Raw genomic sequence first — 71,739 nt, forward strand, 5'->3', positions numbered from 1 at the left:
GAGAATCTTATCTAAGAAGCTAGGGGTTTTCTCTTTTTTTTCCATCGAAAATCTAGAGAGAAAGGGAGAGAAAGAGAGAATCTCAGTTGAAACCCTAGTTTCTTTGTTTCTATCTTTTTTCATTAGATCGAGACTACTTTTAGCTTTCTCTTGGATTAAAGCTAGCTCGATATGTTTTGAAAGAAATTCAAGGCAAATCTTTGTTGATACTTCAGATTTATAGAAATTTGGACGATATTGTATGTTCAGCTTCATCTATAGCAATCTGATTGCAGATCAGTGAGTCTTTCTGAAAATCAGAAAGTTTCAATTCAGGTAATCTTTATTTTTTTCAATTTCCTGCTTAAAAGGTAGAAAATGTCGATTATATTTGCTTCATTTATGAATCTCTTGTCTAAAAGATGGATCGAAAATTGAGTATATTTTGTTTCTGTTTTGACCTGTCTATTGTCTATTATCCTTGCTGATCTTGCTAAAATATGATTGGAATTGACGCTTTATCAATAAAGTGTATTTTGATTTTAATGATTTATCTTTCCTGGTATTACACGATTTCAATAGGATTTTTTTTTTGGTTTGAATTGATTTTCATTTGGATGATATAATGGTTGGATCTCACAATCTTTGTGTAATTTTAGCGATTTTTCAGTGAAATGAGAAGTTAAGCCGTCATTTCATTTTATTTTTATAATAATTGAAGTCCTAAGTTGTCTTGGATCTATGTAGATAGAGTGTCCAAAGTAAGTTTATACATATTAAAGGTTCTATCTTGATAAAACTGCTTAGATGTTTGTTTGATGTTTAATTCATGTTTATTTGTCCTTCTCACTTGGAGTTTGACATTTCTAAACTGAGAATCTGGACAGTGCTTCATATAGGTTGATGTTCATTATTTTGGAAAGATTAGATTAGGCATGGTCATGTTCAAAAATTTGTTATGATCCGAATTGTTTGTATAAAAAAATGAAATGATGTCAGCCTAATCATGCTTTATCATGTTTTATGGTCATAAAATCAGTTACGATACATAATTAGAGCTATGATTTTGTGCGACCTTAAGTTGAAAAGATTTATGTTGTTAAATGATTTTTGGAATCTGTTTGGGAAAGTGAGTCTTTGTAAGTTACATTGTATCGATATATGATTCATAATTCATCAAATGACTTTCAAAAGGGATTTTGTGATTTATCAATTGACTTCTTTTGTTATGTTTGTTGGCAAAGTGATTCAGGTTGCTTCTAAACATATGATCCAATATCAAAAGAATAAATGATGGGATCCAGTTTGATTGGCATCTCATTTTTCCAAGGGTCCTTGCCCTTGGCTAGCTTCCCCCTCTAAGATCGTTAGAGCTTATGGATACATAATGTTATAGGGAAAGCATACTATGAGATGCTCTTATCATAGACTTCCTATTACACAATTTGGTAATAAATGTTGGAAAAAAATAAGGAAAACATGCGGTTTTTCTTTCAGTCCAAGTTTCCAACACATATTTACCATATGTATGCCTATTCTTCTATGCAAGACAACAACAAACGTTGAATGACGGTTAAGTTCATGTGAGTTACTTTTTAGGGATAATTACATTTACACCCCCTCTAGTTTCTGACACATCCACTTCCACCCCTATAGTTTAAAACGTGACAAATACACCCCTGTAATTTCAATTTGTTTAAGGTAGGCCCCTTCAGCTGAAGGTTCGTCCATAGATTGAAGGGTTAGGATGATCCGATGGAGCTGATTTTTTGGGCACACCCTATCTATGTCAAGAGCCATCAAATGAACGCTTTGGATCATCCAAACAATGTAGGCCCACATTATTTGGATGATTTTTTGGTAGTGTTTGGATTCGGGTATGGGCCCACATTATTTGGATGATCCAAAGCGTTCATTTGATGGGTCCTGACATAGATAGGGTGTGCCCAAAAACTCAGCTCCATCGGATCATCCTAACCCTTCAATCTATGGACGAACCTTCAGCTGAGGGGGCAAACCTTAAACAAATTGAAACTACAGAGGTGTATTTGTCACGTTTTAAACTATAGGGGATGAAGTGGATGTGTCAGAAACTAGAGGGGGTGTAAATGTAATTATCCCTACTTTTTATTACAATGTCATTTTCAATAATTTTGAATTTCAGGTAAGATATATAAATAATGTATGAAAAATGAATTATTCAGTAAATTTGAGTGTATATATTAATTCGCCATTTAGTTTCAAAAAATGCAATAATATTTGAATTATTGGCTATTTTTCAAAGTTTAAAATGGGGCATAAAAATAAAGTCTGCCCACAATTCCGTTATAGGGGGGGCGCATAATCCTACAAGGGGGAGGGGGGGTTCTAAAAAATCATCTCCTGTTTTTTATGTAAAAAGTTTTAAACGAATTAGGGATTGAACCTCTAACTAAATGATGAAGGCTTGGTGTTTAGCCTACCTACCAAAAAAAAATTAAATGAAGTATTAAACGGTGAACCTACAAAACGAGTTTTGTTTTATCCGAAAAAAAAAAACACACAATTTAAAATGAAGTTTCGTTGACTATGGTCAAAAATACATAGAGAGCGGGCTGGCCCAAGGAAGAAAAGAGGGTGAATATATCACTTCCCATTCCAGAATTTATCAGTTATTCAGAACATTTCATAAAACGCCAATTAAAACGAAATTTTGCTATCTATGGAAATATATATATATATATATATATATATATATATATAGAGGAAAGTGTCTCTAGTCTCTCCCCTAGATAAGCTTATTTACTCCTCCCTTTAAAAAAACACAGTGGGCCCATGCTGTTTGGATGATCCAAAGCATTCATTTGATAGGTCCTAACATAGATAGGGTGTGCCCAAAAAATCAGCACCAAAGGGTCATCCTAGAACTTCGTTTTGTGGTGCCTTGTGGTACCCATTTTGGACACATATAAACGTCCACGTTTATATGCGTCCATTTTGGACACGGTGTGCCCAACAAAATGAAGTTCTAGGATGACCCTTTGGTGCTGATTTTTTGGGCACACCCTATCTATGTTAGGACCTATCAAATGAATGCTTTGGATCATCCAAACAGCGTGGGCCCACTGTGTTTTTTTAAAGGGAGGAGTAGATAAGCTTATCTAGGGGAGAGACTAGAAACACTTTCCTCATATATATATATATATATATGAGAATAGAGTTCCTAAGGTGTCACCTCATATAGCTTATATGAGGTGGCGCTCACAAAACATAAGGGGCCCACATTTTTGGGGTGATCGAAACCACTCATTTGAAAGGCTCTTAGATGGATATCGTGCCTACAAAAAATCAGGTCCATAGGATCATCCTAACCCTTCCATTTATGGAGGTTAAAAATGGGCAGATTTATGGAGGTTTATACCCATCCATTTCAACCTCCACAAATGGAAGGGTTAGGATGATCCTATGAAGTTGATTTTTTGGGCACACCCTATCTATGTGAGGGCCTATCAAATGAATGTTTTGGATCATCCAAACAAAGTGGGCCCCTTATGTTTTTAAGCACCACCTCATATAAGCTATATGAGGTGACACCTTAGGAACTCTATTCTCTCTCTCTCTCTCTCTCTCTCTCTCTCTATATATATATATATATATATATATATATATATATATATATATATCAGGAAAAGGATTGTACGCTCAAGCGTACCCAGCTTATGGTACACTCGAGTGCCCAATCACATGGGTCCCACATTTTTTGTGGTGATCGAAAGCATTCATTTGCAAGGCCCTATCATAGATAGAGCGTGTACCAAAAATCAGCTCCATTGAATCATCCTAACCCCTCCAAAAGTGGAGGGCAAAAATGGGCAGATTTGTGGACAAACAGTGTCTGTCCATTTTGACCTCCACAAATGGATGGGTTAGGATGATCCTATGAAGCTGATTTTTGGTACACATCCCATCTATGTAATGGCCTTTCAAATGAATGCTTTTGATCATCCTAACAAAGTGGGTCCACATGTGATTGGGCACTCGAGCGTACCATAAGCTTGGTACACTCGAGCGTACAATCCTCTCTCTCTCTCTCTCTCTCTCTCTCTCTCTATATATATATATATATATATATATATATATATATATATCTAATATAATAAAGAGGGAGGGGTGTTTACTGTTTGCTGCTGATGTGGTAGCGGAAGGAAATAGAAATTTCTTTCATTTTTATCTGGGATTTACACGTCAGCATTACTCTTTTACCATTAACCCCTTTGCTGATATCTAACATCTATCTCTATGAGAAGGGTAAAATCGTAATCTACATACAAAAAGTACCGATACATGGTACCTGTCTATGACTATTACGGAAAAATATAATAAAGAGGGAGGGGTGTTTACTGTTCGCTACTTAGGTGGCAGCGGGAGGAAAAAGAAATTTCTTTCCTTTTTATCTGGGATTTACACGTCAGCATTACTCTTTTACCATTAACCCCTTTGCTGATATCTAACATCTATCTCTATGAGAAGGGTAAAATCGTAATCTACATACAAAAAGTACCGACACATGGTATCTGTCTATGACAATTATGGAAAAAACTACCAAGAAGAGGTCAAGACATATGACAATGATGACAAAGGTACTTTGTATTACGCGTGCAAGACACTTGCAAAGTATTGACTGATTCTGGGCACCTGACGGGTTGATCAACCTATGGAAATCATTTAACGGGCACAACCGACTAATGTTGTGTTCCATCCCATGGACGGTTTGGATCAACCTATAACCCTCTATAGATCGGAGGGTTCGTATCAACCTATGAAAATTATTTTTGGGGCACAACCTCTGTAGGCAGTGGCCCATCTAATGGACGGTTTGGATCATCCTATGGTACGGGCCATACCGTACATTTTAATAAACTGAGGAGTGCGATCATCAAAATACGGTGAACAGTGCCATTATAAAATATGGTAGTGAGGACATTAGCACTCGCGGGTCGGGTTCAACCCGAATTTGGGTTGAGACAGGTTAAGCTTTTTCGCAAATCGGGCTGGGTTGGGGTGGGAAAAATCAACCCGAATTGGAAATTAGGTCGGGTGAAAAAATCTATAGGGTCTTTTAACCATCAGCTATATAATTTGAAACCATCGTTGTTACTTGGATGTTCCCACGCGGGTCGGGTGCAACCCCAACCCGACGGGTTCAACCCGAATTTGGGTTGGGTCGGGTTAAGCTTTTTCACAAATCGAATTGGGTTGGGTTAGGAAAAATCACCCCAAATTGGAAATCGTTGGAAATCGGGTCATGCAAAAAAATCTATAGGCTGATCTTAGCCATCAGATTTAGGAGGAGAGAAAAGGCAACGATTTTTTTAATTATTTGAAAATTCTTTCAGAATTACACTTCACTTTTTTTTACTTTTTCAAACAAAGGCACCCATCCAACCCACATATTTTCAATCCTACCCCCTCCTTTATGCTTTTTAACAAAGGCACTCATTAAAGACACATAATTTCGATCCTACCCCCCTCCTTTATGCTTTTTTAATAAATAAATCTATAGGGTGATCTTTACCATCAGATTTAAGAGAAACAACATATTATGGAAACCTCTATAGATTGGAGGACTAGGATCAGCCTATGGAAATGATTTTTGGGGCGCAAGATATTGATATTGTGCTCCATCACATGGACAGTTTGGATCAATTTTAAAAAATGTTAGTTCTCATCAAGAGCAATTGAAGGAAAAAATGAATTTGCTCATGTTTTGATGTAAATTTGATGATTTGAGAATGTTCTATAGTTCAAATTGAAGGAGATAATGGATCCACATGTCCTACACTTCCAAATGTAACATAACTAAAAAGCCCATAAAATGATATTTACATTCACCGATGCTAATAGAAAATTTTATATGAAAGAAATTCCACAAATAATAGATTATAAGTTAAAAGAAACCAAGAAACAAATAAGCAGTTCAATAAAATGTTTAAGAATACAGATTTTTTTAAACATATTACATAATACTACAGATTCAAGACGGCTTTCAAAATATTGACGAATTTCGGGCACTTTAAGAGGAACAACATATTATGGAAACCTCTATAGATTGGAGGGCTAGGATCAGCCTATGGAAATGATTTTACGGGCACAGCCTATTTCTGTTGTGTTCCATCACATGGACGGTTTGGATCAACCTATGATGTCGTCCGTACAGTTCTTTGTCGGCCCGTGCATCGCACGAGGTTTTTTACTAGTATATCTATATAGCATAAGAGAAAATGAGGGAATTTTTTGAATTTCTCCCAAAAATCTATGAGAATTACACATCACTTTTTTTTACTTTCTTTAACAAAGGCACTCATTCAACCCACATATTTGCAATCATACCCCCTCCTTTATGCTTTTTAACAAAGGCACCCATTAAAGCGACATAATTTCAATCCTAATCCCGTCCTTTATGCTTTTTTAATTATGGAAACCTCTATAGATTGGACGGCTAGGATCAGCATATGGAAATGATTTGATGGGCACAACCTATTGATGTGTTCTTCCATCACATGGATGGTTTGGATCAACCTATGATGTGGTCCGTACAGTTCTTTGTCGGCCCGTGCATCGCACGGGGTTTTTTACTAGTGTGTGTGTGTATATATATATATATATATATATATATATATATATATATATATATATATATAATACAATAAGCTAGGATGAAAAGAAGAGAGTTTTTTCCATTTTTTTGAAAATCATATGAGAATTACACGTCACATTTTTTGACTTTTTTGAACAAATGCACCCATTCAACTCATATAATTTCAATCCTACCCCCCCCCCCCCCTTTATGCTTTTAATAAAGGCACCCATTAAATCATATAATTTCAATCCTACCCCCTCCTTTATGCTTTTAACAAAGGCACCTATTAAAGCCATATAATTTCGATCTTACCCCCCTCCTTTATGGTTTTTTAATTAAAAAACTATAGGGTGATCTTGACCATCCGATTTAAGATAAGAGGAATTATGGAAACATCTATAGATTGGAGGGCTAGGATCGGCCTATGGAAATGATTTTTGGGGCACAACCTATTTATGTTGTGTTCCATCACATGGACGGTTTGGATCAACCTATGACGTGGTCCGTACAGTTCTTTGTCGGCCCGTGCATCGCACGGGTTTTTTTACTAGTATACTATATAGCAGAAGAGAAAAAGAGAGATTTATTTGAATTTCTCCCAAAATTCTAATAGAATTACACATCACTTTTTTTGACTTTTTTTTTAACAAAGGCACCCATTCAACCCACATATTTTCAATCCTACCCCCTCCTTTATGCTTTTTAACAAAGGCACCCATTAAAGCCACATAATTTCAATCCTACCTCCCTCCTTCATGTTTTTTTACAAAGGCACCCATTAAAGCCACATAATTTCAATCCTACCCCCATCCATTATGCTTTTTTAATTATGAAAACCTCTATAGATTGGAGGGCTAGGATCAGCCTATGGAAATGATTTTACGAGCACAACCTATTGATGTTGTGTTCCATCACATGGACGGTTTGGATCAACCTATGATGTGGTCCATACAGTTCTTTGTCGGCCCGTGCATCACACGGGGTTTTTTACTAGTATATATATATATATATATATATATATATATAATAGAAGGGGCTGGCCCATGGAAGTAAGGGGGGAGAATATATCCTTCCAATCAATTCCCTTTAGGGGTGCAACTCGGGCAGGGTTGGGCCAAGTTGAGGTCAACCCTAACTCAACCCGAGATAGCTACCCTAACCCTATCCAACCCGTGCTTCAGGTTGAGGATAGTCAACCCTAACCCAACCTGCCTCTAAATTTCTCAACGCTAAGCCAATCCATCTAACCTGAAATCGGGTTTGGTTGAGTCGGGTTGTGAAATCCCAAGTGGGCAACCAAGAGGAAGCCCTTTTAAGATTCACCCCTGATCAAATCTTGTGCTAATCAAGTTTTAGCTGAGTTGTGTTGATTTGAGATCTTGAAGCACGTTTAAGCTTTTAGTTACAAGATTACACAAGATGATTTCCTAGTTAGTTAATATAATATAACAAAGATGATTATGAAATAACTAGAGATAAAGAGGCATTTATAGAGAAGAGATAGAGAGGCTAGAGAAAATACGACACAAGAAGCACACATAGGAAAATCCCCGGGCCGTACAAGAACCTTCTCCGCCTCCAAGGGACAAACCCTCTTAGCAAACCGCCTCCGAAGGAACAAACCCTCTTTGTACCACAATACAGGATTCGGCTCTCTTTACGGGCCGAATCGTAGACCCACTATTACAATGAAGAACTAAGAATGAAGAACTCTCTTGGCCTCTTGATAGGCTTGATATAACAATGATAAAAGCTCACACAACTCTCAAATGAAGAAATACAATGAAGCCTATGGAGATTTTCTTCAAAAGGATATGCAAGTTCAAAGCATTTGAAGAAAACTAATGGATTTGAAGGTTTAAGCTAAAGTGAGATTTTCAATAGGTCCAAAAGACTGTGAATCCATGATAAAACATCATATTTATAGCCCACAATGACTCATCAATGTTTGGGGGTAGTTTGAGCAAGAAAAGATAAAACAGGGTCAAAAAAGCAAATAGCGATTATGCCCCAACAACTAGTTTCTCGCGCAGTAGAGGTAGCCCGCGTGGATTCGGTCGACCGCTGCATGGCTTCTGGAATTTAAAAAAACAAATTTTTTAGTGTCGTGGTCGACCGGGCTGGTCAAACGCGGCTGCAAAAAACAGTTTTTGGCCGCGATGTTATAAAATTCATATCTCACTCGTTTCGTATCGAATTTTGACGCTTTGGAAACGATGAGATCTATCTGTTAAAAATATTTTCAAAAATATTTGAAAATATTTTTGACAAATTAAAGTGGAAATAAGGTATTGTCCACTATGCAAGTGCCAATTTTGATGTCATTCACTTTTCAACTTAACTTAGCACTTGAGATTTGGGTCCTTGGGCTATGGCCTTTTGTTTTAAGAATGTTTAGGACATTTGAAAATTATTTTTCATGAGTTACAATTGGGCCTCAAGGGTGGTTTTGAAAAGGTATGAAAAACTCTTTGAAATGGAAAACCACATGAAAAAGATCTGCATTACAATCTAGAAAGTTAAACTACTTAGCACATTGATCGTATTGGCTTTAAAGGTATTCCTTGGGCTCTTGGGCTTGAAAGTGAACACTTGAATTGCTTTGGTCTATGTAACTCTCTCTCTCTCTCTCTCTCTCTTGAATGGATCTTTACTTTGAATGCATGAATAGGTCACCAATGCTTGTTCATCTTCGAGCTCCTCTTGGCATTGTGCAAGGCATGCTTGTGGGATCTTTAAGTTGAGCTCTTGACTTGAACACCTTCCATGAATGATGTCTTCATTGTGTGCAAGCTCTCTTGGTTCATTTGTTCTTGTTGATCCTCAAGTCATGTGTTGTGTTATATTGTGCTAATGGCGATATGACATGTGAAGTTCTTATCTAAGGCACAACACTCCAAGACAACACATTAGTCCATAAAGACTAATCAATTTGATTTTGCTAGCATCAAAACAACAAGGTAAAGGTGATTAGTTGAACCCATGAGAACCTTTGGGCTAACTGGTTGGCTTGGGGTTCACCTAAGGCCAAATTAAAAAAAACACTTAACCCAAAGAAAATCAAGATAAAATTAGAGGACGGAGGTCGGGTTCAGGTCAAGTCGGGTTGCGAAGGCATCAACCCTAGCCCAACCCAAAATTAAAAATGGGGTTGAACCCATCGGGTTAGGGTTGAGCCCAACCCAAGTTGCACCCCTACTTCCTTTTCCATAATTTATCGGTTCATCAGAACATTTTGTAAAAGGTAACCAAGTTTTGCTAACTATCTAATTATACTGAGGGAGGCTGGCCAAGGGACAAAAAGGGGTGAATATATCACTTCCGTTCGAGAATTCATCAGTTATTCAAAACATTTGTAACCATTCAACAGATATGCAAATGGAAGGTTGAAGACAATTAGACCTATTGTCCAATATCAATGGTCGAAATGTCTTCCGATCGAATGGTTAGGAATGTTTGGGATATTGTTAATGATAGGGATAGTGTAAATGAGATAAATTATATGAAGGTTAGGAATGTTTCACGACAACGTAAATAGGTTGTGCCCCATAAATCATTGCCAAGACCGTTCGGATCATCCTATGGAAATGTTTTTTGGGGCACCAACTATTTACATTGTGGCCCAACAAATGGACGGTTTGGATCATCCTAAGGAGTGGGCCGTATAGTACCTTTCTGAAATTACGGGTTTGTAAGGCCACCCATCATATAATTTCTTGTGTTAACAATATGTGAGTGGGATGCATCTCATCCGAGCTCTCACATAAGCCCATCTCATCATATGGCAAGCAGCCTCCCTCTTTTCAAAACAACATATAAAAATAGCAAAAACCCAAGAAGAGAGCAACCACCCCGCTTCTCAAGGGTAGACCCGAACACCACCTACTTTGAAAATCTTTCACCAATAGTTGATTCGATCGATCATGCACCCTTCTTCAGATGCCTCCACCATATGCCAAAGAGAAAAAAGAATAGAAAACAAAAGTTCAAACATACCCACTTTTCTTCTATCATTGCTTCATCATCAAATCCACTTCTTTGTAGTTGTTATTAGATATTAGTTGGGTTTGTTTTTATGGGTTGGTAAACTAAGATTTGGATTTTTCTGGGTATGTTTTATTTTCACACTGGGTGTTTCTTGTTCTTTATCTTTTTGGTCTCTGTTTCTTTTTACATTTTGTTAATTGTAGATGCTATGACATTGTTCTTCATGCTAGCTAATAAAAGATTCATGGGTTTGAGAAACCTTTTGAATCTTGTTTTGATGAATAGAAAGCTATTGGGCATTGATTGATTTTATGGAAAATCAATCCTCACAATGTATTTGTGTGGCTTCGCGGGGATCATTTGCTTGTTTTTTGATTGAGTTTTATTTTGTTTGGTTGGAGAAAATGAGGATTCTTGCCTGGTTTAAATGAATTGCATTGGTTTCAGGTGGGTTTCGATTGACCCATATGGTTTTCCTTTGGAAAATTCATGAAATTTAATAGAGTTTGATGTTCTTCTGTTTGATTTTTGTGGATTCAACATTGTTCTTTCTTCTTGCTGTTTTTTCTTTTGAAATCAATTATCAATAGTGTGTTGTATGATTTTAGGTCCCTACCCTTATGTCTGTTTTCTACATCTCTTCTTGTTCTCAGAGTAGGAACAGACCTTTTGTAGCCAATTTCCGAAGTTATTTGTGTTTGTTATGGGTGATAGGAGCATGCATTCCCGCGGACTCCTGTCCCAAAAGTCTCTGTTTTGTTTCTTCACAATCACAACATTGCTGTTCATCTTCTCTTGGTTCTTCTTCTTGAGGTCCACAGGTCGGCCACATTTCATCGATCGATTACCCAATCCTAGGATATTTCCGTCCCATGCTCAAAACAATGTTCATCTATCAACCATCAAACCCTCATCTTTTATGGACGACGATGAAGAGTCTGGAGACCAAGAATTCAAAAAATGCAATCCAAATAAAGCAATCCTCAAAGTTTTCATGTATGATTTGCCTCCTGAATTCCATTTTGGTCTGTTGGATTGGAGAGGTGAGGGAGGAAAAGTCTGGCCAGATCTTCACTCTCAATTCCCTGATTATCCTGGTGGGTTAAATCTCCAACATAGCATAGAGTACTGGCTTACATTGGATCTTCTATCTTCAAGATTTTCCGACCGGAGAGGTTCCTGTAGTGCCATTAAAGTCGACAACTCTAGTGAAGCTGATGTTATATTTGTGCCTTTCTTTTCATCATTGAGTTACAATAGGTTTTCTAAGGTAAATCCACCTGAAAAGGCTAGCAAGAACATGAACAAGTTGCTACAAGAGAAGTTGGTGGCATTTTTGATGGATCAAAAGGAATGGAAAAGATCTGGGGGACGAGATCATGTCATCATAGCTCATCATCCAAACAGCATGTTGGATGCAAGGACGACATTATGGCCCGCCATTTTAATTCTCGCAGATCTCGGAAGGTATCCTCCAATTATTGCTAATGTTGGGAAAGATGTCATTGCACCTTACAAGCACATAATCAAAACCTTTGTCAATGACTCATCCGGTTACGATAACCGCCCAACTTTGCTGTATTTTCAAGGTGCCATCTATCGGAAAGATGTAAGTACTAGGATTTTGCACATTCCCTTGTTTTGAACTTCAATATTGACCTCTCTTTGTTTAAACTTATGCTAATGAATTGAAGTTTATCAATTTTTAGTGCACATGATCTTTTAACTTCTACTAAGGAAATCTGTCTACTGAAAGCATCTAAGAAACAGAAATTATAAAATGGCATTGTTCATTTACAAATTGGTCTGAATGCAAGAGAATATACAGTTGATCTGCGCAAGAGAATATACAGTTGATCTGCACAATTTCTGCCAGAAAAATTCAATTCATGTCCAATATTAAATAGCTAAAGTGAAAATGCTATTTCTCTTTTAACTTTACTGGAGCAGTAACGATTGAGTTTGGCTTTCTAATCTTCATACTTGAAACTGGTTTTACTTCTTCATTTGCCTGATTTCGAACATTTTTTTCATGTCGAGAAATCCCTGTTTCTTCGTATTACCATCATAACTACCTTAATTGTCTACTATTTTTCCTCTACTATTCCTGCTTCTGTTTTTTTCAAATTTTGATTCATAGCAGCTGTTTCTTGAAACTGTGATTAGCATACACTAATTTTTGTAATAAGTAATAAAATAAGAGACCCTTTATCCATTTGACCCAGTCTTTTCTTTTGTCGTGCTGGGTTTATTTGGCAATGAGCAACATATAATACCAGCATACCACAGACCTGGGCCATACAGTGGTTCGGCCTTGACAAACTAGCAAGTGCTGCACCCTGTGGCAGTTCCCGTGTTCCTAGTAAAGCTAGGAAAGTAAGGACAGGGTTATCATGTAGTCCTGAGATTACCCTTTTGCGGCCTATATTGATTTCAAGCAAGATGTTTGATATGTGCATCAATTTGCAGCCAGTTGTCTGAAGCTTAGACTCATGCAGAAGAGTTTTGTGCTATGCTTGACACTTCTTGAATGACCATCTGCGAGCAAGACTGAAAATTTTCTGTAGCATGTAAAATAAGCCATTTGCTTGTGTATGAAAGAGTTATACAAGAGTCATAATGGTTTAAAAAATAAAAGTAACAATTAGAAGAGTATGGGATGGGATGTTGTTGGCCTAGGCCTTGTGTCAGCAATGCCTCCGGGTAGTTTGAAATCCTTCACTCTCAGCAATTGCTTTTGGGATAGTTGGTAAGAGTCACGATCCTACAGATGCTTTTTACTTTGATACATAAAATGTCTATAAACTGAAAGATCAGTCCATTCAAATGGACGAGGGAGATCAAAATTTCCAGGATACATACATATATATATAAATATATATATATATATATATATATATATATATATATATATACACACACACACACATACACACACACATACACACACACATATATATATATATATATATATATATATATATATATATGAGAAAACATTTCCTACACACTTGTGTAGGTAAGTTACCTACACACTAGCTTAAAATACAGTGGGGGCCCACATTGTTTGGCTGATCCAAACCATTCATTTGAATGGTCCTCACAGAGATAGGGTGTCCACAAAAAATCAGATCCATAGGATCATCCCAACCATTCAAACTATGGAGGCAAAAAATGGACTAATTTGTGAAGGTTTATACACATCCATTTTACCTCCACAAATCGTAGGGTTGGGATGATCCTATGGATCTGAGTTTTTGTGGACACCCTATCTCTGTGAGGACTATTCAAATGAATGGTTTGGATCACCCAAACAATGTGGGCCCCCACTGTATTTTAAGCTAGTGTGTAGGTAACTTACCTACACAAGTGTGTAGGAAATGTTTTCTCTCTCTCTCTCTCTCTCTCTCTCTCTCTCTCTCTATATATATATATATATATATATATATAGAGAGAGAGAGAGAGAGAGAAGGGTTTCTGCGCTCAAGCATAGAAACAGGGGGGCAATGTGGGGGTGATCCAAACCATTCATTTGGAAGGCCCCATCATGGATGGGGGGTCTACCAAAAATCAGCTCCATTGGATCACCATAGGGTGTCCATTTGTGGGGCCAAAAATGGACAGATACTATTTGTCCACAAATCTGTCCATTTTTGGCTCCACAAATGGACACCCTAAGGTGATCCATTGGAGCTGATTTTTAGTGGAGACCCTATCCATGAAAGGGCCCATCAAATGAATTCTTTGGATCCCATAAAAAATGTGGCCCCACCTTGTTTCTGTGCTCGAGCGCAGATAAGCTTATCTGCACTCGAGCGCAGAAACCATTTCCTCGTGTGTGTGTGTGTGTGTGTGTGTGTGTGTGTGTGTGTGTGTGTGTGTAGGAAAAGCTTTCTGAGGTATCGCGCAGCCTGAGCAGCCCTCTATATACGCCATCTCCTATGTTGTTTGACTCATCCAACCTGTTCATTCTATAGGACCTAACATAGGTAGGGTGTCCATAAGAAATCATGTCTATATGATCATGGTATCTGTTGATTTGTGGAGTTTAAGAATGGACAGCTAGAAAGTGGGCTTCTAGAGATCGAGTGGTTAGGATGATTGTATAGAGATGGTTTGTGTTAGGAACAACCTATCTATGTGAGGTTCTATGGAATGAATGGGCTGGACGAGTCAAACAACATGGAGATGGTGTGTTTATAGTGGCTTGGCTATAGCTCAGAAACCTCCCCACCCCCCCCCCCCCCCCCCCCCCCCCCACACACACACATATATATATATGAGGAAAAGGTTCCTACGCTCGAGCGCAGATAGCTTATCTGCGCTCGAGTGTAGGAAACAAGGGTGGGGCCACATTGTTAGCGTGATCCTAAGCATTCATTTGCGAGGCCCCATCGTGGATGGGGTGTGTACAAAAAAATCAGCTTCATTGAATCATCATAGGGTGTCCATTTGTGGGGGTGAAAATGGACAAATACTGTCTGTCCACTAATCTGCCCATTTTTCACCCCACAAATGGACACCCTATCCATGAAAGGGCCTTCTAAATGAATGCTTTGGATCCCCTCAACAATGTGGGCCCACCCCTATTTTTGCACTCGAGCACAGAAACTCTTTACTCTCTCTCTCTCTCTCTCTCTCTCTCTCTCTCTCTCTATATATATATATATATATATATATATATATATATATATATATATATGAGAAAACGGTTTCTACACACAAGTGTAGATAAGTTATCTACACACTAGCTTAAAATACAGTGGGGGCCCACATTGTTTGGGTGATCCAAAGCATTCATTTGATGGGCCCTCACATAGATAGGGTGTGCCCAAAAAATCAGCTTCATAGGATCATCTTAACCCTTCTAACCGTGGAGGCAAAAAATGGACAGATTTGTGAAGGTTTATACACTTCCATTTTACCTCCACAAATCATAGGGTTGGGATGATCCTATGAAGCTGAATTTTTGTGGACACCCCATCTATGGGAGGGCCAATCAAATGAATGGTTTGGATCACCCAAATAATATGCCCTCCACTGTATTTTAAGCTAGTGTGTATCTATGTTAAACTGCAAGAAAGTCTCATATCTTCTTGTCTTTGTTAGACGCCACAGTTCAACTCTAGGAAAGATCTAAACTGACTGCACAAGGACGACAGAAAAGGGTTACCATATCAAGAACATGATGTTGACCCTCATATTCTTCGATATAGTTCCCCACGAGAAGATGTATCTACTTTTCTGGTCAGGACTTGGTTACCCAAAGCAGCATGAAGCGGGGTGCCTGAGTAGAAAATAAGCTGCTATTATCTAAATGGTCTACAAATATCAAGATTTCAGAAGATTTGTTCAACTATACCATGAAGTATGTAAATTTCGGACAAAGAGGTTTGAGTTCCACCAGAGTGCTCAAAAAAGCGGAATGGCATAACAATCATTTGGAGAGACCACTAGGTCTAAGCCACCCATACCATTTCTGACATGTTGAAGTTCAGCAACACTAAGAGGGTCAGTTTGGTTGCTCAATGCTCATAGTTGCCTTGTAGGGTAGTGATCAATTATAACTGTAGTTAACATTTGTAATAGCAGTGCCAAATTTTAAAACAGTCTACTGTTAATTTCCCTATTTTGCAGCTCCAAACAAATATTTTTGTGGTGTATAAATTCTGTATAGCCAAATTTTGGATTCTGAACCCATGTTTCTCTATCATCTCTTTCGTTTTCTATTCTTTGTTTGCTTGTTTTGCTGTAAGTGAATAGTTTATTCAACTGGGTCTTGTTCTCAGGGTGGGTTTGTTCGGCAAGAGCTGTTTTATCTTCTCAAAGACGAAAAGGGCGTGCATTTTTCTTTCGGAACCGTCCTTAGGAATGGTATCAATGAAGCAAGCCAAGGGATGCATTCATCAAAATTCTGCCTCAATATTGCGGGTGACACTCCCTCCTCCAATCGACTATTCGATGCTATCGCCAGTCATTGTGTCCCAGTTATAGTCAGTGACGAAATTGAACTCCCCTACGAAGATGTCCTTGACTACTCCAAATTCTGCATCTTTGTGCGCACGTCTGACGCTCTCAAAGAAGGGTTCCTCATACAAGTGATCAGAAGTATTGGAAGGGAGGAATGGACTCGAATGTGGGAAAGGCTAAAGGAAGTTGAGCATTACTTCGAATATCAATACCCGTCCCAAAAAGACGATGCGGTTCAGATGATTTGGCAGGCGATGGCTCGTAAGGTACCTGCAGTTCGATTAATGGTGAATAAGTTCAGGCGGTTTGCTCGGTCTGATATAGGGAATGTAAGGCAATTGACACCAATTTCAGGTTGGGAAAAGACTGCAGCTCGATTGAATATACCCACATCGAGGCAATTTGATTGGTCCGGTAACAGGAATAAAAAACAGTTGGAACCAACTCCAAAGAGTGAATAGATTAGTGGGTAACTGAGGATTTTTTTCACTCAAGAGGATTGATGGATAGATGGATATGGCCTTGCATTCCCTCACCTAGAATAAGAAAAAGGGATCCACACGCCGCAAGAATAAGAAAAAGGGATCCACACGCCATTAATTTTGCAGTTTCTAGAATGCTACGAAATTAACCATGTAAATTTGCAGATGGAGAGGTTGAAACATACACTGTATTCATTCACTGTAAATAAAGGGTATCTTTCTGGCGTCATCTTTTTGTATTTCTTTCCAGCTTACAATGGTAGAGAATATATATATATATATGTGAGAAAAGTGTAGCTACACATACGTGTACTTAGCTACACCGACTGCTTAAAATACAGTGGGCCCACATTGTTTGGGTGATCCAAGCCATTCATTTGATAGGCCCTCACATTGATAGGGTGTGCCCAAAAAATCAGCTCCATTGGATGATCCCAACCCTTCAAACTGTGGAGGCAAAAATGGACAGATTCGTGAAGGTTTTTACACATCCATTTTTGCCTCCATAAATCGTAGGGTTGGAATGATCCTATGGAGCTGATTTTTTGGGCACACCCTATCTATGTGAGGGCCCATCAAATGAATGGTTTGCATCACCCAAACAATGTGAGGCCCATTGTATTTTAAGCCGTCGGTGTATCTAAGTTAGCTACACGTATATGTAGCTACACCTCTCTCTCTCTCTCCCTCTCATTAAAAAAAAAAAAAAAAACTAAATACTTTTGAACTTTACAAAATTAAGGAATTTTCCTTGGACTTTTTTTTTTATCCACTGTGAATAGTTCATGCCCAGATGATCCCACAGTTAGAGCCCATGGTAAGTGATGCATCCAAAGCATTGTTTAAAACTCCCCTAATCAACACATCTGGGACATGAGTCATATTCAGCTCCATGAGACTCCCATAACCTTTCCTTTATTTCTCCCACTGTAATTGAATCAAGATATCTGGGACATGAGCTATCTTCCTTCCTTTCTCCTTCTTCCATTGCTCTAAATGGCGACACCATGAAATCCTCAGAACGTTGCCGTTAGGCTTTCAACCCCTTATGCCAAACTAGTGCAAATGAAAATGTCTAAAAATTGAAGTGACCTATTGTTCCCAAGCCATGGCAAAGCCATCAGATTCAAATAGCTATGCATTTCTAAAACTTGTAGTGTTGTGACATATTGTAGTCCCTCCGACAAACATTCCAGCATATCACAGTTCGAAGCATTTAGGCCTTGAAGGGAGGTTCGGTGCTGCACTCCCTCCAACAAAGAGATCATCTTTGCGTAGGCACTGATAAACAGTTCCTCTATAGCATTAGGTCTTGCAGTCTTCCAAGAGAAGGATGATGGGCTTGAACATTGCTCAATTTTGAAATTTCTTAGAGAGATGAAGTCTTATATCGGCAAGGACAGCAGCTCCTTAAAGGTTCTGATAGAAACGATGCTAGCGCAGTGAGATGCTCAAGTTCCATCAACAGATTCAAGCTTTGCGAACTTTCTGATGGATAGATTCATCAGAAGGGTACGCGTCATAGTTGCCGGAAACTCCTTGGGGAGGTGGGAAACCAGTTTCCCCTAAAACGCGTTTCTCGCGGTTGGGAAACTCGTTTCCCCTAAAATGAGGGAAACACGTTTCGAAAATGTTTCAAAAATATTATACAAAATTGGAGAAATATTTCTGAAACACATGGGAAACATATGAAAAACTTATGTAAATAATGTGTAAATGCGTGATAAACATATGCAACACTGGTAGAAAACGGATATAAAACATGTAGGAAACATGTGTGGAACTTAAAAAAATCATTGTGGAAAAAACACATCATTTCATAAGACATTTCTCGTACAATTTTCTATTGTTTCTCATTTTTCGTTTCCCCTGTATTTTTTTTCATGCGTTTCACGTTTTGTTTCCCGTTTCCGTTTCCCACCCTGGTAACTTTGGTATGCGTAGGATTGTGGCACTAGCTACCAACTATCTCAAAACCAGTTGGTTAGAGTGATGGGTTTCAAACTACCCCGAAGCCATTCTTGCTTCCGCCAGGATTCATGGACTCCCTGGAGTCAACTCCCTTGGTTGCGTTCTTGTCCAAGTCCATATTTCGCCCTAGAAAGTCAATCAAAACTCCTTCGACTCACCAAAGTTATGACCACATCAATCGAGTACTTGTCCGCATTAGGCTAAGTCAACTAGGATTTGCTTTGGCTTCATTTTGACTGGCTTCCGTGTATTGAAACATTGATTTTACCATAATTTTATATCCATTTTGACAGTTTTATAGCCGTTGGAAGGATTTTTTCCACTTTTTTGCATCACCAAGCAAAAAAAACCCTATGCAAGCACATCTAAGCGGTAACACCTAGGGTGTTTAAAAAATATATAAATAAGATGTAAGGGATGAATAGGAGTGAGAATGCTTGAGTAGAACCCTCTTGAGACCCTTAATTGGACCTTATTTACGTTTTGATTGTATTGTATTGGGCTTTGATGGAGTCCCACAAGGCTCATGACCTTAGCCCATTAGACCTAACAGCCCCTAAGAGTACACCGCCTGGGCTTTGATGGGGCTCGAGGCATACGCATGCACATTTAATGTGCATATCAAAACAGAAAATTTTAAAATCCCCACCAAATCCCTGGCAGAGTGGCAGCGACAAAGATCCGACCCGAGCTACCTCTGTTGGATGCTCGAAGGCCATAACTGGATCCATTGAAGCACCGAATGGCCAAGCCGACCTACCACAACAGATCGGCCCAAAGCCGCTCAATCATACATCATTGAGGTAAAACCCCGAGGGCGAACCCAGGAGCTCGAAGCAAAGTTAACTCAACTTAAGGTGCTCGAACTCGACCCATGTCGACCCGATGAAGTTGAGGGCAACACGTTGGGGTAAAAGCCGAGCACCAATCGGGTGCTGACATGTGGAACAGGTCCCACACTGACCGCCAGTGAAAGCCCAGTAGCCCACCATGAAGCGTGGCCAAGTAGGAAAGCTCGGCCAGCTAGTGCCCAAAAATCCTGGCGATCAGCCAGCTGCCCCCCAAAATTGCGGTCCTCAACAGAAATCCCAGTGTACGGTAGTACGGCCTGGGATTCCCAGATCAGCGGACCGCATATCCCTTAAGCCCATATGATGTCACGTCCACTATCACGCGCTGACCCACAATTCCCAAAAGGCCGTACGACCCCCATACCATCCTCCATACCGACGACCATACCAACACCATTCCAACCAACACGTCGCAGGCGCGTGATCCCCGGAACCTCTACCTATAAAAGGGAAACCACCCAGGTAGGCCTAGCCGACCAACACATCTTGGATTCTGAGCTTTCCCATTCTCAGACGCCGAGCTCTTCCACGCTAGCTCAGCTCTTATCTATTGTCTCATCTGACTTAAGTATCGGAAGGTTTCCCAGAGTTCCAACTCCGGGCATTCCTAACCGTTTCTCCAGACAAGCCGACCACCCTTCTACCACAACTAGACCAAGAGGGACCCATCTGAGGAGGTCGGATCCCAGCCGCAACATTACTGAGCGGGAAAAAAAAAACACGACTCATTTGCTTATCGGTCAATCAGGACTGTGCATCACGAAGAACATCAATGAGAAGCTGTTGGGTACTTGCATTAACCTGATCAAAGATTAAATATTGAATTATATCTTACAATATATAGCAAAAGTTTCGAATAGGAAGACAACTATATGTGTGCAAAGATGCTAGCCAGAGGTTCTGCGTCACATTTATCTGATAGAAAGATTGAATATTGAGTACTCTCCTACAATAGTGTGAAAGTTCCGGATAGGATGCCAAATTACATGTGCAAAGATGCAAGCCAGTGGTTCTGTGATCTCTGTCTACATCAAGTGTAGAATCACAGATTTTGGAAGGCGAAAGGAAAAACTGAGAAGCTGTTGAAAGGGGAAAAAATCAGAGTGAACGCAGAGAGGAGAGGACTACATCTTGGAGAGAGCTGTCTCTCTGCATGGCAGCTTTGAATTCGTCAAAGGTGACCTTTCCATCACTGTTGGCATCCATACGATCAAAAATCTCATCAAGCTTGCCTGGTTCTGTAATGTCCGCTGGAAGGCAATCCTCTGGCAATGCCTGCGCAATTCAATTAACAGACTGATACAGAATGGACAACAGAAAATAATCTATGCCTTCAAATAGGAAAAAAAGAAGAGTGATTTACTCTCAGCATCGATGCCACTTCTTCCTTAGTGATGCATCCGGACCTGTCTGTATCATACATCTGAAAGCCGCATAAAGACTAATTTAACGTTATGAAGTAATATGCCTAAACTACACACAATTAGAGAGATAGAAAACAAACAACGTTGTTTGATTTATTTAAAAACTCAAACTCGGACAAGGACTTGGACTCGTCCAGGGTAAAAACGAGCTGAAACTGGCATAGATGAGGTAATGGTTAGTACGGTTAGTTTTTCATTAACTCGGATGATTAAAAGGAGTTTTTATTTATTTATTGACTTTGTAAGGAAAAACTCAGATTCAGACAAGAATCCGGACAACCGTGTTGACTCAGGCAAGTCGATGATTAACTTGGAAGTTTTTAAACAATGAACACTTTTGGATGCAAGAACATACAAGACAGTAGCTAATACAGCTTTCAGAAAACATTGAAAGTTTATTTGTCACAGATACTATACAGTTGACATTTGTTCAGTAATTTAAATAGTGGTTTCAATTTTTCTCGCCCTGGTCCTTGGAAGAGGTTGGCTTTCAGAGCCCTCCTTCAAGGGTAGTGGTTTTCTCCTAAACAAAAACTCCCACTCGTTGGGAGTTTAATCCTTGCTCCCAATGAGTATGGGATTTTGGAACATAAGAGGATCGGGGAAGATAATAAGATACGATTAATTAAAGACTTTGTTTTCCAACGGAAGTTAGAATGGGTGGTCAACACTGAATCAAAAGTAACGGGAGTCACAGATCAACTTATTAACAAGCTGTGGGAGAGGAATCATAGGGAATGGGTCGCTTTGTCGTCAGTTGGAACGGCTGGGGGAATTATTGTAATATGGAAGGAAGGGAGATTTGCTAATAAAGGAATTAGGGTTGGGAGGTATTGGTCACTGTAAGCCCAAGGGTTCTCTCAAGGGCTCCTCATACTTTCACCCATGTTTTGATGATTAACAAACACAAATTGATTAGGTTACTAGGACTAATAAGTTACCTTGAGTGTTGTATTGAAACAGGAAAAGGACAGTACATTACATCACACAACACAATGCATGACTTGGAGATCCATGTGGACACTTTATGAAGCAGCTCAATCTTGATGGGAGCAAGCACAAAAAAGCATTTGATGGATGATCCTAGAAGATGGAGTAAAGATTTGAAGATCGTAATCAAGTCAAGCATCGAACGGAGTACATTGAAGATCATGTTCAAGAGAAGACTCAAGAGTTGGAAAATCCAATCATACGTTGTATCTCTAACACTCTTGATGTTTTCTCTATCAAGGCACACTCTCTTGGACCTCCCAAAATTGTATTCTTTATGTCCAAGAGAGAACCCAAAAGGATTGCAAATGAAACCCAAAAAAATATTTGAAAAACACAGTTTTCGCAATCGGCGGTCGACCGACCCTAACACCTAAGTCAACCGGCCCTTTAAAATGGTGATATATAAAACTGGTCAGAAGGCATGCGGCGGGCAACCGCGATAGGACCGGTCAACCGCGATAAGGAAAAATCGATTTTTATCCTCTGACCAGAACATGGCCCGCAGTCGACCGTGGCGATAAGAATTTGAATTTTTCAAATAGCGTCCAATATGGTGCGGGCGACCGCGACACCCCGGTCGACCGCCCCGCTCTGGAAAACTAGCCGTTGGGTTTTCTGCAGAGCTTTTATTTACACCCAGTTTTTACGGTTTTGCCCTCCAATGGCTATATCCATTCAAAAGCTATAAAAAGGAGTTCCAAGCTCCATTTTAACTTGATGAAAATATTTTGAAATAGCCTAATACCCACAAATCTACTTTGCCACCATTTTTGGGTTTCAAACCTCTCTCTAAAAACACTTGTGCCTTGATATTGATTTCATCCAAAGTGTTAGACTTAGAAATTTCTTGCTTATCTTTGAGACAGAGTTTGTAGTGAGCCTTATTGTGTTATTTGCCTACTTAGAGGCTTGCGTGAGCTTAAACTTTCCTTTATCATTCATTGTATTCGCAAAGAGAAGCAGTTCCCTTTGAGGCGGTTTGCAAAAAGGGTTCTTCTTCTTGGAGGCGGTTTTGCTAAGAGGAGTTGTACCCTTTCGGCGGTGTGCGAAGAGGGTTAATTCCTTGGAAGCGGTTTGTACATAGGGGGTTTGTCCCTTGAAGGAGTTCGTTGTAAAAGCCCGGAGATTCTGCGTGCGGAATTTCATTTTAGTGAGGGTAAATCCCAAGGAAAGACCAAGTACTTGGGTAGTGGAGTAGGTCTGTTTGTGACCAAACCATTATAAATGATTGCGTCGTCTCCTATCTTCTTCTTCTTTCTTCTCGTGGTGAATGGTAGAATCTAAACCCTACTTTTCTATTATTGTTGCTAATTGAACAAGGGTTACATTTACAATTGATATTTGTGAAAATTATTTAATAAATTTAAAACTGCGCTTAACTAGGGCAAAATTTTTAAATATACAATTCACCCCCCCTCTTGTGTTACCTATTGGGATTTACAATTCACCCCCCCATTCTCTTCACTCATCCTCAACCCCTTCACATTTCCTATCTTTAATCCTTAGATTTTACTGTTTCTTCTTCTCTTCTCACTCCCTCCTCACCCAAATCCTAAATCTTCCATCTTTCCTTCATTTTCCTTAGAAATCCTAACCCTAGATCAAATGGCATCTTCAAGGAAGACTCTCCCTCAAAAAGGGAAAAGAGCTAGGACTGAGCAAGAAGAAGAGGCATTTCCCACCGAATACTTCTTCAACAAGCAAGCAAAGGATAAATACAAAGCTCTTGTGGATCGAACCGTTATCTCTGGGAGGAAAGTCATTCTCAGAGACTTCCAAGCCTATGATCTCGCATCACAAGGTTGGATAATATTCCTTGAATACAATTCTGTGATCTTCCCTGAACTTGTGAAATACTTTTATGCAAATCTTGTTGTAGCTCATGGGGGAGTTGTGATGAAAACTTACGTTGAGACTGAGTTTGAGCAAAATTTATCACAATTTTGCAACTATATTGATGTTCCTAATGAAGGGAGAAGGATTTTCTTTCAGGGAAGGGACGACATTGAGAAATATTATACAAGAAAAGAAGTTTATGAGACATTAGGAACCGTCCCACCTACAAGAGAAAAACTGAATATCCAAGCCAGTAAAATGAATCATCAGGCTAGAGTGATCCATAAAGTTGTGGCCTACAACTTCACCCAAAGAGCCGGAAATTTTGAGGTTGTGAAACCCTTTGAAGCCCTCATGATCAACTGCATCATCAAGAAAATCAAGGTGAACTTAGGATACGTCATTCTAGGATATATTGATGAGGCAATAAAAAGGCCAGGGAGGATTGCCCTACGGAATGCTCATCACAAAGTTACTCAGGTACCATAAAGTGAACTTGACAAACGCCTTTTATAGGAATCCGGGCCCAGTTCTTAACGCTACCACCATAATTCAGATGGGAATCAAGGGTACCCCAGGGGCAGGTAGCAGTGGAGGTGGTCCTAGTGTTGTACCTGAGGATGAGATAGAAGAGGCCATGAGAGAGGCAGAGGAGCAGGCTCAGGCTGAGCAGCACGAGATTCCTACTACTGAACATCGGGACCATATGAGCAGCTTGTCAGGGATATGGGAGAATTGAGGACCGGACTAGAAACCTCACCACTAGCTTCGTGACTGCCGAGAGTCAGAGACCCACTGACCACTCTCAGTTGATGGAGATACTAGCTGCTGAAAGGAGAACCAGAGTTGAGGAGCATGCCAAGCTATTACAGGCTATCTTAGGGAGTCGAGACGTCAGATACTACACCAGGACTCCACCTCGTGACAAGCCTCCTCCTCAGTGATGGATGTACTAGTACCTTTTTGGTAGCAGATACACTATAGATAGCTATGCCAGAGATGGCATGATATGTTGCTGCTAGGTCATCCAGTTCTTGTCAGTCTTCTCCTGCCCAGGATGGGCTTTTGATTGTAGTTTTTATATTTCCTTTCATGGATGTTGCTCTTGGCCAGTATTGGCTTTATGGTTGGATGTATATGCCCAGGAGGAGCTTTATTTTCATTTTGTTGTGGATGATGATGCCATGTTTGGCACATATGTGGATATTTTGGGATGTTGCCCATAGGGGCTTTATGTTTCTTCGGTTATTTTTAGGGTTAGATTCAGGGTTCATATATTTCTAGTTAATGTAGTGGTGGTAAGAAGCACTAGACTCTCACACCCATCTATGGAACTCTGTAGGACTTAGGCATGATGAGAAGAGGGACTGTCTCTTCCATCTTATGACATGTACTGGAGCACCATATTGTATTTATCTCTATATATGCATGTCATCTTCGTTGTCATGGATGTGCACTCTCATTGTGTTTCACTATCTACATATCCATGTATCTATATCAGACAATGCCCACATTTCATATCCTATGTCTGATTCATTCATCTGTATCAAATGGCAATGCTTTTCTGATGAATAAAAAATGATTGGTTGAGGATGTTAAACTAAAACCAAAAGTCACTCAATGTGTGCTCAAGCCTTCTTATGAAGGAACAACACAATCACTTCAATTAATGCATTTAACAACTTTGGCCTTAAGGCTAGCATCCGAAACCATCAAACCAGTGATATCTCTCTTATATCTAGTGTATAGAGACAGGGGGGAGAGTATCACAGTCAGGGAGAGTTTTCACACCCATATTGAATCACATTCTATAACGACTCCTTCACTAAAAACTCAGGATTTCCATTTCAAGCATATCAAGTGTCAAACTCTAACGGGTAAACTAGTTGTGAACTCAAAAGGTCATATAATAGATCTGAGCATACCCATGCTCAGGAAGAGACTTATCTGCATTTCATTAGGGAAATTTCTAGCAAACAAGTAACTAACCTTGGAGCCCAAGAGTTCTACTCAAGTATTGTAAGCCCAATGGTTCTCACCTTGGCAATTCCCATCTTATTTTGATGATTCCAATACACAAGTGATTTAAGATCACTAATGTGTTTGATTGTCTAAGTTGTAGATCATAATTGCTTAAAGTCAAGATTGCTTGGATTGAGGCCAAGAAGCACTCATTTGACCACATTCGGAAGGCCAAAGTCATCGGAGATCCAAGACGCATGAAGACTTGAAGAATCTATTGAAGATCGAAGTCTATTAGAATGTATAAGATCCAATCTTAGTATTAGATTTTAAGAGGCATAAATTAAGTTAATCTCATACACCTTAAATGCTTAAGTGATTGTCATTGTGGTGTTCCAACACTTTGGAACCCTCATAACAATCCCAACTTGATGTAAAGTTGGAAGCCCAAGAAACAAAAATTGAAAATCTGCTGAACATAGGCTTCTCGGAACTCCGAGAGAATTCTCGGAGCTCCGAGAGATTCCTCGGAGCTCCGAGAAATGGTCCAGTAGCTTTTTTCCAACTTCTGTTTGTATTCCCAGAACTCCGAGAATTTTTCTCGGAACTCCGGGAACACTATAACGGTCAGAATTATAGCCGTTGGGAATTTTCGCAGGAATTACCACTATGCCCTTGAACGGTCATATTTGGGTTTTTCTATAAATATGGGCATTCCAACCTTTCCAAACATCAATCCTAACACTCTTAAACTCTACTTGAATATCCCAAGAGTGAATCATAGCTTGTTTATGCCTTTCATCCTCTAAGATTAGGATTTGGATCATTAGGCTCAAATTGTACATCTTCTACAAAGTTTGTTGTAAACCCTTGTGAGGGATTTTTGTTTTCTATCCTTCTTATTCAAGAACATTGTATTGGGCGAGTGTTCGGAGAAGCGGAGCCCACTCTCCGTGGTATAGATTGCCACCAAGGTTAAAGCATTCGAAATTGTAATCGGCACCGATCTTTGCCGAAGTTAAGAAGATCAAATAGTGAAGCCATCAAAGGGTTTGGTTGGTGGAGTGGAGTAGGCCTCACATTTGGAGGACCGAACTACTTTAAATCTCGGGTGCACTCTCTCTTATCTTATTGCTTTATATTTGCATTTGCACCTTTAGATTTAACTTGTGTGCTTGAATTTCATCTTGATCTCTTAATCTTCAAAATTGGGTTGAGTTTTTAAATAAGGTTAAAACTTATTAGCAACCTAATTTTTTACCTCCTCATTTGTTGCCAATTCGGGACCACCCTTGGAATTTCACTTGGTATCAGAGCCTAGGCTCTTAAAAGATTTTCTTTTTTTAAAATCTTTGGTAAATTTTTCTTTAAAATTTCAAAGAAGGGAAAGAGCATAAGATCTTTGGCAACTTTATATTTGTGAAATGGCAAATATAAATGGAACCGGACTTCCGGAAGGCTATTCCGCAACTAGACCTCCTTTCTTTAATGGGTCCAACTATGGACATTGGAAGACAAGGATGCGCATCCATCTTCTTTCGATAGATGTGGAACTTTGGCATATTGTTGAAAATGGATATATTTTGCCTTCCAAGCCATTTGAAGAATGGAATGTTGAAGATGTTGAAGATAAAAGGCATGCAAATTTAAATTAAAAAGCTATAAACTCTTTGTTTTGCGCCTTATCAACGGAGGAGTTCAATAGAGTTGCTCTTTTTTATTCCGCCAAGCTTATTTGGGATACACTTGCCGTTACCCATGAGGGAACATCACAAGTTAAGGATTCCAAAATAAACTTGTTAAAGAGCAAATATGAAATGTTTAGAATGGGTCAAAATGAAAGTATTTCCGAAATGTATACCCGATTTTCTAAAATATCTAATGAATTAGCAAATCTTGGTAAATCTTATCCTACTGATGAGCTTGTGAGCATGGTTTAAAATTTCGACCGAAATCTGAAATTTCGGATACCGGTGTGGACCGAAACCGAAAATTTCCAAAATTCATTTTTTCTCCATTTACCAAATTTTGGATTTCGGTCCGAAATTTCAAAATTTAAGTCCGGAATTTGGAACCAAATTACCAAATTTCGGTTTTTTGTGAGGTCTGAAACGGTTACCGAAATCGAAATTTTAAACCTTGCTTGTGAGTAAATTGCTTAGGTCACTTCCTCCTTATTGGGACCCAAAAGTCACCGCCATCCAGGAATCAAAAGATCTCAAGACTCTAACTATGGAGGAGCTTGTAGGATCTGTCATCACCCATGAGATGCTCCTCACTAGCCGACAAGAGGAGAAGAAGCCTAAAGAGAAAGAAAGAGAAAGTCGTTCTCTAGCTCTAAAGGCCTCCAAGACGGACTCATCATCAAGTGATACGGATAGCGATAAGGAAGAAGCATTAAGAAAATTTAAAAACTTATGGACAAAGAAGCATAAAAAGGATAAAAAGAAGAAGAAAGAAGAAAGTGAAGTTGAGGGAGCTTTAAGATGCTTCAATTGCAAGAAGATTGGACACAAAAGACCGGATTGTCCTCTTCTCAAGTCATCTTCCTCAAAGTACAAGGGAAAGAAGGATTGGAAGAAGAACAAGGCTCTTGCCGCCGGTTGGGATGCTACTAGCAGCTCGGGCAAAAGTTCAAGCGAAGGGGAAGATAAAAAAGATGATCTTTGCCTCATGGCATTCACCCATGAAGAAGAGGTAAATTCTAACCCCTCTTGTAGTTCATCAAGTAGTGATAGTGAAAAAATATCTTATGATGAATTATGCTTAACCTTACATTCTCAAATTTCAAAAAATAAAGTTCAAAAGAAATCTATTTCCAAATTAGAAAATGAACTTGATGTTTTGAGAAATGAATCTTCCTCTTCCATATCTCAAGCTAAAGTAAAAATTTAAAATTTTAAACTTGAGATTGAAACCCTTAAGGGTATTTTGGATGAGAAATCTTGCCAATTTCAAAATGTGGCAAGCTCCTCCAAATCTTATGAAGATGAATTTAATAAATCTTTAATTCAATTAACACATCTTCATAATGAAAATGAAAGGTTAAGATTATGTCTCTATGGATTCCTAAATGGTGACAAAATTATTGACATAATCTTAAAGAAAGCTAGTCTTAGACCTAATCATGCAATTTATGATAGGACTAGTCTATCTAAGCCTCATGTTAGATGCCATTATTGTGGAATCAATGGTCATTACCAATTCGAATGTGCATCTAAAATTAGGGATTGTGGTGGAACAAAGAAATCTTGGGTTCCCAAAGCCCCCATATGATTCTCTTCAATCATATGTTCTTAGATTAGGGGGTTGTTGCTTAATTATTTGTATATCTTTATCTTTAATTTTAAAATCCCCTGTTGTATTGAATTTGTTTTCCAAATAGGGGGAGTTCATTGTTTGTCTTTCTCCTTGAAAAAGGGGGAGCTTAAAAATTGAAAATTTTATCCCTTTAATTTCCTATCACCCCATCTTTTTTATAGATGCCAAAGGGGGAGAGAAATCTAGTGTAAGGAAATTAATGTGTGCTTTTATTGGAAAATCTCTTGTGCTTGTCATCATAAAAAAGGGGGAGATTGTAAGCCCAATGGTTCTCACCTTAGCAATTCCCATCTTATTTTGATGATTCCAATACACAAGTGATTTAAGATCACTAATGTGTTTGATTGTCTAAGTTGTAGATCATAATTGCTTAAAGTCAAGATTGCTTGGATTGAGGCCAAGAAGCACTCATTTGACCACATTCGGAAGGCCAAAGTCATCGGAGATCCAAGACGCATGAAGACTTGAAGAATCTATTGAAGATCGAAGTCTATTAGAATGTATAAGATCCAATCTTAGTATTAGATTTTAAGAGGCATAAATTAAGTTAATCTCACACACCTTAAATGCTTAAGTGATTGTCATTGTGGTGTTCCAACACTTTGGAACCCTCATAACAATCCCAACTTGGTGTAAAGTTGGAAGCCCAAGAAACAGAATTGAAAATCTGCTGAACATAGGCTTCTCGGAACTCCGAGAGAAACTCCGAGAATTCTCTCGGAGCTCCGAGAAATGGTCCAGTAGATTTTTTCCAACTTCTGTTTGTATTCCCGGAACTCCGAGAATTTCTCGGAACTCCGAGAACACTATAACGGTCAGAATTATAGCCGTTGGGAATTTTCGCATGAATTACCACTATGCCCTTGAACGGTCATATTTGGGTTTTTCTATAAATATGGGCATTCCAACCTTTCCAAACATCAATCCTAACACTCTTAAACTCTACTTGAATATCCCAAGAGTGAATCAAAGCTTGTTTATGCCTCTCATCCTCTAAGATTAAGATTTGGATCATTAGGCTCAAATTGTACATCTTGTACAAAGTTTGTTGTAAACCCTTGTGAGGGATTTTTGTTTTCTTTCCTTCTTATTCAAGAACATTGTATTGGGCGAGTGTTCGGAGAAGCGGAGCCCACTCTCCGTGGTGTAGATTGCCACCAAGGTTAAAGCATTCAGAATTGTAATCGGCACCGATCTTCGCCAAAGTTAAGAAGATCAAATAGTGAAGCCATCAACGGGTTTGGTTGGTGGAGTGGAGTAGGCCTCACGTTTGGAGGACCGAACCACTTTAAATCTCGGGTGCACTCTCTCTTATCTTATTGCTTTATATTTGCATTTGCACCTTTAGATTTAACTTGTGTGCTTGAATTTCATCTTGATCTCTTAATCTTCAAAATTGGTATGAGTTTTTAAATAAGGTTAAAACTTGTTAGCAACCTAATTTTTTACCTCCTCATTTGTTGCCAATTCGGGACCACCCTTGGAATTTTAAGTATTCTGAGAATTTCTATTCCCTAAAGCATACTTTCACTGGTAAATTCTAAGGAATCTCTAGCCCCAAGTGTGATTCTTGAGCTTCACTTTATTTACATGACTCAATCACATGTCATATAGGATGACTACTCACTTGGAAATCTTCAAAACCTAGATATTTTAATCCTCATAAAATCATATTATAGTATGAGGCAACTGTCGAGCCATATGACCCACTTACTTCACCTAAATCCACTTACTTCACCTAAATGGCAGGCAATTTACATAAGCATGATGATCTCTATATAGTTCATTTACTTCACATTGAAACATGCTTCATGTGTCCTTCAAGGATTTTGAATGATAACTCACTTTCAAGAGACAAACCAAACACAAAAAAAAAAGAAAAAAACCTGCCTTTCATGCATTGCCTCTATAATTCTTTCACTCCTTCTCATGACAAGGCCAACAGACAAGTCAAAAACGTTATATGTAACATGTCCATAGATGTATTAGGGCCTTTGTTACATGTCTTGCATATTTCCCCAAAAGGTGGAGAAAATTTGTGAATTGATTAGTAGTCCTTGTGTCATATGCATATCTACATTATATGGTTGGATTATATTTGTGCATATGCTTAGGGGGAGGATGTTAGTCGTTATTTGCCTAATTTATTGATCCTCCTGCCTTCTAATCAATTTAAGTTTGTCATCATAAAAAAGGGAGAGAATGTAAGCCCAAGGGCTCCTCATACTTTCACCCATATTTTGATGATTAACAAACACACATTGATTAGGTTATTAGGACTAATAAGTTGCCTTGAGTGTTGTGTTGAAACGGGAAAAGGACAGTACATTACATTACACAACACAATGCATGACTTGGAGATCCATATGGGCACTTCATGAAGCAACTCAATCTTGATCAGAGCAAGCTCAAAATGGCATTTGATGGATGATCCTACAAGATGGAGTAAAGATTAGAAGATCTAAATCAAGTCAAGCAACGAACGGAGCACATTGAAGATCATGTTCAAGGGTACTCAAGAGTTGGAAAATCCAATCATAGGTTGTATCTCTAACATTCTTGATGTTTTCTCTATCAAGGCACACTCTCTTGGACCCCCAAAATTGTATTATTTATGTCCAAGAAAGAACCCAAAAGGATTGCAAAAGAAACCCAGAAAAATATTTGAAAAACACAGTTTTGCAATCGGTGGTCGACCGACCCTAGCACCCCGGTCGACTGGCCCTTTAAAATGGTGAAATATAAAACTGGTCAAAAGGCATGCGGCGGACAACCGCGACAGAACCGGTTGACCGGGATAAGGAAAAATCGATTTTTATCCTCTGACCAGAACATGGCCGGCGGGCGACCGCGGCGATAAGAATTTGAATTTTTCAAATAGCGCCTGAAATGGCGTGGGCGACAGCGACACCCCGGTCGACCGCCCTGCTCCAGAAAACTAGCAGTTGGGTTTTCTGCACAGCTTTAATATGCAAGGTTTTAAATCTCGGTTTCGGTTTCGGTTTCGGTACGAAATTTCGGACGAAATCTTGTAAAAATTTCACCGAAATTTCGGTGAAATTTTGGAAATTTCCGAAACGTTTCACCGAAATTTCCGAAATCCGAAACGTTTCACCGAAATTTCCGAAATTTCGGGTGAAATTTTGTACTTCACCGAAACGTTTCACCGAAATTTCAGAAACGTTTCACCGAAATTTCCGAAATTTCACCGAGATTTCCGAAATTTCACCGAAATTTTACCGAAACGAAACGTTTCGGCCGAAATTTCCGAAACGTTTCGGCGAAATTTGGTACTTTTCCGACTCACTGTGAATTTCGTTTCGTTTTCCACCGAAACCGAAATATTTTGGCCGAAACGAAACGTTTCGGCCGAAATTTAAAACCATGTTAATATGCACCCAGTTTTTACGGTTTTGCCCTCCAACGGCTATATCCATTCAAAGGCTATAAAAACGAGTTCCAAGCTCCATTTTAACTTCATGAAAACATTTTGAAATAGCCTAATACCCACAAATCTACTTTGCTACCATTTTTGGGTTTCAGACCTCTCTCTAAAAACACTTGTGCCTTGATATTGATTTCATCCAAAGTGTTAGACTTAGGAATTTCTTGCTTATCTTTGAGAGAGAGTTTGTAGTGAGCTTTATTGTGTTATTTGCCTACTTAGAGGCTTGAGTGAGCTTAAACTTTCCTTTATCATTCATTGTATTCGCAAAGAGAAGCGGTTCCCTTTGAGGCGGTTTACAAAAAAGGTTCTTCTTCTTGGAGGCGGTTTTGCTAAGAGGAGTTGTACCATTTGAGGCGGTGTGCGAAGAGGTTTGATTCCTTGGAGGCGGTTTGTACAAAGGGGGTTTATCCCTTGAAGGAGTTCGTTGTAAAAGCCCGGAGATTCGGTGTGTGGAATCTCACTTTAGTGAAGGTAAATCCCAGGGAAAGATCAAGTACTTGGGTAGTGGAGTAAGTCCGTTTGTGACCGAACCACTATAAATGATTGCGTCATCTCCTATCTTCTTCTTCCTTCTTCTTGTGGTGAATGGTATAATCTAAACCCTACTTTTCTATTATTGTTGCTAATATAACAATGGTTAGATTTACAATTGATATTTGTGAAAATTATTTAATAAATTTAAAAGTGCACTTAACTAGGGCAAAATTTTTATATATACAATTCACCCCCCCTCTTGTGTTGCCTATTGGGATTTCAGTCATAGTTCTATTCAATTCAGCAGAGTGGGATGAGAAGTGGATATTTACGGCGGTATATGGTCCAGTAAGAGCGAGAGAGAGGAAGGAATTGTGGAAGGAATTACGCCTGATTCGTAACGACGAATGGATCATAGGAGGAGATTTCAATACTATTCGATTCCCCTCGGAAAAGAATTCCCAATCCAGGATAACCACAAGTATGAGGAGATTTTCGAATTTTATACAAGAAATGGTGTTAATTGATCTGCCATTAGAAGGGGCGCGCTATACTTGGTCAAATAATCAGGTGCGACTTGTGATGTGTCGGCTGGATCGGGTTCTTCTAACCTCAAACGGGGAAGATCGATTGCATTTGATATCCCAGAAGGCCTTTCCTAAGTTTCTTTCAGACCATAATTCTACAGTACTAGAAGTCTCAGACTTCTCTGGTGGTCTAAGACCCTTCAGATTTAATCTAGATCTTCTTGAAATTCTGGGAATAGATGAAAAGATAAAGCAATGGTGGGACGAGATTTCTATTCAAGGTTGGAAGGGATATATATTCTCTGTAAAAAGCTCAAGACTATTAAGCAGAAGATAAAAGAATGGCAGAAAATTGTGGACGATGAAACCAGAAGCAATAAGGCAGAGACAGTGACGGCTTTGGAATCTCTGGAAGAAAAAGATGGGGACGTCTCTCTCTCTCCGCTGAGAAAATGGAAAGACTAGAGCTCCTGGAAAAGTACGAGGAGATTATGTGTAATGAGATCAGGTGGCGTCAAAAATCAAGGGCTACATGGCTTAAAGAAGGAGACCGAAATACAAAATTCTTCCACAAAATTGCAAATTCGAGACGGCGAATTAATACTATCTCGAGCCTTAAGGAGGGGAGTTCACTAATTGAAGATATTGGTCTAATTAAACAGCAAATTATTGATTTCTCTCAATCTTTATATTCAAAAGCAGTGGAATGGCGGCCGAAAATAGAAGGGATTCAATTTAAATCTATTAGTTTGGGACAACGGATTTCTCTGGACCGAGACTTCACAGAGGAAGAAGTGGAAAGAGCTATCTTCTCCATGGCAAGAGACAAAGCTCCGGGACCGGATGGTTTTCCAATGGCTTTCTTCCAGAAGTATTGGGGCATCATGAAGGGAGATATTATGGCATTTTCTCTTGAATTCTAGGAACGAGGCATACTTAGCGAAGCGGCTAGAGCAACATTTATAGCGCTAATTCCGAAAAAGGAAGGGGTAATAGGGGTAAAAGATTTTAGGCCAATTAGCCTGATCCACAGCATTCCGAAGATTGTCTCCAAATTGCTGGCTCGAAGGGCAAAGAGATATATGGGGAATATAATCTCTCAATTTCAAGGGGGGTTTGTGGACTCTAGGCAAATTCTGGACGGGGTCCTTATAGCTAATGAAATCATAGGCTTGGTCAAGCGAAGTGGAGGTTCTCGTCTCATCTTCAAGATCGATATAGAGAAGGCCTATGATCATATTGACTGGGAGGTTGTCGATTTCATCCAAGATCGTATGGGATTCGGGGACAAATGACGAATGTGGACGAGATCGCTAATTCCAAACAACAGCTTCTCAATTCTCATCAACGGCTCGGCAAAAGGATTCTTTAAGAGTTCCAGGGGGTTACGTCAGCTTGACCCTCTAGCTACTTTTCTATTCATCATGGTGGTGGAAACCCTCAGTCTTATGTTGACCAAGGCAGGGGAAACTGGTCTGTTCCATGGATTATCGGCTAGGCCAAGAGCTGATAAGATTACACATTTACAATTTGCAGATGATACCCTGGTATTCTTGCAGCCCACCTCTCAGGCCATTCCTAACGTCATCAGAATTTTTAAATGGTTCGAGGCTATCTCGGGGCTCAAAATCAACTTTGCAAAAAGTATGTTACTGGGCATCAATATGGAGCAGCAGCAAGTACAGAACCTGGCGGCATCTGTGGGTTGTATTGCGGGGGTCTTTCCGGTATCATACTTAGGTTTACCACTGGGTTTTAGTATTCCATCGGCGTCGCAGTGGGATCTGGTAATTGAAAGGGTGGAACAAAAACTTGCAACCTGGAAGAAAAGATACATCTCTCTACGGGGCAAAATAACCTTGATAAAAGCTGCTCTAGCCAACATGCCAGTATATTTCATGTCGCTCTTTAAAATCTCGGTGAAGGTGCCGTTGCGCATAGAAAAATTACAAAGAGACTTCCTTTGGGATGGCAGGGGAGAGTCTAAAAAATTAAGTCACCTGATAAATTGGGACACAGTAATCAAATAAAAAAGAGATGGTGGATTGGGCATAGGAAAGTTACTTCTGCGAAACAAATCACTGTTAGGGAAGTGGCTATGGCGATATGGTAAAGAAAAGAAGGCTCTTTGGCGTACTGTGGTTGATGCTAAATATGGCATGAAAAATGAAGACTGGACCGTTAAAGGTTTGGCTGCTGCAAAGGGATCGAGCTCTTGGAAGTCGATTTGCTCGGTCAGCGAAGATTTCATTCAGAGAATTAGATACAAAGTGCGTCAAGGGAAAGAGGTCAGATTTTGGAAGGATCTCTGGTGTGATAAAACGCTACTCTCTGTTGATTACCCAAGGTTATATCGGATTCCAGTTAACTAAGAAACTTTGGTGGCGGATTATCTCAAGCGAGAGGGAGACTTTGGGAGGAGTTTTTGGGACATACGTTTAAGAAGGGACCTTAAAGATGAGGAGATACAGGATTTTGAGCGGCTTCTACTACAGTTACACTCGGTGTATTGCTCCAAATCTTCAGATGACGATATCTTGTGGGCCCCGGAATCAAATGGTGTATTTACGGTGAGATCATTCTTTACAGAACTGAGTTCGGGTCAAAAATCGGACGAGAGGCGTATCTGGCGGTCTTTGGCCCCACCAAGAGTGGTTGCCTTTGGATGGACTCTGGTTCATAGAAAGATAAACGCTTGTGACCGACTGAAAAAAGACATTTTTGCCTTGCAAGCATCTGTGTGCTATGTTACCAAAATGAGGAAATGCTAGATCACCTGATGTTACATTATCCTTTCTCATACCAACTTTGAATAAGAGCAATTGGAGCGTTTGGTATGTATTGGGTTTGTCCTGAATCCATTACCTTGCTTCTCATTTATTGGAGGGGAGGTCCTTTTGGAGAGGTAGGAAAACTTCTTTGGGCCACCTTTTTTCCCTACGCCATCGTATGGAATATTTGGAAGGAGCGGAATAGGCGTATCTTTCAAGATCAGAGTAGAACCTTGGGCTGTGTGGCGAATGATATTAGTGGAATTGATTACATGGGCTAAGGATAAAAAGAAATTACCGTATGGAGTGGGGGATCTGATCAGGAATTGGTGGGCAATCATCTGGGATAAAGCAATCCGAACCAAACCCAAACCCAAATGGGTGGCTTAAATTCAGTTTTGATGGGAGCTCGGTAGGAAACCCGGGACGGTCAAGGATTGGAGGTCTAATCAGGGATGCCCAACAATCAATCATCATGTCTTTCTTGGGTCCAGTAGGAATTTGTGATGCTAACGAGGCCAAAATCAAGGCATTACTCTTTGGACTACAATGGGCTTATCAAAACAACTTGCGATCTTTAATAGTGGAAGGGGACTCTACGAATGCAGTGGGCTGGGCTTCGGGTACTTCAACAGGGCCATGGCGCCTACAGAATGTCATAGCAGAAATCCTTGACCTCATAAGGGTGCTGCAGCCTAAATTGAACACCGGAGAAGATCGGCGAATGAAGAGGCGGACGTTTTAGTCAAAGCAGGAGTGCTAAAAGAGGAAGTCACGGTCTCTACATCTCTGTGATTTCTTTTTAGAAATGTAATTGGACTTTGTCCCACTTTTGTATAATGGCGGGGACATCTTGTCCCAAGTCCCAACCACTATTCAATAAAATGTCAACTTTCAAAATACAAAAAAAAGCTATATTCTGAAATTAGTGTGAAATTCTTAATTTTATAAAAGGCTCCGAGGACTGGCAGAGGATCCGTGTTTCCTCCATCTTTAGGTTGCTCCTCATGTAAATGAAAGGTGATTAGAACTTACCTGAAAACAGAGCTGGAGAGCATCATCTCCGCGGGAATTTTTTAGGCTTGAGAACCCGCATAGGATCTCTCTCATGTCCACAGTCCCGTCCCGATTGTTGTCGAACATATCAAAGACACGAGGAGCAAGGGGTAGCAGTGAGAACATGTTCATTGCTTTCAGCACTTGTTCAAACTCAGAAAGAGTGGCATTATCTCCGTTTGCACATCTGCGCTGAGGAGGATTTGCTTTTAGTAATCAGATAACACAATCATAGCAAATTGTAAGACGGTTTGGTTTCTTTCAGGAAATTAATAAAAATATACAATGCTTAAAACTCTAATTAAACTAGAAATTATCGAAGCGTCCATTTTCTAGCATTGCACATCAATTTCAGTCTCTTTACAACACATTCAGAAACCATAAATCAGTAAGTCATGATATTTATATGCAATCTACTTCATATCTCTTCCATAAATTAGATAAGACTAGCTATAAAACAATTAATAACCATTGAATTCCATACGTCATTTCCTGAATAGTTCAATCTGTGTACAGTTTTTTGTCAGAAAGGGTTCAGGTTGAATCAGGAATTCAATCTAAATCGTAAAATTCTAAGTTCTAACCGCAATGGTTCAATCATTATTCATTACCCATCATTAAACATAAAATATTCATGGACAAGAATTTATGGATAACACAACTCACATATTCTTAAAATGTACCCGTAGCTTCTCGAGTTCCTCAGGAGCGAGGTCATGAGATCCCAACAGAGTTCGTAATTTCTTAGTTCTCAAGAAAACTGTGCTACTCCATACGCTTGCGATAGCGGCAGCACGGAATTTGCGGCGAGCATTAAAACTTTGCAGTCGAGAAACAACCTCCGAGTCCATGAGGTCCTGTTTTGCCGAATCACCAATCACCCATGGATGCACCAGAAGCTATTTGCACATTAAATTTATACAAATGAAACAGTTAGCTCTGTGAATTGTCATGTAAAAGCTGAAGGCAAGCTTTAAAATCTAGAAACTCAACTTGGGCTGCATGGGAGCCTGAGGCTGACTTGTCTTGAAACATTAGTCTACCAGATCATGTTTTCAAATTTAAAATGATTATTTCTTACTATTAACAATCTGACTTATCTATTTTAAATACTGTATCAAGTTAGGGGGTTTTCTATTGAAGACCCTACTCCAAACATAAAAAAGGACGGATCAGATCAAACAAAGCATGGTTCTACCATAATTACGGAGCTGAGAGATAGAGAGGATCCATTGAAGAATCCACCCTAGGATCCATCTGATCCACTCCATGATCCAACGGCTCTCATGATGCAGAATTACAGAGAACATGTTCTCTCATATTTAGCAAGGCGCCATCATTCCTTTTGAATTTTGAACGTAGATCCTCCTAGAATCTTCTTGTATTATCACTTTCCTAGTTTACTGCTATCATGATCTCCATTATGTCCTTAGATTACTACATTTAGATTTTGAATTTTAAATGTATATAAATAGTAAATGTACATACACTTTCCCTCTCAAGAAGAGAGAGAGAGAGAGAGAGAGAGAGAGAGAGAGAGAACTTGCAATATTGTGCTGTCTTGTTCTTCTTTTTTTTCAAGCACTCAATTGGGCTTTCTTGGGAATTATAAAAACTCGACCCATGTCCTAATTTAGTCTATTTATATGGGGAAGTTCCTTAAGAATTGGAACAACTACGAGTTCAATATAAAAAACTTATGAGATGAATTAAGCAAGATCATACTATACCTCTTGAGCAGTTGGTCTCCTATGGGGATCGACGGTCAGAAGATTGGAGATCAAATGCTTTGCTGAACAAGAGATGCTCTTCCAAGTGTGTTCATCAAAGCTGAAGTCACCCTGTGTAGAAATAATTTCATTTTAAGAAATGGTGCTTACAAAAGAGACTGAAAACATTGTACTGTTGGATGTATCAGATGACATTAAACAAAATAAGAAAATTTCAAGGCTGACATGCCTTTATTAAGGGGAGATTGTAACAATTAGGATACAAATAAAGAATGGACTTCCATGAACTTCATAACTGCTTTAAAATCCTTCAAAGCAGAACAAACAATAAAATTCGTTACACATTCTAGAACTTCGAAAGCCTAACCTTCCGTTAGGATGAAATGTTAATGAAAGTGTTCGACATGAAATATTCCATGCATCATGGGATAAATGGGAACTAAACTAGAAAGATCATATGCATTATTCTGGTTCTTATCAATCTTCTTACTTCTCCAATTGCAAAATGATAATTTGCAAGAACTGTGGGTTACCATTTCTGCTCTATTTTCTTAACTGTTCATAGTAAGCTTTTTCTTATCACGGATACTAAATACCTTTTTGATGCAAAAAAAAAAAAAAATCCAACTCTCCCAAACTGAGATTTCATTAGTAGAAGGGATTAGCACATAACATGTTGAAATGTGCAATTCTCATAATTAGTTGTCAGATGACAAAAAATTTTGAAGTATGAACACGAAAAAGAGAAGGAAATACCAGTTAAGGTATGCTACTACAACTTTGACTTTGCAAGATATTGTGTAAATGAACTTACAGCCAATATCAGTTTTTGCTTTTCCCGGTTTGATGTTGCATGAAAAGGTGGGTACCTGAAACATTGAACAATAGAAGGAATTAAAAAAAAATCAAGAGTTAGGCCATGAATATTACCTTACAAGTGTTGAGAGAGTAGAGAGAGAGGGAAAGGGAGAGGATTGAGAGGGTTTGAGTGAGGATATAGTGCGAAGTGGCTGAAAATTATGGCAAACAAAAACAGTTTTTCAGCCACTTCTCACCCTCTCCTCAATCTTTCCTTCTCAATTATCTCCCTGCCACCTTCCTTGCCTGTCTCCCACAACTAGATAAACTAATATTCCATGGAAAAAAAACTTTGATGGCTGCCAGACATGGCCTTAACGAAATATACTTTGCTGGATTAAATAAGAAAATTCATAAACTATAATTAAAATTGAGACTTAAAATAGCTGACATACCCAGAGAGGAGGATATACAAGATTACCCCCAAAGACCACATATCACTTGTAGAAGATACTCTACCCTGAGACAGTGCTTCTGGTGAGACATAATCGATAGAACCAAACAATCCAACTACAGGATCGGTGAAATCCTCCACTGAACTCAACCCGAAGTCCATAATCTTCAAAGGAGAATTCACACTGCTGTTCAAGAAAAGACAATTCTCTGGTTTCAAATCACGGTGGATAATGTTTGCTCGATGAAGAGCCCCTAACCCACTTGCAATTTGCCGAACCACTGCTGCTGCTCCAGCCTCTGTATACCGCTCTTGAGCTACTATCCTATCGAAAAGCTCACCACCAGAACAAAGCTCTAAAACAAGATGCACTCCATTTGGGTCTTCATAAACATCATTCAGATGTATCACATTGGGATGAGGGGAAACATCTTCAACTATCTTCCTCATAACCAAAATCTCATTTGTCAGTAATGCATCAGATATTGAAACCTGTTTCCATGTCGGCAATCCCATTGAGGCAAAACCCTTCTCTGCGGACCGATTTCGTGGCATTCCTGGTGGTGTGTAACCAAACCTCTTGAGAGTTTTGATGGCAACTTCGGTCTTGCTTCCATCTGATTTACTAACTCCTTTTCTTACAACTGAGAATCCCCCTCTCCCAAGGACTTCGACAACTTCATAATCATCAGATAATCTTCTACTTACTTGCTGCAACATCAATACAACCTTCTATTCCAAGGAAAGCGAAAAGCATCAACCTTATACTCACCCACCCCAGACTAGAGAGATCAATCTGCTTAATAACACAATCTGATAAGTTTATTCAAAAGATGAATAACGCAACAGATATTGTGTACCCAAAACCCAGTTTCAAAGTTCAGACTACAAGACCCACTTTGCTAACCAAAGAACTATAAGCCTTATTAGTTCAAGATAAAAGAAAGAAAATTACTTCTTAATGCTCCTACACTTTAAACAACTCAAAATTCCAGCTGAATATCAAATCAAACCAATTAATGAAAGAAGAAGAAGCACCATCCTCATTAGAACCAAACAAAGACAGAAAGAAAAACCATCATCCCAAATTCCACCTTCAAATCCCTAGGCCAAGATGGCTAAAAGAACAATCAAATGATCAAAATATTCCCAGAACACCCAGGAATCCAAAAAAATTCAAGGTGGGTTGGGTATTCACATAAGATTAAAAAAAAACCCAGAGAAGAAAAAACGAAAATCAATCAAGATCCCAAGAAAATCAAACTTTCTTTGAATACCAAACCTGCAAAAGAAAAGAAAATAAGACAGATTTTTCTAGAGGAGGGGGTAATGAGGTAGAGAAGTTCCAAACCGCCAATTTCTTACCGGAAACGGTGGAAGCAGACAAGGATGGACAGTGATCCATGAATTGTTTCCATTAACTTACAGATTATAATAAGAAAAAATGGGTATAAGTTAGTATAAAATTTTTGGTGGGAATAAAATTAGTGAGGCTAAGCGATGAAATAATAGAGACAAGAGAGGGAGTCAACTAACCTTGAACATTTCCATGGATTTTTCCCTTCTGAAAATTTCAATGCTTGTTTCTCTCTATCTATGTAAATTACCCATCAGTTCTCCGTCCCTATTGCTTTCTCAAAATTTCTAGGCTTTGGTCGTGTCAAATCCAAAGGACGTTTGGTTTGAAAATGTGAAAAATGAAGGTAATCCTCGGCCACCCATGAATTGATAGTCCTCCCCAAATTCTGATTTTGGAGTTGATCCGTTTGGTTAGGGGTAAAATCGGTATACCCGGTACCGAACCTCTAACCCCTTCTCCATTACCCAACGGGATCGACACCATCCCCACAGCAATACTCGGTAACGAACATTGATCGAGTCTCATTTGATACCTCTCCCTTACTCGGTACCAAGCTACCAAGAGAATCAAATACGATCGTGTGGATTTCGTCCCCAAACGACTAATCCGGATGGCCGTTACAAAAAAGGCACGACTTTTGAATTCAGAATATCTTTCCCAAATCTCCATCCACGATCTCCGCCCAGAATTATCAAAAATCATATCTCCACGATCTTGTTCTCCAGTCATCACGCTCCACGTAGACTAAATCAAAGATACGAATGGTATCTCCAAGATCGTGGATCTCCTCCCCTATAAAAAGGGGGCTACACACTCAAGCAAGGGATCCAACTCCCCCTTTCTTCTTCTGACGGTCTGGTAAATTGACTTAGCTCTCTCTGATTCCCCATCCATTGTTTGTGATTGCCCATCCGTGACTTGAGTGTCGAAGTGGCTTTCCGGAGCCACAACTCCAGGCCCGCTGACGCTTTTTCCTGTGAACGCAGGATCATAGGTTCTGCGGAGCTAGTACGTGCAGTCAAATTTTGGGCATCATCAGATTGGCGCCCACCGTGGGACCCGACTATGCCAAAGTCAAGAGCTACCTCATAACTTAATGGTGGAATGGTTACAAGAAGCCAAGCAAGTCAACGAGACCGTAATCCTCCGTAGGAGATAGGGGAGATGGTTACTTCCGGTGACGCTCCAGTCACAATGACCGCCTTCAACCAGCTCACACAACAGCTGGGAGACGTCGCCTCCGCCCTCCAGCAAGTACTCCAAAGATTCCCTCCCCAACCGGCGGCGCCACCTCCGCCTGTAAACCCGTCGAACAAAGGAATTCATCCTGTCGAGATTTCAGAGGAGCAAGGATCCTCGGAAGGGCGAAACCCTCGGAGTCAAAGACCCCGCCAACGTCAGCAAGGGTCTGCCTCAATCACCGACCCTCCACCCGAACATCGTCGTAATGTTCGGCATCAGAGAGGTGACAACTCAACAATGGAGCCGGCGAATCCAGCCCATCGAAATGAGAATCAGATACCTCCCCAAATAAGAAGCCCAACCAAAAACATCCAAGCAGAAGAAAATCCCGCCATTATGGCTGATCTCGAGCGACAGATAAGAGAACTTCAACAGCAAATGAAGGCACCATGTGATCCGGACCTCTTGGCAGAATGGGATAGCGAGATCCCTTCCCCGTTCACCCCAAGAATCGCCAATGCCATCGTCGCCACAAATTCGGATATGCCTCGGTTGGATCTCTATGACGGATCATCCGACCCTCTTGAGTTTCTCTGAACCTACAGTTGTGCGATGGTAATCAGGAATGCTTCAGATGCCACGATGTGCAAAGCCTTTTCCGCTTACCTCAAGAAAGACGCTAGCAATTGGTTCAGCCGGCTGAGGCCCAACTCCATCGAGTCATTCCATGAACTGGGAAAAGAGTTTGTTGCTTACTTCATTAATAGTCGGCCCCGAAGGAAACCTGCTGATGCTCTTCTGGCTTTACAGCAAGGCAAGGAAGAAACATTGCGAAAATTCATCAGTCGGTTCCGAGTGGAACTCCACCAAATTAACGAACCAAACTTTGATATGGTTCGCGCCGCACTCCGTCATGCCATCAGAGATAGAGACATGAAGGTCGCCTTGAATGTGAATCCCCCTCGTGACCTCCGAGAACTCATGGCTACTATGAACATATACATCAACAATGAGGAATCATTCGCCATGGAAAGGGAGTTGGAGAACACCCGAGGAACTGAGAAGCGAAGAGACGACTCTAGGGTGCTACCAAATCAAAAGCATGCGAGGCATAACGATTGACAGAGTCGTCGTGCCCCAAACCCCCAATTTCACAGGGTCAACTACACTCCACTGAACAACATCATCTCAAACATCCTGTACAAAATCCGTGATAGAGAACCCGTACGATGGCCCAAAAAGATGAGAAATGCGGGGAAAGGTAAAAGCTCTAACAAATATTGTCGTTTCCACCAAGATCATGGGCACACCACCGACAATTGCTATCATCTGAAGAACGAAATTGAAGGGCTTGCGGGACTAGGAAGGATTAATCGTTACCTTCAAAATCCCCCAAGGAACCAGCAGCGCCCTCGATCCGAAGCTCACCGACCGGATGAACATCATCGCTCACCAAACCACCAAGCTGAAAGTAGTCGGCAAAGAGCCTCTGACCAGGAGGAGGCGCCAAAGATCATTAGAAATATTGACACCATCTATGGAGGCCTGGCGTCCGGAGGGCCAACAGACAAAGGGCGCGCTCTTTACGTGGGACAAGTCAACTCCATAGAAAACCCCCCTAAGAAGATAAGATCCGACCCAAGCACCAGTGTACCTATCACCTTCACCGAAGCAGACTATGGAAAGATAGATCGACAACACGATGACGCTGTGGTAGTCCGGTTCAACATCGACAACTGTAATATGGGGCGAATCTTGATAGACACTGGGAGCTCGGTCAATGTTCTCCATCAAAATGCCTTCGCCGAAATGGATATCAGCAGTGATAGGCTGGAGCCCGTTGACTGGTCCATCTTCGGATTCTCCGGAGGAGAAGTCAAAGTGCGAGGGAAAATCAAGCTCCCCGTAACATTTGGCACTCACCCGAACTAACGCACCTTCATGTAGACTTTTGTAATAGTCCGTGTACCTTCTACTTACAATGGGATCATCGGAAGGCCAACGCTAAATGAATTGGGGCCAGTGGTTTCCAGCGCCCACCTGAAACTAAAGTTTCATACGAAACTTGGCGTAGGAGAGGTTATCGGTGACCAACAGAAGGCCCGCAAATGTTACGCTGCCCTATTGAAAAAGAAAAAGGCCGCCAAGGAAACCTTCTCCATAGGCGGTACCGACCCTAGAATTGAGGTAAAGCATGGCGAACTGGTTGAAGAACTCACGAAAATTCCTCTGTTCTCCGATATCGAAGAACAAACCGTCCAAATAGGTTCTCTCCTGTTAGGTAAGCTTAAAACCGACCTTGTCAATTTCTTAAAGACTAACTCGGATATCTTTGCCTAGTCCGCCTCCGATATGCAGGGAATTCCCTCCGATGTTGCGGTCCACAAAATGAATGTGGACCCCAACTTCAAACCGGTCAAGCAAAAGAAGTGTAACTTCGCCGCCGAAAGACAAAAACACATCAAAGAAGAAGTAGATAAACTCCTCGATGCCAAATTCATCAGAGAGATTCGCTACCCGGAGTGGCTTGCCAACGTTGTGATGGTTAAGAAACCCAACGGCAAATGGCGAATCTGCATTGATTTCACGGACCTCAACAAAACATGTCCCAAGGATTGTTATCCGCTACCGAGGATCGATCACCTCATTGACGCCACCGTCAGGCATAAGATGTTAAGCTTCATGGATGCCTTCTCCGGATACAACAAAATTTAGATGTACGGCCCCGACATTCCAAAAACTTCTTTCGTCTCCGATCAAGGATTGTTTTGTTATGAAGTTATGCCATTTGGCCTTAAAAACGCTGGCGCCACGTACCAACGTCTCGTCAATAAGATTTTCGCCGAACAAATTGGGAAGAACATGGAAGTATATGTTGACGACATGATCGTCAAAAGCCTCGAAGCATCGAACCACATCGTCGACCTTGAAGAAGCCTTCGCTGTACTCCGGTGAAACCGAATGAAACTGAACCCAGCCAAGTGTGCTTTTGGTGTTACCTCCGGGAAATTCCTAGGCTTCATGGTGAGCCAGCGAGGAATCGAAGCCAATCCTAAATAGATAAAAGCACTATTAGAGATGACGGCACCAAAGGTAGCCAAAGATGTACAAAGACTCACCGGTAGGATCGCAGCCCTCAGCAGGTTCATGTCTAAATCTGCCGAAAGGTGCCTGCCCTTCTTTAGAACTCTCCGAAGCATGAAAGACTTTCGATGGACAGAAGAATGTCAGACGGCCTTCGACCAGCTGAAGTTATATATCCAAGAGCTTCCATTGCTCTCAAAGCCGGTACTCGGGGAAGACTTGTACCTTTACCTAGCAGTGGGGCCCGCCGCAGTAAGCTCCATGCTCGTTCGGCAGGAAGGGAAAGCGGAGCAACCTATTTACTACATTAGTAGAGTACTCCATGATGCTGAGACTCGATACCAGGAGATTGAAAAATTCGCAAGCTCGTCCTATCACCATACTCACCGACCAACCTCTCCGGAAGATATTGCAGAAGCCCGAAACTTCAGGATGTCGAATTAATTGGGCGGTTGAATTGGGCAAATTCGACATCCAAATAAAGCCTGTCCAGCGATCAAATCCCAGGTGCTTACGAATTTTATTGTGGAACGCACGGTACCGATAGAGGAACCCGAAGATCCGAGCATCCCAGCCGAAGAACCAACTCTTGGCCAGCAGAGTCAAACTCAAATATGGATGTTGTACGTGGATGGTTCCTCCAACGCTGAGGGTAGAGGTGCCGGCCTAGTCATAACAGGACCAGATAATTTTATTGCTGAGTACGCCTTGCGCCTTGATTTCAAAAGCTTCTAACAACGAGGCAGAATACGAAGCCTTGATCACGGGAATTGCTCTCGCCACCGAATTATGAGTTGTTCGGATCAGAGTCCACAGTGATTCCGAATTGGTAGTCAGCCAAGTAAATGGCTTCAGCGAGGCTAAAGAAGAGCAAATGATCAAATATCTGGAGAAGGTGAGGAAGGAAATCTCCACCTTCGAAGAATTCCAAATAGTACAAATCCCCCGAACCTTAAATACCCGTGCCGACGTCCTCTCCAAAATGGCCTCATCTGGAAGGTTTGAGCCAGGAAACATCTACACCGAGATCCTCCCCCAGCCCAGCATTGAAAAAGAAGAAATCTTGCAAATCAACGAGGAACCTAGTTGGATGGATCCTATAGTACAATACTTGAAAGACGGTGTCACACCCTCGGATAGAAAAGAAGCTCGCCGCCTGGTCGCCAAGGCCGCCCATTACATCCTCGACGGACAGGGGTTGTACAAGCGATCCTTTTCATGGCCTTTGTTGAAATGTCTCCGACCCTCCGCCGCGGAACTCACCATGAGGGAAGTCCATGAAGGAATCTGTGGCGACTACTCTGGTGGGAAAGTATTGGCTCATAAGATCCTTCGCCGAGGTTTTTTTTGGCCCACTCTCCAGCAAGACACATCTGATTTCATCAGAAAATGCGAGCAATGCCAGAAGTTCGCTACCGTACCTTGTCTCCCTGCAGTTCCATACAAACCCATCTCCAATCCTGTCCCGTTCGCTATGTGGGGAATGGATTTGTTAGGGCCCTTCCCTAACTCGGCTAAGGGACACCGAATGATGTACGTTGCCATTGACTACTTCACCAAATGGGTCGAGGCCAAGGCGGTGAAGAAGATTACTTCCGGAGAGACGAAAAATTTCTTCTATCATGACATCATTTGTAGGTTCGGTATTCCACAGACTCTTGTGACCGACAATGGGACCCAATTTGCGAGCCGAAGGTTCAAAGATTTTTGTGGAAAGCTTGGCATCGACCAGTGATTCACTTCAGTCGGTCATCCACATGCTAACGAACAAGTGGAAGTGACCAATTGAACTCTCTTATAGGGGTTGAAGAAACGCACAGAAAATGCTCGAGGATTATGGGCCGACGAATTGCCGAGTCTCCTCTGGGCCTACCGAACTACTCCTAGAACCGCAACAGGAGAATCACCATTCAGCCTCGCCTTTGGAGTAGATGCAGTCATACCCGTTGAAATTGGAGCCCACTCTCCGAGGCTTGAAGCGTACAGTGAAAGGGCCAATCCCAACCACCTCAGAAGCAGTCTCTACCTTATCGAATAAACTAGAGAAAAAACCCGAGTCAGGATGGCCGCGTATCAACACAGAGTCGCCCGATACTACAACTCCAGGATGAAGGAGAGAGCAGTAAGGATTGGCGACTTGGTGTTACGACGATCCGAAGTCTCCGACCCTCGTAACCAGGGAAAGTTGTCTCCCACCTGGGAGGGACCCTACCGCGTATCTCGCACTCTCCAGCCTGGGCCATATCAACTGGAAGATTTAGAGGGCAACCCCATTCCCCGCACTTGGCACATTTTGAATGTGAAGAAATTCTACCAGTAGCCAAGAGTGTAATTCATTTTCATTTCCTTATTTCCAATAAATCTATGTGTTTGTTCTTTGTCTTTGTGATATTTCAGACATGTAATCATTCTCCCCAATTAATAAAATCTCCTCTTCGACTCTCCATTCGCAAGAACGATTACTCCTCAACATCGACAAATCTCAAATCTCCAAACGAAACAAGCTACGAACGAAGAAGGAAAGATATGACCCATAAACTGATGCCCTAAGAGGCTTGGTAGAGCGTCTATCTACTTGAAAGATATGACCCATAAACCGATGCCCTAAGAGGCTCGGTAGAGCGTCTATCTGCTTGATAGATATGACCCGTACACCGGTGCCCTAAGAGGCTCGATAGAGCGTCTATCTACTTGAAAGATATGACTCGTAAACCGATACCCAAGAGGCTCGGTAGAGCGTCTATCTACTGGAAAGATATGACCCGAAAACTGATGCCCTAAGAAGCTTGGTAGAGCGTCTATCTACTTGAAAGATATGACCCGTAAACCGAACTGGTCTGTAAAACCATAATTTTATTTTGGAATGAACTTGCTGTGGATGGAAGGGTCCGTCTTTCGGGGCGATCCTATCTGTGGTGGTGTTTTTCAAAATATTTTTACTTTTTTGCTAGTGATAGTAAATTTCTTCTTACTTCTGGTGAGATATTGATTGGTTTTTTGAAGCAACATTTTGTAGATAGATTCTTTACTGAGCCGTTTTGGACATTGGTTTATGTGTCTTCCAATAACAGACAGATTTTCTGTCGGGCCTCCCTTGGCATCAGTCATATGGGTTACATCTTTTTAGGTAGGCTCCCTACCGGACCTCTTCGGGCACCGGTTTATAGTTCGTATCTTCTATTGGCGACGGTAGATCTTTTACGGAGCCTCGTAGGGTGTCGGTTTATGATCCCACCATTTACTGGCGAAGGCAGATCTTTTACCGAGCCTCGTAGGGCGTCAGTTTATGATCCTACCATTTACTGGCGAAGGTAGATCTTTTACCGAGCCTTGTAGGGCGTCGGTCTATGATCCTACCATTTACTGGCTGTAGACACCCCATTTTGACCGTGCCCTGCACCTCCATGTTTTGTGCTTAACCTCGTCAAATCAGTGAGTTGAGATCATAAATTAAACCCTGAGGCAGCTTAAGGTCTCATCGAGGTCCCCGTAAAGTTTTGACAAAATCTGCTGAGAAATGGCAGATAGGACGAGCTAGGAAAGAGGTGTGGTTTGAATGTATAAGGGGGGTGAGTTATCTGCAGAGGGGGGTTGTCCATGAAATAGTGGGGGTGAGAATTTATCATTTTCCCTTTAAATACCAAACAAACTAGGGTTTGAAAGGGGAGGGGATTTCGGCAGCCGCAAGAGAGTGGAGAAAGGAGATTTGCAGCCGCCGACCATCATCCCCATCTCCGGCCATCATCTCTGGTCATCCATCTCCCTCTTCTCCTTCTTCTTCTTGTTCGTTTCATCTGCACCACCACCACCATCACCGGAATCCGGTGAAGTCATCGGAGCCGCCATCACCTCCACCTCCCAAAACCCAAACCCACCATCACCATCTCTTTCTCAGCCCAAACCCATTTCATTCTTCCACCCTCACCGATCAACACCATCATTTCCATCTTCTCCTTCATTTTTCCCTTATCCTCTGCAAAAATCCAAAAAAAACCCCCAAAACCCCATCACCTCCATTAAATCCGGCAATGAGCTTTGATTCTCCGACCACCAAAATCTGAGCTCCACCATTTGAGACCTCCACCATCGGCCACCTTCCCCTAATCCCATCTCTACCCGAACCAATCATCTTTAAAACCCATCTCCAACCCATCCCCTGTTCTATCTAAAACCCGTTTCCACCATACCACCGGAATCCGGTAATCCCACTATTTTCCACCACCAACAAACCCCCGACACTTTTCATCTCCTACACTACCTTCGGAAAATCCTTGAAATCCTTGCCCAGGGACCTAACCATCTTCTCCACCCCTATCATCTCCACTGCAAATCCCCTTCATCCCCACTAATTCCCATTAGAATCTGATCCAAACCCTCATCTGCAAAATTCTCTATTGCCACCACTACCTCAGCCACTACCTCATGTTTTCATCTCAGGTAATTTCATTTGAGCTATTTCCTTGTCATTTTCATGGTCTGAATATTTTAACTCTTACTTAGATTGGTTTTAAATTTGCTGCTCAGAATGGTTCTTGTGCATAATATTTGATGTTCATTTCGTTTCAGCTAAGATTTGATACTTTGCCCCATGTCGTGGCTATAGGTGCATGAATCATCTAGGGTTATGTTCTTTTTCCTTCTTTTTTTTTTTTTAATTTGAAGCATCTGTGATTGTCATAAGATCGATATCTCCATATATTTGTTGATTGTTTTCCCATCAAGTAAGTCTGTCCTCATCTTTTGAGTGGGAGGCGATATGTGATGAGTGGATAGTGAAGCTCAAAGTCCAGGGTCTTGCAAGTATGTTGTTTGGCTCGCTCCTATAAATCAGATCATGTTTCTCTTATCAGCTACTTATTTTGAGCATCTGGCTAGTGGCCAATTATATGATACTTACTAGCTAAATAATTGCCATTTGTTTATTTCAGAGATTAGTTGTATTGAGCACCTAACTACAATTGAATGTGTCCATCTGTTTCAGTAGTTGGGTAGCAGCTCATATGTTCATGATCGAGGACAGTTAATATTGAGCATATAAAAAAAAGAGAGAAAAATGCAGTTAAATAAATTTTTTTTTTTTAGTTGCTTGATAATTACTATCTTGATTGTTTCAGGGATCATCTTTACTAAGCATCCAATTGCCATTTAACAACTTCATCAATTTTCAAACGCATGTTAATCGTTTTCTTGTAAAAAGAGTGCATTGAGCAGGACATCAAAAATTAAATGATTCGGTCAGTTTCCAGTTGCACTATTGGTCATCTTAGGAAATATCTTTATCTGGCATGCATTTAGGATAGAAGGATTCTATCAGATCCATTGAATAGGCTTTGCTAGGCATGCAATCAGGTTGGGGATTTCATCTCATTCAGGGTCTTCTTCACTTGAGAGATCCATCAAAGAAACCCGTGATCTTTATCAGATGAGCATGATCTGGGGCAATTTGCCTGCAATGAGGTATGGCGATCATAAGGGAATTAACATTCAGTGGACTGAGTTTCCTTTTGGTTATACAAGCAAATGAATGAGGAGCTCTCTGGGTGGAAGCATGTTGTGGGTGATTCATTTAGAGAGCCAGATTGCCTGAAGCTTCTTTGTGTGATGGTTGGGGATGGCGTTCGGATTGTAGGAATGGCGGTAGCCTCCTCATTGAACTCTTCTTCATCCTTTCTAGCCTCTGGTTTGGCAAGTTTTACTATGTGTTCAGTTTCTTGCTTGTCGTCATGCTCTTGCTTGTTATCGTTTATGCCAAGGTGTCCGTGGTCTTGACGTACATGCAACTCTGTGTGGAGGACTGGTGATGGTGGCGGAAAGCATTCTTTGCTTCTAGTTCCGTTGCCCTCTACGTATTCGTATATTCTATCAACTACTGGATGTTTAACCTCCGCAGTTTGAGTGGTCTTGTGTCAGCTCTTCTATACCTTGGCTACTCACTAGCCATGGCCCTTGTTATCATGTTATCCATTGGCATGATCGACTTTCTCATGTCCTTCTACTTTGTTCATTATCTTTTCTCGCCTGTCAAGATTGACTAGATGTTACTAAGGCAATTGGGCAGGATAAATTGTCAGCCCTTTGTGAAACATCAGCAGATGGTCAAAGCACAAATGAGTGGGAAGAGAAGTTGCCACTTTCCATCTTTACTCAATCCACGACTTCTTGATTTCGTTATAAGTTCATCTATTCTACTGAGGGATAGTCTATTTCCATAGTTTTGGAGCTTTTAGCTTGCTGTTACTGATGAAGATGGTATGTAATCTCAGATCGCCGTGGGCGATGAAGGCGCTAGCGCAAGCCCATCCTTAGGGGACTTGCTCAGTCCAAGTAGAGCTCCCCTCCTTTGTATATAGGAGACTTGCCCAGTCTCATCAGAACCCTTGTTTACGTCATTTGTGTCTTAGAGACAAGCCTTGTCTCATATAGAGAGTTTCCCCTTTAGGAGGCTTACCTAGCCTCATGTTAGAGTGGCCTCCTCTTTTAGAGCGAGTCTTTGACTTAGTAGTGTTATTAGAGAGTCTCCGACTCATTTGTACTCCCTCCCTGGTGTCATTAGTTAGGAGTATTTCCATTCAAGACTAACTCAGTCTTATTAGAGCCTTCCCTGCTTGGGATCTTAGATTGTTTTCTCTATTCTTGGGACGCTATATTTCTTGTTGTGGTTTGTCTCTTTGAGACGCTAGTTGCTTATTTTGGGTTTTCCCTTTAGATTTAGGGCTTTGCCCTAGTTTGTGGTGTTACTTGCGTGTTCTCTTTAAGATTGAAAACATTTAAAGGTTCAGAGCATTGGAAAAGCTTTAAAATCCAAAGACATTAGAAATCTGAAATTCAAAAATATTTGAAAACTTTAAAAAATATCAAAAATATTTGAAAAACATTAAAACCGTTAAATCATTTGAAGTGTTAGGTTTTAGTTAGGAGAGATCGTTTCGAACTACGTTGGCTTGATCCTCTTCCACGAGGTACGTAGTGCAGCTTGAGATTCTTATCTCAGGTCCAGCCAAACCTTTGTAAATAAATTATTTAACTCTTTTAAAAAAATACCAAAAATCTTTTATACCTGTTTTTCGAAAAAATCTTCCTCTAGAGTTAGGACTTTGTCCTAGAAAGAGAGTTTTAGAGTTAGGGGTTTGTCTTTGGTTTTAGTTTTTGATTTGTTATGTGCTTGTTTACGTTTGTTTTAGAGTTAAGAGTTTCTCCTTGATGTGTTGTTTGATTGTTGTGTGTGGTTTGTGTTTGTTTTAGGGGTTTGTTACGCCTCCGTCCGGTCAGTTGGCGATTCACATCGCCGACTGATGACTAGGTCTAGGATGCGCTAATGATCCCATTGTTTTCCTTAGGAAACACAGCCTAGTTACACATAGGTTGTAGGAACCACCTGCATTAGCTTAGGGCTAACCTGCATTTAGTTAGGGCATATAGGGTGTCCTAAAATCCACAATCCACTGGAATTTAAATAATCGTACAAGAAACTTTAATAACTAGTCTGGTCTTTTAGATCGAGTCTAAGATAGAGGTCTAGATGTCTTAGGCATCATAGCTTAGAATAGGTGCGAAGAACTACGTTGCCTTGATTCTCGTGGAGGCGGGGATACGTAGGCTTCTTTGGATGAACATCAGACCATCCGAAGACTCGGGCTAAATCATTTAGAGTCTTAGGATTTGTTGTGTTGTTATATTGTATATTTTGTTGTGTTTTATTTCTTTCTTGTGCAGACCTATACCTTTAGTTGTAGCATGTATGTGTTTGTTCACCAGAACTTAGGTTAGGCATGTCACTCATAACCTAGGTGTGATTAGGCGACACATTTTTTATTTTGTTTTGTATGTGTTTATTATTTCATCCCCTGGTCATGCATGATTAGGTAGACATCTTCCTGGGGATATTTTGTTCCCATTTCACATGATTTTACCCAAAATTCTTCGAAGTTAATAAATAAATGGCATAAGGGACCAAGTGTTCGCACTCGGGCGAATTGGGGGCGCTCTTCGGACCTTCTCCATTCGTCATCAGGCACGGACCTTCTGTATCTCTGGTTATCTGTTGCACGCAGAGCATTTGTTTTTGGTTCTATGGCGTGTCCATGGATGGCGACTCTGAGTTATTTTCAGATATATCTTGGTTTCGAGCCCTAGCTCCGGATCAGGATGTATCTCTTTCTTTTTATATCGCCACTCATGCTATGCTGTGAGGGTGGCAACCGTTTTGAGAGTTCCTTGGCAGAGCTCTCCTTTCTCCACTCTCTTGGAAATCCCCTCCCCTTTCAAACCCTAGTTTGTTTGGTATTTAAAGGGAAAATGAGAAATTCTCACCCCCACTATTTCATGGACAACCCCCCTCTGCAGATAACTCACCCCCCTTATACATTCAAACCACACCTCTTTCCCGGCTCGTCCTATCTGCCATTTCTCGGCAGATTTTGTCGAAATTTTACGGGGACCTCCGTGAGACCTTAAGCTGCCTCAGGGTCTAATTTATGATCCCAACTCACTGATTTGACGAGGTTAAGCACAAAACATGGAGGTGCAGGGCACGGTCAAAATGGGGTGTCTACAGATGCCCCTCTTTGGCAGAGCGTGTACAACACGCGAATGGCAAAGCTGAACAGACAAGACATTTTGATCGACCCGAAAACAAAGCAAAGCCAAATTTTTTTTTTTTTTTTTTTGGGTTTTGACTTTGAAAACAAAGGTAAACCGGCCAAAAGACTCTTAACAAAACTCTAAAACTGCAAGCAATATGGAGATAGTCTCTCTCTGACCCTTAACTCTGCAATTGGTATATCTCAATGAGATGGCCTCTCTTGAAACTCTTAACTCGACAAAACATATCATATTGGTGAAACTACTTTCCACCTCACGCATATTCCAAACAATGGGGAGACTACTTCTAAACAAATATTCTAAATCAAAAGAAACTACTTTTCTCTCAAACAATCAAAACCAAAAGGAAACTAATTTTCCGACAAACATCACAAACACGAGAAACTGCTTTTCTCCAAAATCTCTATATCTGAGAAACTACTTTTCTCCAAAAACTCTATTCATGAGAAACTACTTTTCTCTTCCAAAAACTTCAAATAACTGAGAAACTACTTTTCTTTTCCAAAATCTCTATACCTGAGAAACTACTTTTCTCTCCAAAAACTCTGCCTTTGAGAAACTACTTTTCTCTTCCAAAAACTTCAAATAATTGAGAAACTACTTTTCTCTTCCAAAAATCTTCAAATAATTGAGAAACTACTTTTCTCTTCAAAACTCTATCTTCGAGAAACTACTTTTCTCTTCAAAAAACTTCAAATAATTGAGAAACTACTTTTCTCTTCCAAAAATCTTCAAATAATTGAGAAACTACTTTTCTCTTCAAAACTCTATTTTCGAGAAACTACTTTTCTCTTCAAAAAAACTTCAAATCATTAAGAAACTACTTTTCTCTTCAAAAACTCTATCTTTGAGAAACTACTTTTCTCTCACAATCTTCATAATCACGGGGAAACTACTCTTCGCCCAATCTTACAGTCAACGGGGAAACTACTTCTCACCCGATCTTTCAATTAAAAGGGGAAACTACTTTTCGCTCAATTTTTCAATCAACGGGGAAACTACTTCTCGCCCAATTTTACAATTAACGGGGAAACTACTTTTCGCCCAATCTTCAAAACAACGGGGAAACTACTTTTCACCCAAAACTTCCAATTAAAACGGGAAACTACTTCTCGCCCAATCTTAAAATCAATGGGGAAACTACTTTTCACCCAAGCTTTCAAACAACGGGGAAATTACTTTTCGCCCAATCTTCCAGTCAACGGGGAAACTACTTTTCGCCCAAACTTCCAAATCATGGGGAAACTACTTCTCGCCCAATCTTCCAATCAACGGGGAAACTACTTCTCGCCCAAACTTTCAAATCAACGGGGAAACTACTTTTCGCCCAAACTTCCAATCAAAGGGGAAACTACTTTTCGCCCAATCTTTTTAAATCAGAGGGGAAACTACTTTTCACCCAAAATTCCAATCAAAGGGAAAACTACTTTTCGCCCAATCTTTTAAATAAAAGGGGAAACTACTTTTCACCCAAACTTCCAATCAACGGGGAAACAACTTTTCGCCCAAACTTTCAAATCAACGGGAAAACTACTTTTCGCCCAAACTTCCAATCAAAGGGGAAACTACTTTTCACCCAATCTTTTTAAATCAAAGGGGAAACTACTTTTCACCCAAACTTCCAATCAAAGGGGAAACTACTTTTCGCCCAATCTTTTTAAATCAGAGGGGAAACTACTTTTCACCCAAACTGTCAATCAAAAGGGGAAACTACTTCTCACCCAATCTAAAAACACTGTAAAACTACTTTTCACCAGACGATAGCTATACAGACCATTGCTGAAAATCCATCTGTTTAGTTATCCGGGTAACTCTGACTCCTCTCTTTCAAGGTAGCGAATCACCCAAGATTTATATGGTCCTGCTAAACAGTTCCATATAAATCCACGCAGATATACCTGACTCTTAACTCGTTAGGTAGCGGTACATTGCGAAGCGATGATTAAGCAAGTCACTACTTGACATTTCATTGCTAATCATCTGGGTATTCAAATATTTGAGGAAACTACTTCTCGCCCAAACATTCAATACCAAGGCGAAACTACTTTTCACCAAGCAACAAATAAACAGGCTACTACTTGGCACCTCACTGATTAACAATCAAAAGATTTTTTTTTTCTTCTTTAAAAAAATGCCCCTTGTTTGGGTTTAACAAAGAAAAAGATTTTTTTAGGCCCAAAGGACTTGCAAACATGATTGATGGGTTTATCGATCTTATATCGAGCTCATTAATAGCATAGCTATCTCCTGCCGAGAGTACATGGGAGTGCATGATCATTGCTGAAGATCAGACTCGAAAAACTTGATAGAATTTTCAGGTATTGACTCTTTTAAAGAAAAGAAAAAGCATTCTGCTAAGATTTTGAAGATTGCAAAAGTGAATTCTAGACTCCGTTGGGTACTAGATTTTCTGAAACATTGACTCTTTCAAAGAATGAGTTCAATTGATGAATTTGATTCAAGAGAGCGTTCAAGCTTCTCTTGCTTCTATTTGCTGAAAATATTTATCTCAATTATCTTGTATTTGATATCTTTTATGACGCAAGTCATAAAAGATGCCCCTAGTATGATTACTTTCATGACAGGATTCATAAGAGAGTAAAGTCAGGATTGGCAAGAAAGTTTAAGCTTGTATGGGTTCTTTCTCTGGTATATGGGTAAAAGGATATCCACAATGGATGAGTCTGAGAGAAAAAACGTATATGGGTTTTTTTCATTGCTCACTACTTGAGGCTTTGATGTCTCTAGCATGTTCGAACAAAATGTCTCTTGCCCTTTCCTTGATTTCTAAACCAGGATCTACTCTGATTTTTCTTCACATTTCAAAAGGTATACTCTCGCTCTTCTAGTGCCATACACTTCGGACATTGAGAGAGAAAAAATGATAAAAATAAGGGAAAGACTTCCAATGACTCAATCAAAGAAGACTCAAATTACTTAAGGGACTTGACTCACTTTTGATCCACCCTTAGATAAAATGTGCTATTTTATTATGGTAAGGCTAGCCACTCTTAGAGTACTCTCGAAAACAATGTCAAGAGGCTCTAATTTCCTCCATCAAAAATATGTGATGGTTATTACCCCTTTGGGTTGTTCGGTCTTAAAGCCCCTAGTTTAAAAGAATATCAAAGTAAGTCTTATCGACACTACTCGGATTCCGGGATCCTGTCCTGTTTGAAGACTACTTCTCCATCTCCTTGATTTCTTTTTTCACAGGAAGTCACAACATTGCCTTCCAGTATTCGGTCTAAAAGACCACTTGTCTCGCTTGCACTAGAAGGACTTTCTAGGTGAGCTTGGGTTTAAAAGGGTAGGATGTTCTGGTTCAAGCGATTTGGACCGAATCTGGTCTAGCCAGACTACCTACGTACCCCAAAAATGGAGGATCAGATCCGCGTAGTTCGCTTTGGGATTTTTCAAAGAATGGTTTAGCATTTAGCTTCAAAATTTTGAAAGGGAATTTATCCAAAGGTTTGACCGAACCTGAATTAATCAGGTTGCCTACGTACCCCTGAAGAGTTAGGGATCAGGTCCGACGTAGTTCGGGTGCATAAATGCCCCGGGTTTATAATGTGTTTGAAAAGAAATTGTTTAATTTTGCTTTTGGCCCAAAGGATTTATAGAAGGATTTTTAAACGTTGGGATTTTGGCATTAAAAGTTCAGACGTCCAAGGATGGCCTCTTGATGTATTTGATGTACAAGCTCTTTTGCTTAAGGTTCAAAGACTTAGAATTTTTTTCGAGGAGTCTGACAGCATGTTAGGCAAACCTTCAACCACTGTGCTCCACTCTCATCTCAAAGATCTTAAATTTATGCTCAAGGTTCCACAACTCCTTGTCTTCTTTTTTTCTTTTTTTTAACATGTGGAATGTCTTTACTCTTGAAATGTTCCACCTCGAAATCATACTGAAAATATGCAGCCCAATTGTTCTTTTTAAGGCTCAAATTTATAATATGACTTCCTTAGATGAAAGCCTTCCTTCATTATCTCATCAGCTCCACAGGATGTATGATGCTCACTTTTTAAAATCTTCACCTTCAACTAGATATTTGAAGCCAATGGAGTCTTGCTTCACTTAACGACAGGGTATTCCCCTGGTTTATCCTTATAGGATCAAGTAAGACTACCTCAAACCCCTCCAAACAGGTTTATCAATTCTCTGCGCTCCTCGGGAGATAAAGTTTTGCCACTTCATCTTTCTCGAGTTTCAGATTTCGATACCACTATCAATAGCTTTGATTTCTTCTTCAAGTGGCTATGCTTGACGCTCTTCCTCTCGTTTGACCTTTTTCAGATCTTGAGGGGAATTTCGTCTGCATTCTCATCTGAGAAGGGCGTCTTTAGTTATTTTAAACATTAAATCCAAGAGTGAATCATAAAAAATTGAAGATACAAAACCAAATTCTTAATTGAATTGAAAACTTTGAAGTACATAGATGACTCACAGACACGCCTCTATGGGCTTTACACTTGATTTGACAGAAAATAAAACACTGACTTTGAATACTAAAGACTTAACAAACACGACATACATTTTTTTCTTTTCTTTTTTGACATTGACACTACAAGACTCACCAACTTTCAATCTCGGAGTTGGTATAAACTTGACAAAAGACGAATCTTGAAACAAGATGATGGCGTCTGGATCCGGGTCTGCGATCGCGCGGTCGGTAGAGGGCCTCCGCGGGGTCTGCAATCACAAACAAAAGGGGGTCAGGGGGTCCGGGGTGGGTCCCGGACGACCACTTCGACACCCAAGTCAGATCCTTCGACCAGTCAATATAAAGAACAGCTAGAAAGGGAGGGGGTTTTGACCAGGGTTACCAGGGCCGGTGCGCGGGGACATTTCTGGGTGCATAAATGAGTGAGTCGGAGGGGACTAGCAGGGAGGGCAGGATGGGATTCCTGGCCTCCTCTGTTGTTGCCTCGCCTCTTTTTCCGGTATTGCGGGGTGGAGGATGGGTGAATTCCCTGCTTTCAGGGGCCCAAGAGAAAAAAAGGTCCCTCTCTTCTTCCTTTCCCTCCCCTTTTAAAGGGAGGTGTGCGGCCCTTTTCATCATTATGGAGGGAAAAACTTCCTTTGCAGGATTGGGCCGTCCCTCTGCCTCGCCGGCGCGCGTGGCTTTGGCGGCCATTTCCTTCCCTAATTTGTGATGATGAGGCCTGGGTGGTGAGAGGGCGACAAGTGTCATGAATGTGTGGTCTTTGCCGTTTTCCAACACCCTTCTTCATGATGGTTGGGCTCTGCTCGTGCATGGATGACACGTGGCGATATCTGGGAGCGTAGCCGTATTTGTGCCCCATCATAACTCCCCCTTACTCCTTTGGTCCATTGAATGGGCCAAGGGAGTAACGTTTTGTTCGAGCTAAGTCATGATGAGGATATTTACGAGGGCTCCGGGGTGCGAGGAGACGTGCCGTTTTATCCGGCGGCTGTCCTTGGGAAGCGGCAGCGTCGTTAGGAAGGCTGCGTTGTCTCGAGGCACCAGGATTTCTTTCCCGAGTTTAAAAGAGGGGAATTACCCTGGTGCCTTTTTGTGGCTCTTCGTCGCTCTTCTTCTTTCCTTTGCGGTAGGGGTTCTTTTCGTATATTCTTCAGCAACATGTCTGGCTCTTCTTCACGAGTTAGGGGCAAGGCCTGTTTCTGGCAGGAGTTGTCGAGCGACCCTGACTTGTCTTCCGATCCGGGGGAGGATCTCGTGGCTCGTCGGAAGAAGGCTAAGAGGGGCCCGGGCGCTTCGTCGGGCTTCCCCCCCCTTCGCCTTTCTTCCCTGCCTAGGAAGGACAGATTGTCCAGGTCCCGCGTTGCCCGGGAGTGGTCGTTTTTCTCTCGAGCCTATCGTCAGGGAATGGAACTGTGTGGACGTGTTTTGAAGATGGGTCAGGAGATCGAGGACTTGAAGCGGGAGAACGAGGTTCTACAGAAGAAAGTTCATCTTCTCAACGAGCAGCTATTGGAATATGAGGTGGACCCCCTGCTGGAGACCTCTTGGGAGGAGGAGGGGAACTCCTCTGGAGAGGAGTCGTTCTCCGATTAAGCTTTGGCTGTCTATGTTTTCCTGCGTGTCTATCCCCTTCTCTGGTGGGGATTTCTGAGGCCTGCGTGCCCTGTGCTATTTTTTTTTTTTTTTGGTTTCCCTTTATTTTTGTAGGCCTATGGGCCAGGAGGATGTCAATGGGTAGTTTATGTGTATTTGGGCCGTATCTCTTAATGTTGTTCTTGGCTTGTGATGGAGAATCTCTGTGTTTGCAAGGATTTGCTGTGCTCCGACCCTTCCGTGCGCTCTCTTCTTCTTCTTTTTTTTTTTTTTTTTTTTTTTTTTGAGGCCGAACCTGCGTGGGGTCGGGATAGCGAAGCGTGTCGAATTCGTATGATCTTGCCCTTTACCCTCTACTTCCTTTATGAAGGTTAGGCTTTATGTAGATCTGGGGGCGACGCGTGGCGTGCTTCGGTGATAGCGAAGCGTGTCGAATTCGTATGATCTTGCCCTTTACCCTCTACTTCCTTTATGAAGGTTAGGCTTTATGTAGATCTGGGGGCGACGTGTGGCGTGCTTCGGTGATAGCGCCGTCTTTGTATGCTATCGTGATATGACTTTTAGTCCATTGATTGGCTTCGGGGAGCGGGCCAGAGGCGCCGCTTGGTTATTCAGTAGGAAACGAACACACGGGTAGTAAGTGCTTCATTTTTCCACACCGGGGTTTCCTATAAGGGTTCTATAAGGGGTGAGCTTTCCTGAAGTCAGGAAGATCGCCCTTTGTTTCTTCTTTGCCTTTTTTATTTCTTCCGGCCTTTCTTCAGGCTTGTTCGAGATGTCGTCGCCTTTCCAGGGTCTCTTTGTGAGCGGCGATCGTAGGTCTGATCGCGACGGGAGTCGTCCGAATAACCCGGAGGCAAACTCTGGCGGGCTGGGGCCTCAGCGAGGGGTTCCGGAGGGGGACATGGATCATCCTCCTCCCCCGCACGAGAAGGAGTCTCATGAAGCGTTTATTCACCGCAACCGTTCCTTCTTTTCCTGCGTCCATCGTAGGGGAATGGAGGTTTTTAGCCGGATGAGGGACATGGATCGGGAGATTGCTGCTTTGCGCGCGGAGAACGATCTGTTGAGGAACCGGGTGCGTTGGTTGAATGACCAGGCCCGTTTTGCTGGGAATCGGCATTGGGGAAGCTCTTCGGACGGGGAACAGAGTGATAGGGAGCTTTCTAATGCGGAAAACACTTTCAGCGGCCAGTCCGTCTGAGCTGATTGCGGTGGGATTTCGGAATTTTTGGAGGAAGCCTCTTGTCTTTGCGCTTTCTTTTTTTGTCTTAGGGGTCTTGGGGGCTTCGGGCCTGCGTGCCTATTGTCCTTACTCCCCCCTTTTTGTAGGCCTTTGGGCCAGGAGGAAGTGGTTTATGAATGGCGCCTTTCTTTTTCCTGTTTCTGATGTGTGTTTTCTCCTTACGTATTTGCTTTTCTTTTGCATGCTCGCTTTCTCGCGCGTTTCTGAGCCCTTGTCGCTGCGTTCGATATTTTCGGCCCGGTGGTATTTTGTACGGGGTATCTAGTCGTACCTTTATGACGGGTTCCGAGCTCTTTGCCATCGAACGTGGTTTTTTTCCATCTTGTGGAGGTGTATGCCGGGCCCTTGTGACGGGGTCCGAGCCCTTTCTTTATGAACGCAGTTTTTTTTTTTTCATCTGGTGGAGGTGTATGGATGGCTTGCTGGGGAAGTTATGTCGTGGGTAGGGGTAGAGACGTCCTTTCCGTATGGCGCTTCGACTTATGGTGGTTCCCTTGGGTTTCTCAATCGGCGCCACGTGTGCGCGTCCCATCGACTTAGAAAGGGCGGGAGATCGAATGACAGGTGTCAAAACCCTAGCCCTTTTTAAAGCCTTTTTGGGGATATCATTTTTTACTTTATTCCTTCGTCTTCCTCGATTAGAACGGGTTTTTCTCCGCGGCGATTCTTCTACGTGTTGCTTGTCGTCCACGCTTCGTTCGGTGAGTTCTGTGTCTTTGTTTCATAGCTTACGATGTCTGTTGCGACTGTGCCTCAGAGCCCCTCTTCCGCGTCGGTAGAGGTGGTGGAGAGGGCTCCGGTGAGAAAGAGGAGGCGGTTGTCTGCAAGGGGTGGGGGCGGCGTCGCTGAAGATGTGCGGCAGCCCACGGAGTTGAGGGATAGTTCCGGGGCCTCCGGGTCGTCGGTGGGGGCCGCTGCTTCGGAATCTCCGGCTCGAGTTTCTTATGGTCGTGGGGCGGAGATTGGGGACATTCGGCCTGGCGCCGTTATTCGTCCCGGCCAGGTGGCGTGTTTCAGGAATACTTTGGAAAAAGGGGCGGCGGAGAACATTAGGAGGGAGTTCCATATCCCCGATGATTATGGGATTAGAGTCCCCTCCTTTGTAGAAGGGGAGTGTGGGGGTACCACGGAGGAAGAGGTAACTTTCTACGTGGAAGCTTTCCGGGCGGGGGTTGGGTTTCCGCTCTTGGACATTATAATAGAGGCCCTCGAGTTTTACCAAGTGGCTCCTTTCCAACTGGCGCCTAATAGTTGGCGCACACTCCTGGCCTTTGTGGCCAAGGCGGGTCTTCATAAGGTTCAGCCCACCCTTCCGCTGCTCCGGGCCTGCGTTGCCCTCAGTCCGTTGGTGAAGGGGGAGGACAGCTGGCTTTATCTGACCCAGCGTCCTCAGGTGAAGATTGCAGCGAACTTGCCTTCGTCCATCAAGAAGTGGAAGGAGGAGTATGTGTTTGTTACCCCTCCATCGGGCGCTGGCTGGGATTTTCCTCGTTCTTGGAGGCGCTCCGTTGAGTGGCGGAGGAAGTCCCTTCCCGACGAGTCTGACTACAGCAAGTTTGACTTGGGGAAGCTCGCCTCTGGGGAGGCTATTGACGTCTCCGAGTTTAGGTGGGAGAGGAGCCTGAAGAGGTTTGGCTTGGTGGGAGCTGTGGAGAGGAGGGTCCGTTGCACGGGCGAGGGAGCGGGGGAGAGTTCAGCCAGCTATCGTGGTGAGCCCCTCCCCTCTTCCTCTCTCTTTTTTTTTTTTTTTCTTTGCTTTGAGCGATTGTTATTTTCTTGTTTTTGGCAGGAGAGATGTCTTCTTCTGGTGACGTTGGTAAGGGGAAGGAGGTTGCGGCGGTGACAACGGGCTCGCCGAGCCGTAAGAAAATTCCTTCTGACTTTATGGCCGCGGCCAGGCTAGGTCGGTCGCAAGCGAGGCTCGCAACATCTATGCCTTCCAGCCCCTCTGGTCGAGCGGTTGGAGAGAAGGGGCCGGTTAGTTCCTCACCCCCGGGGTCTGAGCATCCTGCCAAGAGGGTCGCCGGCCGCGTGGCGTGTCCTTCAATCTTTGCGGAGGACGTGCCAAGTCGGATGGAGGGGGCGGTAATGACCAAGCTTCTTCTGGAGCGGGCGGAGCTTCCCCCGTAGAGTTTCCAGGTGCGAGGGGAACTGTTTAAGCCTGGCTGGAGGATTGGTGTTGAGGACAGCGTTCTTGCGAATCCCCGGGTTGGGGTGGAGCTAGGGGTGACAACTGCCCTTCGTTGTGACGAGGCTGAGCTGAAAGGCTACGATCGTAGGGCCCTGGGGGCTCAGTATTTTCAATCAACTTCCTGCGTAAGTAACGGGTGGCCGGTTTCCTGATGGTATTTTTCTCTCCTCGCTGTTTTCGAGATTGTATGTTGGAATTTTTCTGATGACTTGCCTTTTGCAGTACCAAAGTTATGCCAGGCGGATGGTGCAGTGCCTTCTTGAGGATGAGGCTGAGATAAGTGCTGCGGGGGAGCTAAACCGGCAGTTACGCGAGGAATTGGACAGAGCCCGGGCGGAGAGAGCGACCTTTGATGACACCGTTGCTTAACTCCGGGAAGATCTCCGGGTAACTGTGGAGGGGAGGAGCCGTGCGTCGGACAAGTTGGCGCTGGCTCGGCGAACTCATGCCCGGGAATTGGCGAAGGCACGGGAGGAATGGCGCGACTCTGCGGAGTTTTTTAAGGCTGCGGCTGCGTTCAGCGTGGATATTGAGATTGATGCGTTTGCTGAATGCCGGCGGCGCGTTCAAGAGGTCGATCCTTCCTTCCCTCTCGATAAACTGATGCATGAGTCTGAGGTTGATCCTTTGCCGGTACCGGCGGAAGTGGTGGAGCCGGTAGGAGAGGAGGTGGCCGCCCCGGTGGATCGCGTAGTTGCCGAGACTTCCGAGGGGGCCCAGTGATGTTGTGAATGCCTCGGGGGGCTTGCTCTTTTCTTTTAATGTTCCTGGTTATTTGGTCTGTAATAACTTTTGAACTACCTATTTTTTTGTTTGGTATGTAACCGTATTGACATCTCTGCATATATACGATGCGCCGCGAGGTTTTCGAATGTTCCTCAGGCTTTTGCGAATTTCGTTGGTGAGGGTATTCTTAGTGCACCCCGTAGGGCGTCTGTTTATGGGAGGACTATCTTCCCCTCGAATGATCAGTTCGGGGTTAATGGGTCCCGCCTGCCCTTAAAGGGGGAGGTCTTTTTTTTTTTCATGGGGAGCGTTTTAGGGTATTCTCGGGGGATCGGCCCCGATGTTACCTCTGTCTCACTCCCTGTTTTCTTTCGGGTCCCTCATTTATCGTGGGCCGGAAAGTGGAGATGTACGTTGCTTTTGTAGAAGTGCTTTTCCATTAATTTTTTGACGACAATACATCTTTGCTTCTAGAACACAAAAAGGGAACCAAAACACTTGTCATATTTTTCAAAGAAAGACACGGAACTTACCCTGTCGTTTTACTGATAGAACTTTCGGAGGTTGTCCATGCTCCAACTGCGAGGGACCGGGGTCCCATCGAGGCGTTCTAGTTGGTAGGCCCCGGGCCGAAGTGCTCGAACGACTTTGTACGGTCCTTCCCATTTGGGTGCGAGCTTACCCGTGTTGCGGGGGTCTGATACCTCCGCATGCCGTAGCACCAGGTCTCCGGGTTTTACCGAACGCTTTTTTACCCGGGCGTTGTAGTATCGTGCCACCTTTTGCTGGTAGGAGGCGGTTCGGAAGAGGGCTTGCTCTCTTTTCTCGAGCACGAGATCGAGGTTGTTCCGGAGGAGTTCGGAATTTCCCTGCTCGTCGTAATTCGCGGTGCGGAAGCTGGAGAGGCCAATTTCTAGCGGAATGACCGCTTCGGTCCCAAAGGTTAAGCTAAAAGGGGATTCTCCAGTTGCGGTCCGTGGTGTTGTTCGATAGGCCCAGAGGACGCTAGGGAGTGCGTCCAGCCAGTTTTTTCCGGCTTCTCCCAATCTCTTCTTGAGACTTTGTAGCAGAATCCTGTTGGTTACCTCGACCCGCCCATTGGCCTACGGGTGTGCTACGGAGGCGAAGCGGTGTTCGATGCTTAGGCTATCATAGAATCTGCCAAATTCGGCGCTTGCGAACTGGGGACCGTTGTCTGTTACAAGGGTCTTTGGAATGCCGAAACGGCAAACGACGTCGTGATAGAAGAACTTCTCCGTCGCTTTGGAATTGGGTTTCACCACGGCTTTGACCTCAACCCACTTGGTGAAGTAGTCGATGGCGACGTATAACATTGTATGCCCCCCGGGGGCCTTGGGGAATGGTCCGAGTAGATCCATGTCCCACATGGCGAAAGGCAGGGGTCCTGCTATCGCGGTGTACGGTGTAGCCGGTTGGTGGGGGGTGGTTGCGTACCTTTGGCATGGGCTGCATTTTTTGACGAATTCCTTGGCGTCCCTAAGGACCGTGGGCCAGAAGTAGCCGTGCCTTACGATTTTCTGGGCTAGGGTCCTGCCGCCTCCATGGTCTCCGCAGATTCCTTCATGTACTTCTCGTAGCGCGTAGTCTGATTCGGAGGGTACCAGGCATCGGAGGTACGGCCATGTGTATGACCGTTTGTAGAGCCTGGGCCCGTGGACCACGTAATGGGCGGCTCTTGCGGTTAGGCGCCAGGCTTCCAGCTTATCTGCGGGTAGTATACCGTCTTTCAGGTATCGTATGATGGGGTCCATCCAGTTTGGCCCTGGTGGAATCTCCAGAACTTGTATCTCGTCGATGCTGGGGTGGGGCAGGATTTCTGTGAGCACGGTGCCGAAGTCATGGGTCTCTTCGGCGGCCATTCTTGATAATGCATCCGCTCGGTTGTTCATGTCTCGCGGCACCTGGAGGATCTCTACCTCTCCCATCCCCTGCAGTTTCTCTTTTACCTTGTGGAGGTATTTTTTCATTCTGAAGCCCTTGGCTTCGTATATTCCGTTTACTTGGTTAACGACAAGCTGTGAGTCGCTATAGACTTTCAACTTGCCCCGCGCCGAGCTCCGCGGCTAGACTTAGTCCTGCTAGTAAGGCTTCGTATTCGGCCTCGTTATTGGAGGCTTTGAAATCCAACCTGAGGGCATATTCCAGTGTGAACTCTTCTGGGCCGTGGAGGACCACTCCCGCTCCGTGTCCTTTATTGCCGGCGGAGCCGTCAACGTGCAGGATCCAAGGGGTCTCGCTGTGCTGTTCCGAGGAGTCCTGCATCCCATCGTCGCAAACCGTGTGCGCAGTGGGGCCCCCGCCGCTCCCCATTGTTGTTGGTTCTTCGGCCGGGGCCGTGAATTCCACTATAAAGTCAGCGAGGGCTTGAGATTTGATAGCCGGCCTTGGGCGGACTTGTATGTCGAACTCGCCCAGCTCAACGGCCCAACTTACCATCCTACCCGAGGTCTCTGGTTTTTGGAGAATCTTCCTGAGGGGCTGGTCGGTTAGCAGGACTATGGGGTGGGCTTGGAAGTAGGGGCGGGGCTTTCGAGCGGCACTGACGACTGCGAGGGCGAATTTCTCTATGTTCGAGTATCGGATTTCTGCACCGTGGAGAGTCTTGCTCACGTAGTACACAGGGTGTTCCTTTTTGTCGCTTTGTTTGGCCAACACCGTGCTTACTGCCGTGGGGCTGACGGCCAGATATAAAAATAGCTCTTCCCCCGGCTCGGGTTTGGCGAGTACGGGCGGTGTCTGGAGGTATTGCTTCAGAGAGTCGAAAGCCTCTTGGCAGGCCGGGGTCCATTCGAATTCCCGTATGTTTTTTAACTGTTTGAAGAAGGGTTGGCACTTCTCTGCTGATTTGGGCATGAATCGGCCGAGGGCCGTGATCCGTCCTGCGAGCCTCTGTACTTCTACTGCTGTCGTCGGGGGTTCCATGTCTAGGATGGCCTGGATTTTTTCTGGGTTGGATTTGTTCGGGCCTTCTTGGAAGGTATATCCATGGAGAATACCCGTTCCGCGTATGCCCGCCGACCGGCTGTTGTCGGCCCTCCCGCCGCGGGCCCGCCTGCGATGATATTGATTTTTCGTATGATGGTAGGCAGTTGCTCGCGAGCCTGTGGCTGTTCAGGGGGCTCGCCTTTTCGGGGACGCTGGTGGCGGCTCGTGTCGTGTCTGCTGCGGGATCGGCGTCGGCTTCGTGAGTGATGCCTACCGGGGGATCGGTGTCGGCTTGTGGACCGGCGGCGGTTTGGTGACCGATGCCTACCTCTGGGTTCGTCGAGCGGGCGCTGGGCCTCGCATGGGCTTTTGTCAGGACTCCTGAGGTATTGGTTTAGGTGTCCTTCTTCGGCCAGCCTTTCCAGCTAGAGGCAGAGGTGGAAGCAGTGGTCAGTTTCGTGGCCGTGGTCCCCGTGGAATTCGCAGAATTTCCTGGCGGACCTCTTCTTTGGATCTGTGGCCATTTTCTTGGGGGGGGGGGTCAGGAGACCCTGATCCCTAATAGCTGATAGAACGTGGGAGAGGGGGAACTTTAGCGGGGCGGTTCCCAGCCTTTCGAAGACGGGGATAGGGTTACGGCCTGTCTGTCTTTCATCGGTTCGTGGCCTTATGGCCCTTCGGCCGTCGGTTTTTCTCTCGTCGGGGCCGGGCCGATTTTGTTCTCGAGCGCAGGCTTCTTCTACTCGGACGAACTTATCAGCCTTTGATTCAAGCTCCTGTAGGTCCCGCGGGGGCTTGAGGGTGAGGTGCAGCTTAAGATTCGGATCGGTGGTGGCATGCTTTAGTGTCGCGACCGCTATCTGGACGTCCATGTTGGAGAGTTGGGCCAATTCGGCGTTGAACTTCAACATGAAGTCTCTTAGGGTCTCGTTTCTGCCTTGGCGGAGGGCTAGGAGGGCGTCCGCAGGATCATGGCGGAGGCGGTTGTTGGCGAACCTTGTGCCGAACTTTCGCCCGAATTCGTGGAAGGATGCGATGGAGTCGGGCTCCAATCTCATGTACCAGTCGTTGGCGGTTTTTCTTAGTAGGGATGCAAAGGCTCTGCACATGAATCCATCCGACGCGCCTCGAAGCGTCATTATTCTCTTGAAAGTCTGGAGGAACTCGAGGGGGTCCGTGCTCCCGTCGTATAGACCGAAGCGGGAGAGGTCTATGCCTGCTTCTGCGGGGGTCTTTAAGACCTCTGAGGTGAACGGGGATGCCGTTTCCCTTTCTCACTCATCGAGGATGCCGTGGGCGTAGGGTTTTTTCATTTCTAGTTTTACCTCTCGGATTTGTCTTTGCAGGTCCGCTATTGGATCCAAGCTGGGCGGTTGTGCCGAGGTTGCAACTTCTTCTGCCCGAGCCAAGGGCGGTTCCCGGAGACGGGTATCTTGGACAGGGGGGGCGCGGCTGTTAGTAACCTATCTCCCGCTGCCTCACTGGTGTCCCCCGGCTGCGTGGGGCAAGGGGCTATTTGTTGATGGGGACGGCGTTCTGCGAGTCGGCGCTCGCTTTCGCCGGGGATGTCGTTCCCCTGACTGTTCCTCGTTGCCTTCGTCGTAGGCTTCTGTCCGGTCCTGTGTCGTCCGGGGCTTTTCCGAAGCCGGAAGAGGCAAACGCTGGAGTAGTTCGTTGCGAAGTTCATTGAACATCTCCATGGTGGGGACCATCTGCGGCGTGCTAGAGGAGGGTCGGGGTCGGTCCGAAGGCGGTGAGTTTCGCTCTTGGGAGCTTGAGGAGCTGGCTTGTGCGCGCTGGGCCTGACTCCTGGTTATTACCCCTGTTTCTGGCTGTTGGGTGTGGTTTCTCATCGCCATAAGGCGTTCAGTTACTCGACGAGTCCCACGGATGGCGCCAATATGATGGCGTCTGGATCCGGGTCTGTGATCGCGCGGTCGGTAGAGGGCCTCCGCGGGGTCTGCAATCACAAACAAAAGGGGGTCAGGGGGTCAGGGGTGGGTCCCGGACGACCACTTCGACACCCAAGTCAGATCCTTCGACCAGTCAATATAAAGAACAGCTAGAAAGGGAGGGGGTTTTGACCAGGGTTACCAGGGCCGGTGCGCGGGGACATTTCTGGGTGCATAAATGAGTGAGTCGGAGGGGACTAGCAGGGAGGGCAGGATGGGATTCCTGGCCTCCTCTGTTGTTGCCTCGCCTCTTTTTCCGGTATTGCGGGGTGGAGGATGGGTGAATTCCCTGCTTTCAGGGGCCCAAGAGAAAAAAAGGTCCCTCTCTTCTTCCTTTCCCTCCCCTTTTAAAGGGAGGTGTGCGGCCCTTTTCATCATTATGGAGGGAAAAACTTCCTTTGCAGGATTGGGCCGTCCCTCTGCCTCGCCGGCGCGCGTGGCTTTGGCGGCCATTTCCTTCCCTAATTTGTGATGATGAGGCCTGGGTGGTGAGAGGGCGACAAGTGTCATGAATGTGTGGTCTTTGCCGTTTTCCAACACCCTTCTTCATGATGGTTGGGCTCTGCTCGTGCATGGATGACACGTGGCGATATCTGGGAGCGTAGCCGTATTTGTGCCCCATCACAAGATACTTGACATATGACTCTCGAAACATAACACTTGAACAGAGGCAAGGAATTGGCACTGAAGTTCACAAGTATCACGCCTTCTTCCATGATAATGCTGGCTAAGGAGTTCGACCCTGGTTCAGAAACCTTGGAAAGGGTGGTCCTCTGAAGTCCTGTTGACTTGGCCCAAATTGTCTTTGAAAACCTGCTGGTGACAGCACCTTCTCTGCCTCAACATTCTCAAGATATTCAAACTCTGACATTCTTTCTTTTCCCTTCAACTTATTCCCTGGCTCTGGAGTGACATAAGTGACGGGATCTCTGCGAGGTTGAATGGTTCTTTCAAGAGTCTGGTTCGCAAAAGCATAGATTTCAGTAAGAGCAGAAAAGTCTTTCTCTATCCGGTTCTGGATTGCATGTTTCAAAGCTAAACAATTCTCTGTCAGGTGATCCGAGCCTCTATGATACTCACAGTATTGATCCATCCTCCAATTGTTGAGGAATGGTTCAGGCACAAGTTTAATATCTGGAAGTCTCAAACAACCTTCACTGACCCATTTCTTCATGATGGCTATAAGAGAACAAGGCATTTGAGTGAATTCTCTTTCCCATTTCTGACCCATCTTTTCTTCCTCTACCACTGGCTTCTTTAAAGGTTGGCGAGAAGGTCCAACATTCTTAACCTCTCTCGGAGCAATGAGAGGCTTCTTAAGAGGTTGGCGAGAAGGTCCAACACTTTTAACTTCCTTTGGAGCAATGTAAGGCTTTATTCCATTATGAAAATCAACATATCTATCAAGGATTAAACTCTGAACCGAGGCCTCTTCTGTCATAGTACCCATATCAACAAGTTGCTTTGGAACTGAGTCACATTTAATGGACAAGTGCTGCATCTGAATTTTCATCTCCTTCACCTCATCAGTTAGCATAGCCATCTGACCAAAGAGCTTGACCATCCAGCTTTCCATTCTGACAAGTGCAGTCTTCTCAACAGATTCTTCTATAGATCGGGTGCTTGATGGGACCAGTTGCGTCTCAGAAATAGGGTGAATGAGAGATGCAGGATCCAAGATTGCTCATTCAGTAGAAATGACATTTATCGAACCTGGTGGCAGGACAGCATGAGTATCAAAAGGCTTTTGAGGATCAC

At 42.6% G+C, this 71,739-nt stretch overlaps 4 protein-coding genes across 5 annotated transcripts; 3 read left to right on the forward strand and 1 right to left on the reverse strand.

Moving 5' to 3' along the window:
• Nucleotides 1–10,475: 10,475 nt before the first annotated feature.
• LOC143863469 (putative arabinosyltransferase ARAD1) lies at nt 10,476–17,266 on the forward strand. Its single transcript, XM_077374132.1, has 2 exons — nt 10,476–12,194; nt 16,375–17,266. Exons 1-2 carry the CDS (start codon nt 11,289–11,291, stop codon nt 17,014–17,016), a joined length of 1,548 nt encoding a protein of 515 aa, XP_077230247.1. The 5' UTR covers nt 10,476–11,288; the 3' UTR covers nt 17,017–17,266.
• Nucleotides 17,267–20,628: 3,362 nt separating this feature from the next.
• Nucleotides 20,629–42,386, reverse strand: LOC143863468 (calcium and calcium/calmodulin-dependent serine/threonine-protein kinase-like). 2 transcript variants are annotated; one of them, XM_077374130.1, is made up of 9 exons: nt 42,190–42,386; nt 42,019–42,074; nt 40,655–41,449; nt 40,216–40,270; nt 39,402–39,512; nt 38,338–38,570; nt 37,651–37,858; nt 21,223–21,282; nt 20,629–21,134 (listed from the first exon to the last, which is right to left on the reverse strand). In XM_077374130.1, exons 3-9 carry the CDS (start codon nt 41,371–41,373, stop codon nt 20,958–20,960), a joined length of 1,563 nt encoding a protein of 520 aa, XP_077230245.1. In that variant the 5' UTR covers nt 41,374–41,449; nt 42,019–42,074; nt 42,190–42,386; the 3' UTR covers nt 20,629–20,957. The 2 variants fall into 2 exon arrangements, with proteins under 2 accessions (XP_077230245.1, XP_077230246.1); XM_077374131.1 differs by lacking the exon at nt 42,019–42,074 and having other exon boundaries at nt 42,190–42,385.
• Nucleotides 42,387–43,807: 1,421 nt separating this feature from the next.
• On the forward strand, nt 43,808–44,317 carry LOC143864012 (uncharacterized). The gene has a single exon (XM_077374831.1). The coding sequence runs from the start codon at nt 43,808–43,810 to the stop codon at nt 44,315–44,317; it is 510 nt and encodes a 169-aa protein (XP_077230946.1).
• A 1,956-nt stretch (nt 44,318–46,273) lies between these two features.
• On the forward strand, nt 46,274–46,723 carry LOC143864015 (uncharacterized). Its single transcript, XM_077374833.1, has one exon. It carries the CDS (start codon nt 46,274–46,276, stop codon nt 46,721–46,723), a length of 450 nt encoding a protein of 149 aa, XP_077230948.1.
• Nucleotides 46,724–71,739: the final 25,016 nt, after the last annotated feature.

Source organism: Tasmannia lanceolata, unplaced genomic scaffold (assembly GCF_043159265.1).
Source record: "Tasmannia lanceolata isolate RefF3 unplaced genomic scaffold, GAP_Taslan_0.1 ptg000044l, whole genome shotgun sequence".
Lineage (NCBI taxonomy): Eukaryota > Viridiplantae > Streptophyta > Magnoliopsida > Canellales > Winteraceae > Tasmannia > Tasmannia lanceolata.

Coding starts and splice junctions, on each gene's coding strand:
- LOC143863469 (XM_077374132.1), top strand. CDS start 11,289: ATGGGTGATAGGAGCATGCATTCCCGCGGACTCCTGTCCCAAAAGTCT. Junction 12,195..16,374: donor GTGCCATCTATCGGAAAGAT/GTAAGTACTAGG, acceptor TCTTGTTCTCAG/GGTGGGTTTGTTCGGCAAGA.
- LOC143863468 (XM_077374130.1), bottom strand. CDS start 41,373: ATGTTGCAGCAAGTAAGTAGAAGATTATCTGATGATTATGAAGTTGTC. Junction 39,513..40,215: donor AGCAAAAACTGATATTGGCT/GTAAGTTCATTT, acceptor ATTTCTACACAG/GGTGACTTCAGCTTTGATGA. Junction 21,135..21,222: donor AAGTGGCATCGATGCTGAGA/GTAAATCACTCT, acceptor TGAATTGCGCAG/GCATTGCCAGAGGATTGCCT.
- LOC143864012 (XM_077374831.1), top strand. CDS start 43,808: ATGGTAATCAGGAATGCTTCAGATGCCACGATGTGCAAAGCCTTTTCC.
- LOC143864015 (XM_077374833.1), top strand. CDS start 46,274: ATGACGGCACCAAAGGTAGCCAAAGATGTACAAAGACTCACCGGTAGG.